Here is a 71,098-nt window from a genome sequence, read left to right on the forward strand (position 1 = left end):
TCAGCCACAAACTGCTTCTGATTCCCCCAAACCGGTTATCAAGAAGCCAGTACACAAATACACACAGCCCCCTTTATTGCATTCCAGTCTCCGGCTCCCAATCAGCCACTAGGTCCAGTAAAGAGACCAGTTGATTAAACTCTATGCTCTTTACCAAAAAGGTTCCCTCTGACCCCAAAGGGTTAGCTACATTACCAGATCAATATAAGTTTGGATCTTACCCAAAATACCACTCTGTCAGCCAATCCTTTAATAACTAAAACTAAAGGTTTATTATAAAAGAAAGAAGCAAACCGTAAGAGCAATGTTAAAGGGTCAAAGCAAATCAGATACATACAAATGATTGAAAGTCCATATACATCAAGTTTCTTGGAGAATTGTGGAGTTGCAGGCTTGTATAGCTCCTCTGGTATACATCCAGTACCTGGATGGGTCTTAGTCCTTCGGTTCAGTTGCAAAATGAATTAATCCAGAGGTAGGTATGTGTCTGTAGCTGAACAGGAACAAAGACAATATGATTTCCCAGGCCACCGCCTTATATACCCCCTGCCCTGGCCATACTGTCTTGTGGAATTTTACAGGAACTAAAATGGGGTCCAGAGTCACATGGGCCAGTCCTGGTGCCACATCAGGTATGCCGCCTGTGGAATTTCACAGGAACCAAAATGGAGTCCAGAGTCACATGGGCCAGTTCTGGTGACTCATTAGATGATGTTGGCTTCTTCCCCTGGGCCCACTTGCACCTGGGAATGTCTTAATGGGCCATTAAGCAGGCTATTGTTTTGTAGCCATCCTGTCTGGGGTGTGTCCCAGCCAGCACAATTTGAAATACAGATATCTCAAATATAGCCATAACTTCCGTTTCACATATAACACATGAACATAAACATTATTATCTTACTTAGCACATCATAGCCTTTCTAACAGTACCTGACATGGCATATCCCACATGGATTATAATGATTTTGACATATTGATGTCAAACCTTATAACAAATGCCCCCCACCCCACCCCATCATCCAACCAACGTGACACTCCCAACACGAGATTGGTGTAGAAGGGAGTAATCAGACCTCCTGAATACACCTCAAGGGCCCCCCTCATTCAGCCAGCGTGACACATAGCCATAAATTTACAATACAAATATGACACATACACATAAACAATATCATCTTACTTACAAAATTATATCCTTTCTAACAGTACCTGCCATGGCATAGCTCATATGAATTATTGTAATTTTGAAATATTGATGTTAAATAATATCACAAATGGTCCCCCTAGTCCAGACAGTGTCACACCCAGTTTGAGACATCTGTTGATTTTCAAAGGTGCTGAGCGCCTGCAAGTCCAACTGAAATCAAAGAGAGCTGTGGGTGCTCAGCACCTCCAAAAATCAACAGGTGTCTCAAGTTGGGCATCCAAAAATGGAGGCATCAAAAATCAGCAGCCACTTTTGAAAATATTGGCCTTAGTGGCTCTCTGCAATACCCTCCTGGATTTTGGGATTGCTAGACCAGGGCAGATTCAGTTTGCTCCTTAGCTGACTCTCGGGTAGTTCTATAAGATGCAGCCAGTTGGATCCTGAGTGTGGGAGTGGAGATGTTTCTAGCCCATCACTGAAAGCAAAGCAGTGAGTGCAGAGGGGCGAGGGAGGGATTTTCTTCTCTACAGCCCCTTTGTACTGCTGCAGAGAGTAACAACACTGGTAGAGCCCTGCATCCAGATAGGAGAAAAATTCCCCCTTCCCCCATGCACACAGGTTTGGGCAAGGCAGTCTACATTGTCCTAAAAGGCCCTGCTGCAAGCACCTCTATAAGGTTAGTGTTGGGGGCAAGGAAGGGGCTGCACTGGCTTCTACAGCAGCCTGGAACCAGGAGGGCACAAAAGTATCTTAAAGTCCTCTTAGCTCCTTCTCCCTGGGCTGGGCGAATTCTCATCTTGGGTCATTTCTTAGCGTTCTGCCAAAGAGTGACATTTTCAAAAGCAAACTAATTGATGGAGGAGCCTTCAATCCCACTGACTTTCCATGAGGCTTAGGCTCCTAGGCCACGTATCTGCTTTTGAAAATGTTCCCCAAATTATCCAACTGGAGAGAGGGAATTAGAGGTCTGATGTTTATTAAAGAGAAACGTTGCTTTGGATGGCATTCCTGTTCAAAGGAAGGCTGAAACAATAAGTGGTTTTCCAGGAGAGGTGTTTACGATGAGATGTGACTGAGCAAGGTCTTTAGTTACACTTGATTAAATTTAGAAAATAGGGACATTTGATTTCTGCTCAAACAGTGGAGCAAAGGAATGTACTCCTGGGGACTGCATTGACACGAGGACAAAGGTTGTTTGCTGTTTTCCCAGGTAACATCTTTTCATGAATCAGGGATTAAAGTCAGAAGCACTTCAGGGGCTCACAGTTTGGGTCCACCTCCATGCCCTCTCTTGGGCACGGAGAGCTCAGCTACCCAGCCCTCTACCTCCTCCCGCCTCGTCGTTGGCTGGTGAAAAGAGAATCTGAAGCAAGGGCCGCAGGAGAGGCTGGTTGGTGTCTCACTGGGGACATTCCTGGGGCTCCGAGCCTTGCTGTCAGTAGGTGGAGCAGCACTAGCACCAGACCTGATGGGAGAATTATCCAAACTGGGAGTCTCCAAGCAGCCTCCTTTCTTCTACAAGAAGATCTGTCCCCACTGCTGGTTCCTTCCTCCCTTATGGAGGGGCAGAACAGGAAAGAGGAGAGTTTGCCACGTCTAGACCTCCCTCCTCTTCTGGGGAAAAACTTGCCCTTTCCCCTCACCAGAATCAAGGAAAAACAAAATGGCTGTCAGTCCCCTGTCCCCTCTTGGCACTCCATCATGGAGTTGTGGGCAGACAAATTTAATGCCCTTACACAACTGCACACTCAGCAGGCACACCCGTGCACAGGACATTGATTCCCTTATTAGCTCTGTTTTCTTCAACATGCCATGTCCCATCTGACAAGATAATGAAAGATCACTTCACTACATGATGCCAACATACACACCAGAATGGGGAAGGTCCTCCTCCTACTTTGGTCTTGTTTAACCACTGAAGGACCAGTAGTTTGAGTTAGTAGTCTCAGAAAGACCTGTGTGTTGGCATCCTCCAAGGTAGAGATGCTAAACAGATAACCCGAGAGACTCTTCTGCTTAGACATCACCCCAACTGGCTAGATGAGTGAAGCCAGTGACCTCACAGAGGTCATGACATCATACAACAGTTTAAAGCTGCTGAGCTAGTGATCAGCAAACCAGAGGGCAAACCAGAGGTCTTTGGTCAGTGAGTTTATAGGGACCTGTTCCTTGACATCAGATCAGCAAGATGTTGAGACAGGAACTTAAAAGAGGCCTATGCATATAATTCCAGCACGGTAGGGATTCTTAGTCAGTAACCTCGCTGTGATGGGGTATATTACTTATCTGGGTCCCAGGAGGGGCAGGGAATGACAACTTAGAAAGCTTCAGGGCTCCAGGCAGGAAAGCAAGGGTTAACCAGCAGGCTCACAAAACAGCTAGAGTCCATTTGCCTCTCAGGAAGTCGGCCTGAGACACATAAAAGGAGTGCAAGCCAGCATTAAGGAGCCAGCACACGTGGAGCAATCACTGGAGACTGTCTGCTCATCACAGAGGCATCCCCACCAACTTTGGAGTAAGTCTGTTTTGCTTTAAAGGGGTATTTGTTTGAGTCTGTTTTAAAAGCATCACTTTCTCACTGTGCTCTGAAGGGGACCAGGATCCAAAGTCTGTTTGTTTTCAGGCCATCTGAAGGCTTTCCCTCAGTCCCATGAGGATAGGAAGGAAGACCAAAGATGTGACTGGAAGTAGTCTTAGGAATGCAGGAGAGTTTGGGTAGCAAACCCAGACCAATTCCTTGAGTTCAGAGCCTGGGCCCTGAATTCCAGAGGGCAGGCTGGGTTAAAGTTCCTTTTTTCATTGGCAGTGACAGACTCCTGGGAGACTACTTTGTGCCACTCTCAAAGACCCTCACATCATCTCAGGCCTCTGGCTCAGTAGCTGACAAAAGCCTGGGCCTTCCCTGTTAATCAGCAAGCTGTAAGTGGTAAGCCAATGAGCTCACAATAGAGGTGCTGAGCAGTGGTTAAAGTAAAGAGGAGCATGGGAGAATATGCTTCTCCTCTCCTCCTCCTGGCTAGGGGGAAGCGCAGCTCTCCCACCTCCTGCCTTTTCACAAGTAGGTGCAATAGGGACTTAGGCAGGAGAATCAGAAGTAGGAGTAACAGCAGGAGCTTTTGCCTGCCGGGAATTTCTGGGCCTCCAAGGATTTCTGCCAGCAGATGGAGCAACACCAGGCTCTAATGAGCAGAGAAGAAGTGCCCAGGCTGAGAGTTCCCTACCTGTCCCTTTTTTCATACAGGACAGGAGGATCTGTTCCCCTGCTGGTTCCCCATCTCCTCTGGGGGGCAGAGAGGGAAAGAGCCAGAGCCTCCTGCTTCCAGCTCTCCATCCTCTTCAGGGCTAAAGGAGGCTGTGTCACTGGCTTCCCCACCCCTAGCCAGAATCCAGGGGAAAAGATGCGTGTGAGAGGGAGTACATTTTGATTTGGTGACCTATTTTAAAAGGAAAGCTTTTCTTAAAATGAATGTCACTAAGGCTTTCTCCTCTGTCTAGCCTGGTATTTTGGGTAGATCTTAGGAGAAAACTGACACTGCTGCCAACCAGGGACATAGGATGGGAAGGGACCCCTCTGTCCTGTCCCCTGCTATTGTAGGCAACACCGGCGTATAATCCAGTTCATAAATGTATCAAGTTCCATCTTAAAACTAGGTCGGTTGTTTGCCCCCATTCCTCCTCCTGGAAGGCTGTTCCAGAGCATCATTCCTCTGAGAAGGAAAGGAAAGTCTACATCATCTTTTTGTCTCTCATCTAACCAGCTAATGGCTACTCCTCTTCCATGCTGTGATGGAATTAGAGGAAGCAAATGTTCCTGACAGGCAAACAGTGCTTTTGCTGCTTTCTACAGCAATATTTGCAGCCACAATGTGACAGGCACTTAGCTAAGATGAGGCAGAATGGACTTCAGTGCTCTTCTGAAGTGTCATCAGCTCTTCAGAGATAAAGGTAGGATGGGGGAGTCCTATCCAGCCAAGTTTTTGGAGGTGTGTGTTGGGGTGGTGGCTGGCAAATAGAAAGGAAAAGAGAGACAGCAATTTTAACAGCACCAGCTTTCTGACCTTAGCCATGCTTCTAAAGACCAAGGGCCTGATTCCCACTTACACAGCTCTGCCAGCTTGGTGTAAAGAGCCTTAGGGTAAATGAAAGTCTAGGTCCAAAATATCAGCTTCATTCATCTATTGCATCAAAAAGACTTGGTGTAAAACAGCAATAAATTAGTGCCTCTCCCCTGCTGAGATAATTCAAGGGATCTTTCCTTCCGCAGCAGGGACCAATTTTCCTGTTGATTACATATTGTGATTAATATAGGGAAATTTCTTCATTAAAATGTCAGTGAATTAGGCTTTTCTTGCGGTAACTTGCCCTGTTTTTTTCTGTCCATTTTTTCAGTGATAAGCACGGTATGAATAGGTCAGATCTATCTAGTGGGTCTTCAGGTATCCACTTCTAAATTGAGTGAGGCTTGTCAATCATAGCAATACTAATCTCCTCCTTACCTCCCACACCATTGATTAGTGTCACTCATGAGCAAGCAGGGAGAGTGAGCGGAGGCAGGTTCTGCCAGCAATAAGCGACTTGCTGAAAATCAAATCCATACAATGCAGCCTGCGCATCATACCTTGTAGGTGGAAGAAAGAGGGGGAAGGGAGAAATATTTTCCACTTGATGGCTACGTGGCTTCTTATTGCTTGGAACAGGTGTAGTATACAGAGCTGGGGGAGAAAAATGGTTGACTTTTTGGAAATGTTGCATAATGTCTTAGTGATTGTACTGAGGTTGTACTGGACAACTGTGCACCTTGGGGGCATTTATGAGGCAGAAGACCATAAGCTAAATACCTGCAAGATCCCTTTGCCCCAATAAGTGAACATATCCTGTGGCCCCACGTGGCAGGAGATGGAAGAGGTTTTACAGTACAATGTAGAGGCGGGAGAGTATTGTCTTATCATGGCTGCATGTTGACAGCAGCATCTTCTGCACAGGGCTTTTGGAGGCAATCACTCCTGGCAAGGGCTGGTCCTGGGGAGAGGGACATCTGGTAACTAGATGTGATTCTGAGCTGCAAACCTCAGATCTAGACCTTTCCAAAGTTTGGGAGTGACTGGATCAAGAGTTTTGGTCTGGGCCCTCTATTTTAGGTTCCCAGTTGAAATCTGGCAGAAGATGAAAACTCTGAGTGGGAAGATCCGCAGTTTCCAGTTCAAATCTGGGTGAGACAGAATCAGAACCATTGCTTGGTGGTTAGATCAGTGGACTTGGAGGCAGGTCTTCTGGGTTCTATCCCACAGTCTGCCACTGGCTCCGTGTGAATTTGGGCAAGTGACTCTGCCTCAGCTTCCCAGTCTGCAAAATTAGACTATAAATATCTACCTCAGAGGGGTGTTATGAGGCCTGGGAATGTTTACAAAGTGCTTTGAGATCCTCCGATGAAGGGCAGAGCATTATGGTTATTTCTCATGGTACAGGTATGTCACTAAATAACTGTTGTTATGACTGAAGTGGAAATGGGGGTCTCCAGGGAAATGTCTGTGAGGGGAAAACAGATCCCTAACACATGTGCTTTCAATGGGAGATAGGTGCCATTTGTGCCTTTGGACAATCTCCCCCCTACATAGATGTGGCTTCATTCATGAAAAAGAAAAGGCTGCATTCGCTCTTTGTCCGACCAACTCTTCTTTGATTTCAAAGCATTTGGGGATGTGGTCCTGCTCGGTGCTGAGCTCTTCACCATCCCCATGGATTGCAACAGGAGCTGAAGGAGTTCACCATTTTGTAAGACCAGGCCGTTAAGTGAGAGGCAAAGCCCTGTCATTTCAGTCTTGTGCAGAGCTGCACTCACACCTGAACGCTCCATATTGCTCCTAGCCCCCCTTCTAAATCTGTGACTGATTCCTTTCAGGGAAGGTGAAGGGACTAATGGACCCCAGGTGCAGCACATATATAATATGCTTAGTTTAACAATACTGACATTCTACCCTTTTTACTGAAAAAATGTACAACAAAAAGACACCCCTTTGTTCAAATCCCTTCTTAAAACTCTCCTTTGCCATGATACCTACAAAAAATACCCCTTGACAATGGTTAGGCAGCTGGTGTGCTGAGGCCTTGGCTCATCATACTGACCACTATTGTCTCATTGTTTTCATGTATTCCCCCGTCTCTTGGTCTGTAACCACCTCTTGTGTCTTGTATGTTACTTTGATTGTAAGCTCCTTGGATACAAGGACTACCTTTAGTTCTGTGTTTGTACAGCACCTAGCACAATGGGGTCTGGGTCCATGACTAGGGATGCTGGGTGCTATGGCAATACAAATAATTAATACTACTAATAAATATAAGAACAACCATACTGGGTTAGATCAATGGTCCATCTAGTCAGTATTCTGTCTTCCAACAGTGGCCAGTGCCTGATGCTTCAGAGGGAATTAATGGAACAGGGCAATTATCGAGTGATCTGTCCCCTGTTGTTCTGACAGTCAGATGTTCAAGGATACCCAGGGCATGGGGTTGCATCCCTGATCATTTTTGCTAATAGCCATTGATAGATCTATCGTCCATGAATTTATCTAATTCTTTTTTGAACCTGGTTATGCTTTTGGTCTTCACAACAAGTTCCACAGGTTGACTGTGTGTTATGTGAAGAAGTACTTCCTTATGTTCGTTTTAAACTTGCTGCCTATCAATTTCATTGGGTGACCCTTGTTTCCTGTGTTATGAGAAGGGGGTAAATAACACTTTCACTTTCTCCACACCATTCATGGATTTTATAGACCTCTGTCATATCCCCCCTCAGTTGTCTCTTTTCTAAGCTGAACTGTCCCAGTCTTATTAATTTCTCTTCATATGAAAGCTGTTGCATACCCCTAATCATTTGTGTTGCTTTTCTCTGTACTTTTTCCAGTTATAATATATCTTTTCTGAGGTGGAGAGACAAGAATTGCATGCAGTCTCCAAGGTGTGGGTGTACCATGGATTTATACAGTAGCATTATGATATGTTCTGTTTTATTATCTATCCCTTTCCTAATGGTTCCTAACATTATATTAGCTTTTTTGACTGCACATTGAGTGGATGTTTCCAGAGAATTATCTACAATGAATCCAAGATCTCTTTCTTGAGTGGTAACAGCTAATTTAGTCCCCATCAATTTAGATGTATAGTTGGGATTATTTTTTTCTAGTGCACATTACTTTCCACTTATCAGTACTGATTTTCATCTGTCATTTTGTTGCCCAATTTCCCACTTTAGTGAGATCCCTTTGTAACTCTTCACAGTCATCTTTGGACTTAACTATCTAAAGTCATTTCATATTGTCTGCAAATTTTGCCATCTCACTATCCACCCTTTTTTCCAGATTGTTTATGAATATGTAGAACAGCATAGGTTGCAATACAGATCCTTGGGGAAGCCTGCTATTTACTTTTGTCCATTGTGAGAATGGACCATTTATTTCTACCCTTTGTTTCCTGTCTTTTAATCAGTTACTGAACCATGAGAGAACCTTTCCTCTTGGAAGCTAATATCAGATGATGTATTACCAAGTATTCAAACAAGGCCAAATTCTGCTCCCCTGATATCAATGACAAAACTCCTACAGAGTAGGACTGGGTCCAGTTCAAAGCTATTTTAGGTCTCTTTTTGTTGATAATCATACATATTAACTGAAATGTTCATTTTTTCAAATGTTATCTGGTAAAAGTCATAAATCAGGATTACATATAAAAAAAATTACTACATCTAGAAGTGTATGCCAAATTAAGGGGAAAATGTTTCCAACTCTTGTCTCTTGCACATAATTTTTTTTTTAACTGTCTTTTAATGCCAGTCAATTTTTTGCTGGTTTATTTTTAATAGAATCAATAAACTCGTACACAACAAATGCCCCTGCTTAATAAGAATTGTCCCTGCTTTTTTTTCATAGCAAAACAACTATCCTTTTTCTACTCTGTCCCTTCCCAAAATTCCTCCCAGGCCAGTACCATTCAATGGAGTTTAAGACCTGTCTTTAATGGAAGTTTAGAGGATTAGAACTTCTCTCTTTTAGTGAGCTTTCATATGCTGACAAGCGTGATAAACACAGTGATTTCAAGGTGAGATGGAACCATTATAATAATCTATTCTAACCTCACTGATAACACAGGCCTTAGAATTTCAGCCCGTAATTTGTGTCAAGCCAATAACCCATGCTGGAGTTAGTACATATCTCTAGTTGATAGCTGGCAACCAAGATCCTTCCTTCCATCCTGTGGTGTTAGCCCAATAAATATGAATTGCACTGTACAGACAGGAAGGCACAAACCTTTCCTCAAGAATAATAAATAGATCTGCAGAGATGTATAGGAGGGCAAGAGGGGAGACAACAGACAATGTGAAATAAGGAAAGCTGTTCTTGGGAGAGTAATCTATGAAGAATTGAGATTGTTCTATATGTTTTGGTTCCATGTCTGTTTTCTATTTTTGTTTGGTTGTAATATTGGTGTGGTGATTTGGGGAAGCTGTACAATTTCTGAACTCTGTGAAATTATGAACTCTTCATCTGTATGTGTGTCAGACTGCAGAATCCATTTTGGATGTGGGGTTCTTTACCTACTCTGTTGCCTCACCCCAGGTTGGACTGAAATTCCAACAAAGTAGTGATACAAGGCTGACAACTGAAGGCTGTTAAATGAGGATGGCTGACCACTGAAATAAACTAACTCTAAACAATAGCCTGGCTCCCAAGCCTCTTACTGGGGAGAAGTCACCTGGCAAGGAAGTCACCTGGTAAGGGCCTGTGGTCACTTGAGTAGGCTGAATGGATGATCAAGGAGTCACCTGACAGAGGGACTAGAAGACTATAAAGAGCAGGAGCTGATTGGCTTTCTCTTTTGACCATTTTTCATTAGCATAAGATCAGAGGAGCTGCTGCAGGAGCCAGATGAGACAAGGAGGGGACCTCTGCCTACAGATAGGCCTCCCAAGGGAAGGGTTAGCTAGAGTGAGAGGAATTGTGGAGGAAGGGGATATTTATTTTGTTATTTTGTGTAATTTTCACGCTGTTAAAGAGCAAGTCCATTGTGTAACTGGGCAAAGTGCTTGTGTATCATACACTGCATCTACCGTGTGCCCCTGAGAGAATAAAGCAGTAACCCAGAAGGCCCACACCTTTGGTGGAATTCTGGTGGAGGGTGTGTTTAAGATGGGGGAGCCTGCAGGGTCAGTACTGATAATGGGGCTGGGCAGGGGACTGCAAGGTCATGGCTCTCAGGAGGGAGTGTTAAAGAGAGGGTCTGTGCTCCGAGTATGCACCTAGGGACCCCAAGTCTGAGACAGAGCCTACACACAGAGATCCAGAGGTTTGGATTTCTCCACAGCCGTTTGGTGGGTGGCCCGCAAGAGGGAGCCTGACCAGATCTGTGACAGTTGAGTTATTTGTTTTAATTAAAGATGTGGTCAGATGGGAGTGAGGTTACGGATAATGCCAGGGTAGCTGTCAGGGATTGAAAGAGAGCCGAGAGTATCGAGTAAAGACTAGTGGGGACAGAGCATAGGGAATGACAGGGGAAATAGGAGGAGACCAGTTTGAGATGTTAGCAGAGGCCGAGCTTTAGAGAGAGACTCTGATCTCATTTGGGTTGTGTAAATGTAGATTGGTGCCATCATTGACCTCAGTGGCGTTGCACTGGATTTACACCTATGTAAGTGAGAGGGTAGTCTGGTTTGCATCATTTAAATATGAATACTCTACACCCAATGAGCAGCTGAAAATGCTTGCTGGGCTTTTGAGTTGTTAGTGACACAGCTCTGCAAATGTTGATAAAGAGAAAAGATTATATATCCTCTCGTGATTGGCTGGAGAAGAGTCAATGGTGTGTGTGTGTGTGTGTGTGTGTCTGTCTGTCTGACAGAGAGGAGTGGGGATTTTAGGCGGAGGAGGGGCAGTTCTTTCCTCACTGTGTTTACTGCCAAAACAGATTTTCTCACATTCCTCCACAGCAGCTGGGGAGCAGGACATGCAAAGTCAAGTTTCTCAGCAGCTTCTTGCCCCAATCCAGAGAGTATCTGTTAAATGTCCCCCCCAAGGGGCTGGTTAACGTTCCCTCAGGAAAGATCTGTTGGGGTGGGATGGTGTAACACTAGCTTCCTAGTCACCTACATGCACTACTCTTCTTTTTTCTAAGTGCCCAGCTGGTGTTATGTGAGGCACAATGATGCCATCTTGTGGCCAGTCACAAAGTGCCAGGTCTTGAGTCCCTACAGACTTGACAGCAGATGTTGTCCCTTCCACCTGGAATAATAAATCTCTTTAACCCTCAAGCCCTCAGTCTGGTAGGTAATTATTCCCATTTTACAGCTGGGGAAATTGAGGCACGCAGAAGCAGGACGTCAAGTACATTCCAGAATTTCTGACTTTCAGAGGCATGTAAGTTCATTCTATAATTTGAGTACAGCCCCTGTGAGGAGGGAAAGAACTTGATGTAAATTGAAAGGCACCCAGTTGATCTAAGCCCCATAGGAGGGAAGGAAGAATCTGACATAGATTTCTGAGCTTCACTGGAATGGACTCTGGGGTAGAACGCTTGAGCGGAAGAGACGAAACTAAAAGTAAGTGTCTATATCTATGGACTCAATTGTTCTCTGGGAGCAGAAGCCTCTGGGACAAACTGGAACTTAAGTTTTTGTTTTTTTTGGGGGGAGGAAGGGGGCAAAATGTTTACCACTGCTTACCTCAGTTTAAAAAAAAATCCCCCAAACCATGTAGTGCTAGATAAAATGTAAATAAAGTAGGCAATCCCTATGCCCACTGCCGAAAGATGCATCAGCCCCCATGTGTGAGTTGGCTTTATGATACTCTGACCCACCAGGCAGTGGCTATACAAATACAGAGCCTATGAGTCAGGAAGAAGGCTGGTCTGTGCATGGGGAACTGCATTTCTATTTCTGAACCCGAACTTGGCTTTCAGTTGCCAGGGATTTGTCCCTCCCACCCCATGAAGCACTAACCATCACTGTGACAGTTTGAGGGTTATGTCAGCGTCCACCCGAAAACTCCATTTTGTTTCATGAAAGTCATCTTGCATTGTAGCCTCCATCTTGGGTTAAGACCTGAAGATGGTGTTTAAAACCAGGCAATTCTGGACACAGAGCACTAGAAAGTGAACGCTGAAAGAGCCATCAAGAGCCGTCAACTGTGATGTCTCTCTCCTGCTGGGACACTGGGCTAGCTGCCAGGAAGGCCACTGACTTTGAATGGACTCTTGCCCCAGAAACCTGTCTGGGGAGACAGGCAGGCTGGAATCCTCTGGTCTGAGCAGATGGCTCGGAGACCTGCAGTTTCTCTGCTTGCCCATCTGACCTAGTGGGGCAGAGACTAGTCAGAAAGGTAGCTGCTCTCTAAGCCAAGGAAGCCTTTTCATCCCCAGAAACAGAAGTCTCAGCTGGAGGCATTGGAAACGGGAGGGAATGTGCTTCCACTGAAGAACCTGGGCTAAACTCAGGGACTCAGGAGTTCATTGTTTTCCATAGATCTGTAATTCTCTTAAATGCCTTTTTAAGAGTAAAGAGGGGTAGGTGTGAGAGAGAAATTTTTTTGCTAAGCTTGGATGTCCTTCTTTTGCTGCCATGTTGTTCCTGATGGGGTTAATTATTAAAAGAAAACACACAACCCAGCACTCACTGGGCTAGGTGGATGCTGGACTGCAGGGTCCCACTGCCCAAGAAAGGTAACAGACACAGGGGTCTTCACCTGGAAGTGTTCCTCAGAGACCCAGAGCTAGGAACCAGTCACTACCCTGATGTAGAGATCCCATCGCAACAACCTCGAGTCCATTCACAGAGCAGGGCAGGGGCTCGGTTGTGACCATCTCATCTCATCTGAACAGCATCAAACTGCCGTGGCTGGAGAGATGCTTTCAGTTCCCAAGGGCTTGTCCCTCCCAGGCTGGCCCCATAGATTTCACGCTGTCACAGCTGAGCCAAACAGCATAAAACTGTCCGAGCCAGAGAAAGGCACATTGACAATAAACAGAAAATAACCACCACCCTTGGGAGTCAGAGCCACTTAACTCCAATGGTAGCTGCCAAAGCTTCCATTGCTCTTCCAGGCCCCTCCTCCGCAGCAGCAGCAGATACAGGCCTCAGGACTAGGGGTTAAAACAGAGGGCAAGCTCCCCCTCCTTTTCAGTTCCTGGGTTTGTCAGAGCTCAGCATTCCTCAGAGCGCCTCATCTCTTCTGGCTGGTGACATGCGAACTAACCAAGCAGAGTCATCTGCCCTAGGATCAGGAGGCAATGCCTGGCTGAGGAGTTCCTGGGGCTTCCAGGCTTCATTCCTGTAGGTGGAGCAACACTAGCTCCAAGTGGGAGGTCTCCTAAAGAAAGACCTGTCCACTTGCTGGGTCTCCCTCCTCATCCCAAGCAAAGTCAAATGCAGTAGAGAAGTTTTGCATAATGACTCTCTTTTGAAAGCTGCTAAAACAGAGGAAATTGCAAAATGTATTTCAAAGTTCTCCATAGAAGGACCCTGGGGCTTTGCTATTTTTATTCCATGTGCTGTCAATCTGGCTTCAGCCTGGTCAAGTCTGAAAGATGGCATTTATAGACATGGGTCTAGAGATGATGCACTGCTCCACACACTTCACACGCACACAGATGTGTTTAGGTTTGGCTAGCTATGGGGGGCCTGTTGTGTCTTGGGACAGCAACGCTTTTTGGACATTTCTTCTCCTCTCCTTCTACATGCGCTGATGCCAGAGTTTTGGGCGTGGTTTGAAAACACCAACAGATAGGCCGAGATCCACAAAGCAACTTAAGTGTTGCAACCCCGAAAGTCCAAAGCATCTAACTTTTAGGAGCCTAGAACATCACAGGACCATCACTGCTCTCCCTATACAATGAATGGGGAGAGACCGGTGCCTTTAGGTGGTCCACAAAAGTTAGTGTATTAAGCAGGGAGCCAGCCTGTGGGAGATGCTGACCACAGGTGTGTTGTAAGCCCCACCATTCTCATGGATTTAGTCACCTGCGGTTAGGCACCTTGCAGGAATGAGGCACCTCCCTCACGGCACACAAAATGGAGATGGGTGGGGCTAAGAGTAGTGCCAGTGCCCATCTTATAATTTTAGCTAGTAGTTAGTGCACTTGCCTATGATGTAACAGCCCTAGGTTCAATGCCCACCCATCTGTCAGAGGGTGGAAAAGGATTTGAACAGGGGTCTTCTACCGCTCAGGAGAATATTTTAACCAGTGAGCTATGGGATATTTTGAGGTAGGACTCCCTCAGTTTCTTCTGTGGAAGCTGTTCCCCTGTGGATAATGATTAAGACAAACTGACGCAGGGGGACAGGCCCTGGAGTCACCCATCTCCCACGTGAATGCCCTGACCACTGGACTACAGGGTCATTTTCTTGATCTCTGGCCCAATGACTTTTTGCAGTTATTTATCTACAGTGGAACAATCATTGGTCCAGAAAGAAAGAGAGAGACTCTATAATCCCATGGTTAGGGAACCCCACTGGCTGTCTAGAGTGAGTCAGCCGTACGCCTGCCCAGAGGCAGAAACTTGGGTGGTGAAGGGAACTTTTACTCTGAAAACTTAGATGCTGAATGGTCAGTAGAAGATTTGTGGATCAAAGTGGAACCTAACCCTGGCACTTAAGTGCCTAAATTTGGGTTGGGGCACCTAAGTACCTTTGTGGTGCTGGGTCATAGTATCTAGTTTCCTCATGCTGTATGCTGTCACCCACAAGATGATGCAACATCTTTTCACCACATAAAATCAAGATGTGGGATGGCAAGCCATCAGAACCAGTGAGTGGGCCCTCCTCTTTTTGCTAGATGAATCAAGTTTAAGGCCAGAAGGGACCATTAGAAAATCTAGTCTGACCTCCTCTATAGCACAGGCCACAGAGTTTCACCCAACAACTTATTTACTGAGCCCCATAACTTATCTTCTGCTGCATCTGTCCCATGTCTGTTTAGCTGCCATTGAATTCCACTTCACCATTTATGTTCATATCCTTCCCCAATCTTATTTATGTGACGACTTTGCTGCCCCTACACCTGGACCTCCCCTCCTTATCACAGTTCACCAGGCATCAACCATTCAAGTGCTTTCTCCCAGGATGTCTGCCAGTGCAGTTGGACACCAGTATGAATGCTGACACCCATTGCCACTCAACCCTAGGAACACCCTGAACACAAAGAGGCTGGAGTTGAGGTGTACGTTGTGGTCTGATTGGTGGGCTTGCTTCAGACTGAGTGGTTAAAGCAGACTAAAGTAAGAGCTAGTCTGCTGCATTGGCTGTATGTAGTGCAGTGACATTGTCCTCTTGTGCGATGGGACGTAAGGTGGGGGAGACAATAGGCCGCTCGCTGGGAATAAACCGCTCTGAAATGATTACTGGGCCCCAAACAGGCTGACAGCCAGCAAAACACTTGTGGTGTTTGCATGCCCATTCATAGACACAGTGTGGAGCTGTGAATTGTTTTCCCAACTGCCCTCCCCACCATGCAGTACTAGGAAGGGAGAGGGCAATAAAAGAGCCATTTGGTTTCCTATGGAGACTGCCAGTGGCAAGATCTGTCCCTTTACTCCGGGAAAGAAGGGACAGCTGCAAGTGGCTTCCTTTCTCTCTGCCCCTCTATACAGACAAGGAAACCAGATCATCCTGCAGGAGAACAGGATTATCCACACTGGGAATTCTTCATGTGTTTCCTTTCTCCTCTCATGTGCTGGTGCTGGCCCATCTACTGGCAAGAATGCTTGGGGGGCCAGGAGCTCCGCATGGGAACAGGCTGAAAAGCGCGCACACAGCATGGTGAAAAATGTTGAAGCGGTGTGCCCTTGGCAGGCTTCTAAGCAGACCTTTTTTAAAAAAAAAAAAATCATGAAACCTTCTAATCAAAAATGTAAATTCAAGTACTAGCAAAATGGTTATCGACATTATGTATTGTTTAACCAAAAAATGATTGGGGGAAAAAATCCCCACATTCCTAACAATTCTGACAAAGTCACGAATGGTGAAAAGCAAAAAAAAAAAAAAAAATTGGAAATGTTGACAATTTTTCATTAAAATGCCCTTCAAGACTGGGGGGGGGAATTTTATTCAAGAACTTTACATCAGTTCAGTTCCTGATCAGGCAACAGCCCTTCTTGCTGCTCCCACTTCAGAGTCCCTCACCTGCTGAGTCGTCCCTTCAGCGGGCAGGAAAAAATGGTGCGCTGAGGGAGCTGCACGTGGAGGCATTGCTCCTTACTTACACTGCTAATTAGCATCCTACCTTGATGGGCTGATGCCAAAACACAGCCCTCTGCAAACTCACCCGTGTGTCTCCTCTTACCTGCTGCTTTATTTGAAGACACATGCCTCTGTGGAGTCAGTTATTGCTTAAGCACTCCTACCGTATTGGGCTAACATGGCATAGGCCTCTGAGCTCACTGGGTCAGTACCTCTAATTTGCTGCCTTGATGTTAAAGGGAAAGCCTTTGTGAGGTCATTGGATCAACATCTTTGGCCTTACATGAAGGCCCAGACATTTGTAAGGTTATTGGCTAAATCAATCTACCGTGCTGGGATATTGAGGCACAGTTACGTTCCTGGCTCAGCATCTCACGCTTGCTGGTTTGGTGTCGGAGGACTAGCCGCTGAGATAACGCTAGCTCAACACGCCCACCTTGTTGGGCTGATTGGCTGGGCTGCTGTCTATGTGGAGGATTCTCTGAGATTACTTTCTCCACACCTCTAGCATAGTGGGCTGACGTCAAGGAGCATGGGTCTCTCTAAAGTCCACTTGATCAGCAGGTGAGCTAGTTGGAGCAGGAAGCATTTTGATCATCCGTCGCCCCACTGGTTGTTCAGCTGGCTTCCTGCCTCTGATGTACTTAAAAAATAACAGCAATTTTTTTTTGAGTCTTTGACTAGTTGTTCTTCAAATTCTTTTTTTGGCCTTCCTAATTATATTTTTACAAGTCACTTGCCAGAGTTTCTGCTCCTTTCTCTTTTCCTCAATAGGATTTAACTTCCACTTTTTTAAAGATTGCCTTTTTGCCTATAACTGCTTCTTTTCCTTTGTTTAGCCATGTTGCCACTTTTCGGGTCCTCTTACTATATTTTTTAATTTGGGGTATACATTTAAATTGAGCTGCAATTGGCTGTAGTCTAAAAGTTCACATTAGAATCCATAGCACCTTGTGCAGAAGTTACATGCAAACCCAACTGGTATGAATGAAAAATCTATTCCTACATGTACCCCAGGCTGCTCCCTTCTCCCTGTGTTGTGTATATATAAATCTCTAGCCTGGTGAGTCCCGGAGCTTGGCGCTCTTTCATTTAGTTCTGCTTTGACCTACCTCTGATGTTCACAGCAGCTGAGACTGTTTTCTTTGCAGATCTAATTAATGCCGTCAGTGCTGGAAGGGATAATTTGATGTGGAGAGGGGAGACCTAACTTTCCCCAGCCTGCTGTTGGGTGGAAAATGACAAAGGTGGTTTCCATTTTGATGTGATTTTTTTTCCCCATCCCATTCTTCCCAGAGGGGTGAGGTTGAGCCCTCTTGACTCCAGGCTGTGAGTAGCCTGTGGAAATCAAGGGGCTTCAGGGTGTGCAGGCATGTTTCTTAACTGTGGCAAAGGCGATTTGTGAGTTTCCCTCATCATCAGGATTACTGAAAAGGGATCTCAAAACAAAGTCTTAATGAGTTTTGCTGGAACAGTGAGTTTTGGATCCAGCTTGGTTAACAAGCCAGAACAGGAAGGTGAAAATGCAGCCCAAACAAATCTCCTCTCAGAACACCACTTAGCCCAGTGTGTTTCCCCTCAGGCTCTTCTTTGGCCCTGTTGCACACTGCCTGATCCAGGACACTAATCTGAACCATGTCACAAGATGTGGGAGAGAGAAAAGAGCCAAGGGTGAACATTTTATTTGGCAGAGAGATTCCATGTGAGGAAAGGTTAAAAAGACCAGGACTTTTTGCTTTGTGAAGGAGAAGACCAAGACAGTATACTCTTCTTTGGCTGTTCATCGTACTCAACAATGACTGTGGAGGAGGGAAATTTAGCACTTGTTAGCTCAGCGTTGAGGAGCGAGTCCAGCATTTGAAATAAAGCCTCTGTGACAGTTTGGGGCGGAGACATTGGAAAGCTGCTTGATAGTATGCTGTTGAAGATGGTGCTGTTAATACGCTGCCTCTCCGGGCGTGTCAACTGCCTGGATAGAATCGTACACTACAGCTCTCCATTGACAATTATCTCTGGAAACTTCTTCCCGCTTCTCTATATTAATACTTGCTTTCTTCAAATTCCTTTTCAAAATGTCCTTATAGCGCAGCTTTTGCCCTTCTCTATCATGTTTCCCCTCCTTGAGCTCAGCATAGAGGAGACTCTTTGGGAGCCAATGATCCAGCATACAGACAACATGACCTGTCCATCTCAGCGGCGCAGCTGTTAAAAGGGCCTTAACACTGAGCATGCCAGCCCTTCTTTCTATCTCGGTGTTTGAAACTCAATCTTGTCATTTAATTCCTGTAAGTTGCCACAGATGTGTCAATTGCGGGCTTGTAAGCTTTTCGATGTGTCACGTATGTAGAGTTATTGTTTCTATAGAATTCAGAAGTGCTGTGGTGCTGACTGCACGATAGACCTGAATACGGAGCCATATGCATAATAGTGCATCTTTCTCCAGAGCCTTTCATTCCAAACCAATCCTAAAGCTTTTTATGACACTCTGTTATTTAATGATGCATCTACACTTTGAGCTGGAGATGATGTTTCTAGCTCAAGGAGCTATCCCTGCACTAACTCTGACTGAGACAAACTAAAAATGGTGTAGCCGTAGTGGCAGGATGGGACTAGCTACCTGATTACATAGCTAGTGTCATGGGCATCTACGTATTTTGTGGCCTCTAGTCCCTTGCACTGCCACTGCTGCACTAATTTTTAATGCACTAGCTCAATCAGAATTAGCATGAGTCTGTCTCCTTGAGCTGGAAATAGCACCGTTTGAAGTGTAGACATAGCTACAGACAGGGGCTCTAATTGGTCTGGTTGTCTACACTGCATCACTGTAGCAGCTGCACATTTAGATAAAAGCATCATCTCATCTACCACATAAGCGTAACCCCCTCAGGGATGATGTTGATTAACCGCATTACTGCCCAAGTCGTTCTACCCAAGAAGTGAAGAATCCTATAATGAGACAGCAATAATATAATGAATAACAAGGAGCAGGCTAATTGGTGTGCCTATTTATTAAGTCCTATGGCTCAATAACAGGAGCAATGGATTAAAAATGTATAATAAAACAGAGTACCTTATCACTAATTAAACACCAATAATGTGCCCCATTCCCAGCAAGACCCCCAGACAGACAGCTTCTGCTCTAAAGAGCTTCCCATCTAAAACAGACCTAGAGAGAATGTGCTGGAAAACCATAGGAGGAAACATATTAAGGATTTTTTTTTAATCTATGAATGTGCAAATAGTGGATATCACCAAAAAATTCTGTCGGGGGGGATTTGAATGAAGAAAGTGAGTGCGGTGGCTTCATGATTGGGACTTGGAGATCATTTCATTCACAGAGGGAGCATGGAAAAAGGCATGGGGATAAGAGTGGGAGGAGACTAACCAGTTGTTAAGTCTGCCATTGTTGGTAAACCAGAAAAGTGCAGGGAGAAGAGTTTGTAATACGTTGAGTAGGTCTGAGAAGTGGGACATGGAGGAATGAGATAAGCGCATGAATGTGAGGCTGTGCAGTTTAAACCTGAAGTGCTATGATTAACCTATGGAATTCACTGACACATGACATTACTGAAACAAAAAGCTTATAAGATTTCCTTAAGGGGTAATAAGACTAGCAGCTGAAGTGACAGTAGCCACGATAAAAGATCTCCCTATTCCCCTACAAGACGTCATAAATGGATTATCAGCTTGATCAGGACACTTCCCCACCTTTCCCACAGTGGTAAAGCAATGAACATTTACAAGCAACTTTTTGAAGCTCATGGAATTGGCTATTGTCGAAGTACAGAGACCAGAGGTGATAGCCCAGTGGTAGCAATTTCTGCAGTGTTTTCTTTTCCTCGCATCTTTCCAGTTGTGCTATCCCTTCACTCTTTCTCCCTGTCCAGTTCAATTTTCCCCCTCCACCCACCCACAATAAATACATGCCATTCTGCATCCCTCAGAGTTGCTGACTATTCCTTCTATATATGCTCATCCAGCGGCGAGGGTGAGTGAGAAAAGACAGAACCACTCTGACATATCAGCTACTCATGCAAACTCAAAAGCTCGCAAAGAGCCAGCAGAATGGGACTGCTGTCACGTAGGCCCTACTCTGAGCCCTGCTGCATTAGCACAGTGTCAGCTCCAGTAATTTTCCCCCTCTTCAGTGAGATTGTGGGAGAATCTACTCTGGAATTTGGAAGGGGGGTTGAGCAGAGCAGAAAGCGATAGAGTAGGTTACCATGACTTCTCATAGCAGGAGTTCCAAACAAATACCGCTATCAGCCCATAGAACTGCTGTTCAGATAAGCAAGGAGGCACAGAGAAATAGTAGCTAAAATCAGACCAAGAGCTCTTCCAGCCTCGGCTGTTCAGTTGATTCAGTTTGTGACCTGGCTGTAATATTAGAGCAGAAACCCTGTGGGCTACATTTGTGCCGCACTTCACGGGGGAAACAGTCTCAGAAACTATCCATCATCAACTAGTTCACCGCTTGGCTCCGCTAAATAACCTTTTGCCCCAGCAAGAACTTTGGCTCAGGTGAGGGGGATGACGCACAGACATTGCTCATCATCATGACCTGACCATGCACCAGAGTTTGACTGCACAGCTATCATGCTGGAAAAGCACAGTAAGGCCTGAGGATGCCTGCAAGAGCCTGGACTGCATGGAGTACTGGGGAGCTGCCGCCGTTTGCTACTGTTCACCATAAAAGGCTGCTTTAGTGCATCCTCGGGTGGTGGAAGATGCGTGTTTTGTTTGCATCTTTATGGAGTGAGGGCAGCCAAGCTGGATAGACACTTTATCAGCCAAGTGTCTATAACCCAGTTCTTTAAAAAGCCACAAAGTCACCTTTGCTGACATTTGCAAAGGGATTTTTTTTAATGTGAGTCACAGAACTGAGAGATGGACCCTGCCACGATTAGCATCACAGAGGCAGGGCGTGAATTTATGTGCTAACAAATGGGCTTGTGCTGCTACCTCTTTCTCACACACAGTCGTCTAGACACAGTCATGAGACTGTGGGAGACCAGTCTGAACGGGACTTCTCTTTCCACTTTCTTTGTCGCTTCTAGGGTGAACGGACATATGCACACAGAGACCGCTGCCAGGCACCAATAGCCTCCAGCCTGATTCCACGCTTCAGTGCAAAGTGAACATACACTGTAACGATGCTGCTTTAGACTGAGAGCATTTTGCAACACTGTGGACTGGCTGCAGGGTAATGGGGCATGGGAACCCTTTTGTCTAGCAACAACCATGGTGCAGCCTCCGGGCCCGGGGGACATCACCCAGTCCAGGCTCAAACAGTCGCTGGATGTTCAACTATCAACTGGATGTGGATTGAGGTGTTTTGGGCTGAAGCAATGACTGACATTCAGGGTGCTGTTCCTCACATCAGTGCCACAGGGCGGGGCAAAGCCAGGTACAAGGTGTTTGCTTGTTTTAGCCCTATAAACTAATTAGCCATCTCAATCCTCACCTGCAAGGAGTCAGCGATCAACACCTCAGCATTAGTAACATAGACATTAATGTGTGCACCCACTGCCACTGGTCACTAGGATATCCACAAAGCGGGTGGCCTGGCTGTGTGGTAGGGGAGTGAGGCACAGAGCGTGTCAAGTTCGGTAGGTTTTAAAGGTATAGCTGCCACCTGAGCCTGTTTGGTGTCAAAAATCCTAGATTGTGAACTCGGTGGGACTGGAACTGTTGTCTCTGTACCGGGCCACGCACAACTAGGCCTTGCTCACCAACTGAGGGGAGCTTAGTGGGCATTGTTCCCTACGATCTAGGGAGGGTGGAGACTTAGCTCACCCATCAGAATGGCCGCTTACGCCAAGTGTGTAGCAAGGAGTAGTCAGACAATACGCAGCCCGCGGCAAGCACCCCTCCTCCATCACACGGCCCGACATGAAAATAGCCATCGATGGCTGCCGGCCCACTTGGACTGACAGACGCAGCTGCCACAGCTGCAGAATTTAGCTCCCCAGCAAGCGTAGTTTTGTATCCAAAAGCAGCGTCTGTTGTCGCTGGCAGGGAAACTTATTGTGTTCGGCTGACAGTCCTAGGCCCATATTTAATACACTGCTCTTCCTGCCGCGTCTGGTGTACCCAGAGCTGGAATGAGCAAGCTGCTAGTGGTCTCACTGAGACAAGGGCCAAGCGGGCTGTAACCTCATCTAGGCAGTACAATGGAAAGCATCTTTCAGTGATCCCTCCAGCTAGTTAACAGTGACAGGCTTTGAAAGGTTGAGTTCCCAGACATATGGATGGTGATCATGACCCATGGAGTGATGGGAATTTATAAAGGCAGCGAAATAAGAAATATTCTCTGTTCCAACAAGGACTTTGTCCCTATTCTCCTCTGAGTGGCAGAGGTTTTTTTTTTTTTTGGCTTCTGATCTGAATGGAATAGGAGCAGGACCACCACAGCGCAGATTCACGACAGAACTGAAGATATCTACCCCATACACAAATATAGGGGCCTTTTATTCCTCCAAAGGGCAGCTTGATTTCCCCTACAGTAGTGGTTCTCAACACAAGTTACACAGAGGTCTTCCAGGGCGTACATCAACTCACTTGCCTAGTTTTACAACAGGCTACATAAAAAGCACTAGCAAAGGCATTACAAACTAAAATGTCATACAATGACTTGTTTATACCGCTCTATACACTATATCTTGAAATGTAAGTACAATATTTATCTTCCAATTGATTTATTTTGTAATGATATGGTAAAAATGAGAAAATAAGCAATTTTTCAGTGATACTTTTGTATTTTCATATCTGATGTTGTAAGAAAGTAGTTGAAGAGCGGTGAAACTTGGGGGCACACAAGACAAATCAGACGTCTGAAAGGGGCCTTGTAGTCTGGAAAGGTTGAGAGCCACTGCCCTACACCATGCATCTCAAGACATTTACTGGTATAACAGAGGCAGTGCCCTATGATGGTCACTCAGAGAGAGGAAATTCTAGTTGTGTGCCACCTCTTGCCTTTTTCCACCTTCCCTGCATCTCACCTAGGCACATCTCAAAAGTAAGGAGCAGATACAGACACTGGTACAAGCATATTTATTTACTGCAAAACACACTATTCACCAGCCACTGTGATGGAAATTCAAATACAGAGCAGCACCTGCGGGGGATCATAGCGAGTCCTACATTTTCTCTTTAGAGTTTTGCTAAGGAGACTTTAGCAACCAGTGACACTTGCCAGATCGGCAGCCCCCGGAGATTGAAGGGCTGATTTTTACCCCTAGAATTGGCATAATACCATTGATGGCAATGCAGGCTCCCTACTGTAAGCTGCATATCTCCTCCTTGCCCTTGAGTGACTACCATCTCCTTTTAGGGGGAAGTGGGACCCTCCCCACAGCCCATTCCCTCCTTCGGTGACTCTGGTGAGACTGCTAAATTGTTCCAAACTAGTGATTTTGACACCTTACGGAGACCTGCTTTTCAGAGGGCAGGAGCACTTCCTGACAATCAAACCCCTTTATGGCATCTCAGGCTGGGCGCCTAAAACCCTTCGTTCCTTTTGGAGATCTTGGCCAAGGCTGTCAATCAGTGCCAACTCTGGTGGCAATTCTAGCAGCAAGCAGGACAGTTCACAATTCAAGCCCAGTTCCTCCCTCCCCCCCCCACAGTCATCCCTTCAATTGTAGATAACCTTCCCCTACTCTCCTGTTCTCTGGATGTACCGTTCCCGTCTGCTCTAAGATCGGGGCTTTGGGTAGGGACTCGAGGAAGAAGGGCTCACATAATTCTTTAATGAACAAATACAATATTTTTCTAAGAAAACAGATTATTTCTCCTATCGGTGAAGCCAGGAAAGGACAGTGGCTTATCGCAGATATCACTGAGCATGCCTCTCTGTGGTGAGAGACTGAACACGGCTCTAATCAAAAGCGCCCCCTCATTTTTTTGGATGGTCACAGAAAAGGCACCCAAGCTGGGGCCTAGAAAGCTATTCTAAGATGCACTGCTGGGCCTCCGTGGAGGTGTCGCCTCGTGTGCACACTAGCCCTGGAACCCGAACTCCTTGTACTTGCTGGCCATGTCATTTCGGAACAGCTGCAGGGCCTTCCTCATCGCAGCCTGGGACTCGGCCCCGAAGTCCGTGGGATGCTTGTCAGCAATGACCTTGACAATGATTTCACAAATGAACTGTCAAGGAGGAGGGGGGAGGGAAAAAGGAAAAAGGACAAGTTAGCATGACTCTCAATGGGGACCCTTTCAGTAAATGCAGAGTAAATGTATTGGTTGAAGATACTGGAAATGATGTCTTAGGGGTTCTCTAGACAAACACGTCACTTGCGGCAAGCTGGGGTGTAAATCTACCCCACATTAGCCAGCTGTGCGCTAGGTGCCCTGCTGCTGCACACTAAAAGTCCCTTAGAGCTCTTTGATCTATGCCACTTTGAAATGGGAGTAATTCAAAGCACACTAGGGGCTTTAGGTGCTCGGCCACAGGGTGCAGACAGGCACTTAGTGCATGACATGCTACTGCAGGGTAGATTTACACACCAGCTTGCCACAAGCTAAGTGTTGGCATAGACAAGTCCTAGGACTGAATTCAGTAGTCCTCCCCTCAGCCATCTGAGAGGCAGCATTAGGCTGGGACTTGGGAAACACCTGAGTTCTACTGCTGGAACAGATGCAGAGAAGGGCTACTAGGATGATCTGAGGAATGGAAAACCTGCCTTATGAGAGGAGACTCAAAGAGCTTGGCTTGTTTAGCCTAACCAACAGAAGACTGAGGGCAGCTATGATTGCTCTCTATAAATACATCAGAGGGGTAAATACCAGGGAGGGCGAGTAATTATTTAAGTTCAGCACCAATGTGGACACAAGAACTAATGAATATAAACTGGCCATCAGGAAGTTTAGACTTGAAATTAGACAAAGGTTTCTAACCATTTATCTGCCTGGGTCATTTACACTATAAACTCTCATTCTGGGTTTGTATGGTGCCTAGTACAATAGGTCCCTGATCTTCACTGGGGCTTCTAGTGCTGCTGTAATACAAATAAGCCCCTTGGGTGATGTCACTCACTGTTCTAATATGATCTGGTTTCCCATGAGTGCTGGCGCTGGCACTTTGGTTTATTATTGTTAAGGGTTGCGTGTGAGCAATGGAAACTTGGGGACTCGCACACCAGGAGCTGAGCCCTTGCACACTGACCTCCCAATATTACAGTGGTCTCCTACATCACATCGAGCTCACACAAGTACAACTTGACATCAGTGAACAGAGGTACCACACCCCCTTGTCCACTCAAGCCCACATTCTGTGCGCACTCTGAACCCCATCTCACCTAAGAAACCCTCTCCAATTCCCATACCTCCAAGAACTTGACAGTGATTTTATGCTTGGTAGCATGGCTCTCAGCCAGTGGCTTCAGCTCCTGCTCATGATGGCCCTTCTGCTTCAGGATCTTGCCCAGGGCAGTAAGGACCGTGGTGCCATGCTTCTTCAGTTCTTCAGAGCTCTTCATCTCCTCAATCGTCTTCATGTGCTTGAACTTGTCAAAGCGTTCCTGGGTCTCGGGGTGAAGCTGAAAGAGTCTGTGAACAGAAGCAGGGAACACATGAGGTGCAAAGATGGGATGAGGAAAAACCCAGGAATTGCTAGACTGGATCAAACCCAAAGTCCATCTAGTCCAGTGTCCTACCTCAGGGTACTTGCTGCACAAATGAAAGACTCTCCAGTGTGTGACAGTGGCCATCCAAAATAGACCATGGAACAAATAACAATTCAATGCCTGATTCACAAATACGAAGGAGGCATCACAGCGATACACTCTGCTACTCCAGATGCAATTATCTGGCTTACCCATCTAAACGTAACATAGTTGCTGCTCTACATTTATCTCAACCATACGAAGAAGGTTGATTGCAGTGTGATTGCAGCAAGTGGACGTATGTAAGCTGGCTTTACTCTAGCTAGCTTGGGTACAGGAGCAGTGAAGCTGAGGCAGATTGGACATCAGCATGGGCTGGCCATCCGAGTGATTAACCAGGGTTCTTGGTAGGCTTGTCTAGTCCATGCGACTGTGGCTTCGCTGCTCTGTTACCCAAGCTAGCTAGAGTTCAGGTATCCCTAATCATGCTGCAATCACACCTCCTACTGCAGTGTAGACATACTCTCAGAGAGTGGCCAGAACCATGTACTTCGAAGGAAGGTGTAAGAGCCCCACAAGTAAGCAGATGTGGGATCATCTGCCTCCCATGAAGGTCTCATCCTCGCACTCAATTGTTTGAGATTAGTCTTACCCCTGAAGCATGAAGTTTTAAATCCTTTCCAAGGCTTTAGAGTAATAACTATGACAACTCTGGCTATTCTTGTTCTCCACATAAATACCTAATCTTGTTAAATACTTAGCCTCAACAATATCCTGTGGCAGTGAGTTACACAGTTGAATTACACATTGCGTGGAAAAGTATTTCCTTCCATCCGTTTTGAATTTGCCTCCTTGGCATTTCATTGCATGTCCCCTTGTTCTTGTGTTACAAAACAGAGAACAGAAGTTCCTTCCTTGGACCAGGCAGCATTTTGTATCATTTAATCCTATCCCTTCTTATCTGTCTCCTTTCTAAAATGACCAATCCCAGCCTTTTCCATTTCTCTCCATGAGAGGCAAGGAGGCAGTGCACTTAACATTTTCAAATGACGCCACAGAGCAGGTGCCCATCTTACTTGTTTTTCAGAGCTGTTTAGCCCTTTGGCACCAGTAACCTGGGATTGTGCCAGGGTATTAGGATAAGGGTGAGAGCCCAGGGCCAGCCGTGACTCGAAGGAGAGACTGACATTTGTCTGAGAAAACCCTTCGTCCTTCACCTGCCACGAGGCTCTGAGGACTCATACAATTTAATGCCACGGCTGCTTCTTCAAGCTCTCCTCCATGACGCTCTGCAACCATTAAACGCTGAGTTCCCAAGTGAGCCCATCAGCACGACTCTTAAATCGACCAGGAGGGACCAAGGTTAGACATCCCTCATTGTACTGCACATAAATACAATGGTCACAGGTGCTATAGAAAACCCTTAGAGAGAGAGATGTAGGTGCGGTGCTGCAGAGTCGTGTGTGTGCGTGTGTGTGTGTGTCTGCGTGCGCACGCAGACAGGGTGTTTTAATTCCTTCCACATCTCTCACCAATCCACCAGCTTAGTCTGGTATCTGACACCCTGGTTCTGCTACCGTGCACTGTTAGAGAATTGGGAACAACAGGGTAACAAGAGCTGGAGGAGCACAAGGTCTGCAGCCATCCCAGTGCCCAGCAGGTCTCCCACACCATCCAAAACTATATACAGGAACTGACATGGAAACAGTGGGAAGGTGGTTAAAAAACAGATCAGTCACCATCCCTCCTCTGCTGAATTTACAGGGTGCTGGAGATATGGGGGGGGGTTTGACACTGCAGGCAGCCAATCTCGAAGGAAACTTCACTTTTGCCCCACATTCTAAAGTGATACTGAAGGGAAATACTGGCTTACATTATTATTATTTATTACTATTGCACCTAATAATTATGTAGCATTTGTATCAGTGGCACTGAGATCACGGCTCCATTGTGCTAGGCACCATATAGACACACAGACAGAGAGACAGTCCCTGGTCTGAAGATCATTCACTCCAAATAAAATAAGGCAAATGAAGAGGAAAAAATGATTGATGTCCTTATTTTACACATGGGGAAATGAGGCACAAAGAGGTTAAGTGACTTACCCAATGAGTCTATGGTACAGCTAGAAATTTTGCCTAGTGCTGTCACCATGAGACTACCTCTCACAAAATGAGGGCTACTAGGTTTCATTACTATGTGGAATGATGCTATTAGCCAGTAGCTGGTATTCTGGTCCCTCTACCTTTAACTAGAGACCCCTTAGATGGCAGTAAGAAGGGAGTTCAGCCTTTATAGACCATTCAGTCTCATGCCAGATTCTCAGTCTTGCAATGTAATTATATATTAAATTAGATTAGATTGACAAACACCCTGAGAGTATGGATAATACGAACAGCCTTGTAGCAAAAAGATTCCTTATGTGGGAGACCATTCTTTAAAGGGCTTTCATTTAAGACGGCAAGAACGTTAGGCAAGGATTTGTGTGTTAATTTTGCCTTTTACCAGGTACTAAATGTACCAAGATGGGTCTTTTCCTTCTTGTTTGTTTCCTCTCCATGACCTGGTTTGTTTCAGAAAGAAATGACTAGCACAGAGGTATCTCCTCAGTGAGGACACACCCATCACCCAGTGCAATGTAAGGAGCCTATCAGGGCCAGTTAGCCTTGTTAAAATGCTGCCACTAAATTGGAAGAAAAGTGATGCTCATTTCTATGCCTATGATGGATCTCCCTCTACACTCTGTCTGGATATGGCTGGTATGTAAGGATGTACCTGTCTGTACCTCTGGTTCGTGGGATTTAGCACCTGCTAAAGGAGAAATCTTGTGGGAGCCCCTTCTTAAAATAGCAACAACATGTCACTGACCCCACCATCAAAACAACTGAACCAAGGACATATTTATATTCAGCATTTTTGTAGCACATGGAGATGGGTGATATCTGAAACTGGGCAAGCAAAACTGATACGTAAAGGGGACCTCAATTTACAGTTAAAGATCGTGGTAAATTCTCACTTGAAACAGGATGCTCCAGGTAATCAAAACCCAACATGCCCATCCACCTGGAGGGGACCTCCCAGGACATTGAAATATTACTCACGGCTCCATCCCCAGAGTTTCAAAGATTCAGAGCTCCCACCCTAACCTCAGAATCACACACTCCAGTGGAAGAGGGCAGAGTGGGAAAGTGCTCCATCTCAGACCACAGACTCAAGCTGGGCTTTGGAAAGAGCTTGCGTCCGATCTCCCACATTTCTAGAGGATTTGGCCTGAGGCTATGATTGGACGGAAGGGTCTATCGAAGAGGAAACAGAAAGAAATGATTAGGGCAGTGGCTTCCTCGTGTGAAATTTGATGGGGGGACATCACAGGTAATCACAGCAAATTTGATGAAATCACAGATTCCATAAAAATTTGTCACATGATTTTTTTCTCTCATCTCTTCCCCCTCCCATCTTTCTTTGTATCCCCCCATGCTGTTTTTCGTCCTTGCCTCCTAAGGGGCCTATTGCAGGGAGTTGGAAGGCCCTGGAGGGGCACCCACCTCACTCCAGCATTTTGTTTCACTGTGTTCTGTCAGTGAGGATCTGGAATTCAGCTTCATTAGTGGGCTGACTGACAAAACCCAAGACCTTTGGAGTAAGGAAAAAAAAACCTTAATAAGTTAAAGCTTTTGACCCAGAAACCCATTGCCCTAGAAATGATCAATAAAGAAAGAAGTCAGCTCAAACAAATGCTGGAGAAAGCTAAAGCCCCAGGGATTGGTCCTGGGTCTGATACTCAGGATTAATGATACACAATCACCCTGCTCGCCTTCTTCACCTGTAAAACCCTAGAGATGCTCAAAAGCAAATTATTCCTAAAGTCCAGTGCACCAAGCACTTGAGCCAGGCTCTCTCTCAGGCTTCCATCACCACTTTGCTGCCTACCTGATGATAACTTCCTGCCCATGGCCCGGGAGGTCTGGTTCCACCTTCGACCAGATGTGCAGGACGTGTGTCCATTCCTGATCACTGAGCCCCATAATTTGTCGACGCTTGAAAAAAAGGCAGAGGTGGGGTGAGGTTGTTTCCCAAGAGGTACAGCTGTATGCCCTGCCTCGGAGTGTGGCTAGCGAGCTCGCTTCTGGAGTTTATATTCCCTCCTCGCAAACCGACACCTGTCAATTGTCAGCTGGAGTTTCGCTCTCTTTCAGGCTGGTCTAACCTAATCTTCCTGTCTCGGGGGGAGCTATTTTGGGTCAGGTGCTATTGTGGCTGCCCCGATGGAATCATTTCTGCTTCTCCTATTGGGTTGGCACGTGTCCCGTTGTGGGCAGAAAGGGCACTGCTGAAGTGCGGTGCCAGGAGCTTGTCATGGAGTTCCTGTCGCAAGGACCTGGGAGGTAGAGGCGAACTGTCAAGCTGTAGATTTCAGAACCACACACTCGGCAGTGCCGAGATGCACCATGTCTGCCTGTAGTGACCCATTCTCTGTACCCCATTCAGCCCCCCAGGATGGGCAACACGAGCAGGCCCAGCTCTCCTGTAGAACTGGTTATTGATTACAAGCGTATTTCCTTTCCACTGCTGATCTGGGATGAGATTTTACATTTCCTTTTTAACATTCGTAGTTTCTTCTCTGATAAAGCAGACAATTCTATTTTAGAAAATTGCACAGTATCATGGAGAAGTCTCCTCAAGAGCTTTTAGTTACTCTGGGTCCAAATGCCATGTGTTTCCCCTCTCTGCTGCCCAGAATCAGAAAAAAAAACAGTGCAAATATATTATATCACTGAACTGTTGGAATGGTGCAATGTGGCACCTGGAGCACCTCGGGTAATCATTTATCAAAGGGTAACAAACCTTACGCTTCACAACTGAAAACAATTTCTAACTATCAGAGGCCAGGGTGAGACCTAATGTCAGGGGCAGATTATCCCATATTTGCACATTACAGGGCTCTGAAGCATCTGGTGCTAGTCCTTGCCAGAGACAGGACTCTGAGCTAGATGGATGCAGAGTCAGATCTAGTCTGACCATTTTTAAATTCCTAATCATTAACTAAATGTCTGTATCCCTCAATTCAAATAACTAAGTCTGTTTGGAGGAAGGGAGGGGGGGAAGGGAAAGGAGGCAGGGAAGGACATCTCTGTGATTACAGTTTGGGAGACTTACCAACCTTGTTTACAGTTCAAGTAGAGGGAGCTGGCCAGAGAAGGACAGACAACTGGCAGGCACATTGCAGTGGTAATTTAATCCCACCCCCAGTTCATGGAATCCTTATTGACATGGCCAGACTATGGCCTGATAAAAAAATTCAATAAAAAATTACTGTTTAATACACACTGGTTTCTATGGTTAAGCAGAACTGTATATACAAAGAGAAAGCTCCCAGGGGTCAGTCCTGGGGCCAGTTTTGTTCAACATCGACATTAATGATTTGGAGGCTGGAGTGGATTGCACCCTCAGCAAGTTGGCGGATGACACTAAGCTGGGGGAAGCGGTAGATACGCTGGAGGGCAGGGATAGGATACAGAGTGACCTAGACAAATTGGAGGATTGGGCCAAAAGAAATCTGATGAGGTTCAACAAGGACAAGTGCAGAATTCTGCACTTAGGACGGAAGAATCCCATGCACAGCTACAGACTGGGAAACGACTGGCTAGGTAGCAGTTCTGCAGAAAAGGACCTGGGGGTTACAGTGGACAAGAAGCTGGATATGAGTCAACAGTGTGCCCTTGTTGCCAAGAAGGCTAACGGCATATTGGGCTGTATTAGTAGGAGCATTGTCAGCAGATCAAAGGGAAGTGATTATTCCTCTATTCAGCACTGGTGAGGCCACATTTGGAGTACTGTGTCTAGTTTTGGACCCCCCATTACAGGAAGGATGTGAACAAATTGGAGAGAGTCCAGTGGAGGACAACAAAAATGATTAGGGGGCTGGGAGCATATGACTTATGAGGAGAGATGGAGGGAACTAGGCTTGTTTAGTTTGCAGAAGAGAAGAGTGAGGGAAAATTTGACAGTGGCCTTCAACTCCCTGAAAGGGGGTTCCAGGGAGGATGGAGCTAGGCTGTCCTCAATGGTATTAGATGACACAACAAGGACCAATGGTCTCAAGTTGCAGTGGGAGAGGTCTAGGTTGGATATTAGGAAAAGGTTTTTCACTAGGAGGGTGGTGAAGCACTGGAATGGGTTACCTAGGGAGGTGGTGGAATCTCCATCCTTAGAGGTTTTAAGGCGCAGCTTGACAAAGCCTTGGCTCGAATGATTTAGTTGGGGTTGGGCCTGCTCTGAGCAGGGGGTTGGACTAGATTACCTCCTGAGGTCCCTTCCAGCCCTAATCTTCTGTGATTCTAAAGGGAGCTCTTGTTAGAAATGAACATTAGCACCAGGCTGGGAATTGGGAGATCTGGGTTCATTCCCTGCTCTGCCACAAACGTCCTATGTGACCTTCGGCAAGTCTGTGCCTCTGTTTACCATCAGTAAAATGGAGATAAAAGCAGTATCCTACATCACAGGGGTGTTGTGAGTGTAACCCAGACCTGAGGTGTGGGTGCAGCCTTTTCTCCTCAGGGATAGGGCTCTTGGGTCCACTTACAAAGATACATGATGGTTCCACCCAAGGAAACTCTTCCTAGTGCAAAGACCACACAGGGCCTGTTTCTTGGGAAAATATTTACACCCAAAGTCATACAGAGGAGTGGTAGAGTACACAAAAATAAAGTAGCTATATCCGTTCCCAGAGCAATAAAACAACAAAATAAAAGACAAAATTAGTCACATATAAACTCTACCCTTCTCCCAACATTTACAGCCAATCCAAACCACCCTGCTCCCTCCCAGCAGCCAGCATCTGCCGCAGCAAACAGTGAGTTCAGGTTCAGTCTTTCATGGATGGTGCTGCACTGAAGTCAGTGGCTGGCTTAAAACATAATCTCAAAACAAACAAGGGTGTTTTTACAAAGTACTGTGTTCACACCAAAGACATGGTCCTTGTGGCCCCCTGGTTTGGATTTAAAAGAGCAGATAGGCTGGTTTGTGGTAGTCTGACTGTGACTCGCAGCCTTCTTGGTTTTTGTTTTCTGCTGAGATGACATTGTCCATTGTTCCAGAAATTCCAAACAGTCTTAAAATCTTCCTTTGGGTAGAAGTATGGAGGGTAGACCAATCCTCCCTGGCTCTGATGCTACTCTCAGCTAACAGAATGTTGGGAATCATTAGGAAAGGGATAGATAATAAGACAGAAAATATCATATTGTCTCTATAAATCCATAGTACGCCCACATCTTGAATACTGCCTGCAGATCTGGTCACCCCATCTCAAAAAAGATGTACTGGAATTGGAAAAGGTACAGAAAAGGGCAACTAAAATGATTAGGGGTATGGAAAAGCTTCCATATGAGGAGAGATTAATAAGACTGGAGCTTTTCAGCTTGGAAAAGAGACAACTAAGGGGGAACATGATAGAGGTCTATAAAATCATGACTGGTGTGGAGAAAGTAAAAAAGAAGTGTTATTTACGCCTTCTCATTACACAAAAGCTAGGGGTCACCAAATGAAATGAATAGGCAGCAGGTTTTAAATGAACAAAAGGAAGTATTTCTTCACACAATGCACAATCAACCGGTGGAACTCCTTGCCAGAGGATGTTGTGAAGGCCAAGACTATAACAGGGTTCAAAAAAGAACTAGATAAGCTCATGGAGGATAGGTTCCATCAACAGTTATTAGCCAGGATAGGTAGGGACTGCTGTTTGCCAGAGGCTGGGAATGGCCAACGGGATGGATCACTTGATGATTACCTGTTCTATTCATTCCCTCTGTAGCACCTGGAACTGGCCACTGTCAAAAGACAGGATACTGGGCTAGATGGACCATTGGTCTGACCCAGTATGGCCATTCCTTATGTTCTCACTACTACACTCCAAATACAACCAAAAAGCCAGAAGTAAAACCAAATCCTTTTTTCAATTTTGGCTTTTGATTGGGTCTGGTTGTATCTTCCAGCTTGTTTTATCTCTGGCCTGGACTCTAGGCAGCCTGGGAAATCGGGTCCTGAGCCTCTATTGCCATTGCTGCTGTAATCTAGGGACAAGTCCCCTAGATGCTTAGTGTAATATGTTAGGAACAATCAACTCCAGAGGGGGTTACACACTCCTTCACCTGGGAAAACTTGATGTTCCCATCAAGAACTTCAATAGGCATTTAAAACGATCCATAAACTAAATTACATTAATGTACACAAATACACCGTCCTACTAAAACCTGAGGACAACATTAAGGGATTTTCAATACGGGACAGTATATTCCTAACACCTGCTTATACAGCAGAGGGAGAGGTGCACTGGAGGAGACACCAGGGGAGCCATAGGGAAATCTTATGACAGAGGTTTCACCTCGACCAGACTGCTTGGGTACAGCTGTATCCTTGGCAGCAGCAGGGCATGCACTTCCCACCTCAGGCTCCACACCTGGGTCTGCAATTTCTCCTGAGACAGGATTTTTCTCTATAACCGTGGCCATATCTTCTTGGTTTTGTGGTGGAATGAAAGGCTTTGCCAAAGGGTTTGATTTATCTATAGCAGTACGGTTTTGTTGACACTAGAGTTTTAGTTTCATTACAAGTCTTATTCCTTCCAAACATTGTCAGACTGATGTGCTCACAAACCATTTCCCCATGTGGGCGACGATACTCACTTTTGTCATTAGAAGCAACAGGTTTGCCCTTGGTTGTTGCTGAATGAGCTATATCAAGAGACGGCACTGGAGACTGAGGCGCTCTTGCTATCTTCCTGCTCTGAGTGTCATGAGGTCTTTGGACAGGTGCTGGTACTGCAATGCTAGTACTGGAGTCTAGCTGTCCAGTGGGCAACAGATGGTTTCTGTGGAGAGTCTTGCTAGATTCTCTCCCCTCCTCAAGCCAAACTTTGTAGATAGAAAAGCCAGGCAACTTCTCTTCTGTGGTGTAGGTATAGCCTTGCAACGGTTAGCAATCTTATGCTTTTCCTGGAGCCCAAGTTTTTGTATCAGGATCTGGTCTCTGGTTTGAGGGCTTGATCCCTCATGCAAGCATTGTATTTGGCTTTGTTGGACTCGCCTCCTTTTTTTTTTTTTTTTTTTTCTCCTTCTGCATCTGTGGCTATTTTATAAGCCTTTTTAAAATGCTTTCTTAGTTGGGTGACATACTGGAGGTAGGTTTCAGGCTAAGCTCCATCAGCAGATACTCCAAAGGCTAATTTCACTGGCAGTCTGCCTCTCTCCGAAACGGTAGGTAGCATGGGGAATACCTGGAGGATTTATTCCTTGTGTGATTGTAGGCAGGTACTAAGCTGACATGCTGACTCCATTTGGATTTTTGATTATGGTTCAGAGTGCCTAACATGTTTAACAAGATCCTATTAAATCAGACTCCGACTGATGGTCTTCTTGGGGATGGTAGGGAATAGTTTTGGATTTCCTCATACCTGCCTTTTGCAACAGTTCTTTAATAAGCTGACTTTTGAAATCTTTTCCTGGATCTGAATGGATTCTACAGGGCAATCCAGAGTGCTTTTCTCACAGCACCTTTGCAATAATGGTAGCTTTCTAGTCCCCAGTGAGGAAAGCCTGCACTTATTGGGTGAAATGATCCTTTACCATGAGTATGTTTTCAATGTTCTTAGTATTACTTTCCAAACTTAAAAAGTCCATGCTTACGAGATCAAGGGGTCCACAGCTGGGGATGTTAACTAAAGAAGCAGATTTCTTTGGCAGTGTTTTTCTTTGTATACGTCTAAAGCAAGCCTTGCAATGCTTTTCCACCTCATGAGCCATACATGGCCAATAGAACTTGGACTTTATTAAGTTAAGAGTTTTGTTTACTTGCATGTGCTTGTTTTCTTTATGGAAGGAGTGTAGGACAATCTTCCTAAGCTTAAAAGGAAGCATTAGTTGTTTCTTCAGGCCATTGAACTTTGGCTTATTCAAAATAATAGTCCATTTATTAGGGTAAGCTTACTCCATTTCTCTAAAAGTAAGGGTGTATCTTGGTGAGACGACTTGACTGACAGCTCTGACAATCCCTTCTGTAGAGCATGAATAAAGTCTCTTAAACTGAAGTCTTTTCTGAGCTTTTCTCAGGGCAGACTTGCCTAACTAAAGTAAAGAAGTCACATGAAGTAAAGAAGTCCAGATGGGTGAAATGAACATAACCTATAGAGATAGCTTCAGGAGGGGCTCCCAACCGGTTAACAGCCCTCTTCGGGTTGGCAGTCGTTTTTTCTGTAGAGCTGAGGATATGGCATATAGCCTTTACACCAGGGTCAGGAACAGTCTTCCAGGAATCTGGTGTGTTCTGGTTTGGGTGAAGGTGTCATCATTAGTGTTGTTCAAACCGAGCCGGCTCTGAAATCACAAATGAACAATGCTCAAATGTAGGCCGAAAGCAATAGTTGGATATCTGAGAGCAACAGCTATCTAAGGCCTAATACACTGAGATCTAACAAATGAGCGCAACAGTAACAGTTTAATATCCTGCTGTCTATTTTGCTGTTACTTAACATCTTAGTGTCTTGGGATTCTAGGGCTGTAATTGTGTTTATAAATGCCTGGGAAACATCCTGCTTTAACATTCTGTAACGTCTTGGAGCATTGTTCATCAGAACTTATGTACGTTTGTTTGGGAACACTCTGAGGCCCTTTTGCTATAACATGTAAGTGTCTGATGCCTTTCAAGAACGCATTTGTTGTATAAATCAAGGAACATCCATTGTAAATAGGCCTCTGTTAATGGCAGTGGAATTCATATAGATAGTTAATTTTACCCTTCTTTCTAAGATTGTAGTTCCTTTGATTATTAAAATGTAGTATTTGGTAGGTACGTGATCTCAAATTAGTGAATTTGAGAATGTTTTGTTAGAAGTAAAAAGTTAGTTTGTGTGACTGAGGAGTGAATGCAGTTTGAGTTTGTAAAAGATAAGGAGATGGAGAGGCGGCAGCCCCAAATCTCCATGGCAGCATGAAGGAGGGAAGATGTTTTGTTTAAAATATTTTTTACAACCCAGATGGCTGAAGAACGGGGACCAAGATAACCCCGGAACACAGAGGAGTTAACAGCCATGAACAGGAACAAGACAAAGTGTAAAACAGGAATGGAAGGATAACAGAAAGCTGATATGTCTGCAACATCAAGAATGATTAATAGTCACATCAAACGCAGAGGCAGCATGACATGGAAAAATCCATAGACTTACATGGGGACTGGCTCCTATAAAAATGGAGTGAAGAAATGGAAACCTTGGATTCGTTCTGCAAACATCCAGGAGCATCAGATTCACGACCGACAGAGCCTGGCTCCACTATCGCGTTCAGTACAGCTTGAACCAGTCCACTGGACAGGAACTCAGCCTATTATTATCAATATTAGCATTGTGATAGCTAGTGGCATACCGAGGAGAGGGCGGGGGGAGCGGGCAGGCCCCCAGGCACTGGCCTGCTGGGGGGGCGCTGGGCCAGCCCTTCACGACATGCAGCAGGGGTGCAGGAGGCTCTGAGGGACAGCTACATTGTGAAGGGCCAGCGCTGCACCTCCCCAGGCCAGGGGGTGAGGCTGACCCCTCCGAACTGGCGCTGGGCCTCGAGACTGGACTAGGCGGGCGCCGTGTGGTGGGTAAGTGCAGCGGGGGGAGAGGGGACAGCAGCAGAGCCCAGCCAGAGCCGGGCTCCACCACCCTGCACAGGAGGAGGTAAGCGATGTGATCCCCTCCCCCGCGCAAGTATAAACCCCCCACTCCACAGGGCAGCTGGGGGACAGCAGCATCTCGTGGGAACCCGGGACCCCTCCTGCCCTGCACGGGGGGAAGAGATGCATGAGGCCGGGGGTGGGGCCCAAATGCAGGCTTGGCCCCTGGGCGCTGGAGACCCACGGTATGCCACTGCTGGCAGCACCTAGGTACCCCAGTCAGAGACCAGGATGCCACTGTGCTCTGCACTGTGTGAACACAGAACACAAAGACACTCTGGGCCAATGCGTTTACAATTTGAGTAAAACCCTAAAAAAACCCAATAAAACCTTTATGTGACATTGATCTCTCTGTTCCTGAGGTCCCCATCTGTAAAATGGAAATAATACTTCACCATCTCACAAGGCGAAAATCCATTAGTGTTTGTGAGGGCCATAAGCATCCAGATAGATGGATAATGCTAATTAAGGAGATGACCTAAATCATTCCAAAATAGCTTCCAGCCGTCAGGAAAAAAAACATTCTGCCTGATTAGATCATCTTTGTAAGTCCCCTGAAACACAGTCTATAAGTGCTAATCATTATAACACTATATAACAGTGAGCGAATGAATGTAAAAAATCCACACCCCCGAGAGATGAAGCTATACCAACCTAATCCCTGTGTAGACAGCACGAGGTCCACAAAAGAATGCTTCCATCGCTCTATCTACTGCCTCTCCGGGAGGTGGATTACCTGTGCCGATGGAAGAACCCCTCCTATTGGTGTAGGTAGCGTCTATGCTGAAGCACTGCAGCTGCGACGCTGTAGTGTTTTAAGTGTAGACAAGCCCTGAGACAGGATACATGACTTGGCAGGCCATTGGCTATCTGGGACCAAACACAGGTTCTGAGGTTCAAAGCAGAATACTGCCAACACAAGTGATTTCTGTGCCCCTTTCCTTCTTCCCTTTAAAGTCCGAAGGAGTCCCTCTATTTCCCTCTTCTTAGGCCTCCAAGTCAATGTGAGTGCTATTCCCACTTGGACTCGTTCAGAGTCTACCCTGTATGTCATCCATACACACAGGCAGGAGGAGGGAGATGCAAGTGAGCAACACAGAGAAAATGCCATAATCTATAGAACAGACGCCTTCTGCATGCTCACACACACATTCCTGCAAGCACCCGCAGCTCAGCCCAAACTTTCATCTATTGGGCATGACCTGATGCCATCTAGTGGCTATGGATGAGAAATGCAATGAATGCAGATTCATTCAAAGCAAGATCACAGTAGGATAATCCCAATAGCAGGAGGCACAGATTTTAACGAATTTAGTCCCTGTGGGATTATCCTACTGTGATCTCACTAAGAATGAATCTGCATTTATTGTATTTCTCACCCATAGCATGATCAATAGCTGTAGGAAAAGCCCCATGCTGGCAGGACCTTAATATAGATGTCTGTTTCTCCAATTCAAGATGTCACATACACATGTCTAAGTGCTCCGACAAGGACAAGTTTCAAGATCTTCATGAGAGCAAGAGGAGCTATCAGATAGCAGCTGCCATTTTAGATTCCCACTTCTGCAGGTTTCCAGTGTGTAGCTGGGCATTTTATAAAAGGGAGAGGCAGGAACTCAAAAATGGCAACACCAAGAAACGTGTCTGGAACACTGCAAGGTGGAGGCCTGCAGCAGGACTGGGATCCTGCGGGTCCCACAGGACCTGCTGCCATGATAGCAAGAGTGGGTAAAATGTAGTTTGTTTCAGGTGGGCAAAAAAAAACCAGACTGCGGTAATTTGCAGGAAAACACTAAATCTCTTGTCTGTTTGAGATAAACAGAATTTCAGCAGTGTAAAGCAAGTTTATCTTCTTTTCTTTTTAAATAAAGGTTTTAATACTTAAATTTAAGCAAGGAATAGAAAGATTTGGTGTCTATTATAACAGGTGTTAAAGTGTTTTTACATGGTTTAAGTAACTAAGATTGTTTTATTCTTTTAGTGGTAAAAATTGTCTGAATTCCATTGACATATATAATATATTATCCAACCATGGATTATGGATGTTTAGTAGTTTTATCTCTCTCTTGTGGGATTTGCAGAATCTAAGGTTTTTGTGGGTGGGAGCAGGATGAAAATGCAAGAAACCATGTGGGAGTGGGTGTTGCAGGGTGGGATAGGAGTGGGATTAAAAAACTAGTCCTGCACAGGCTCTACTGCAAGGTAATAGTTCATGGGTCACCCATACTTAATGGGGACTGGCGTCCTTAAGGAAATTACAGAGCAACTAGAGAAACTCAAGTGCAATACATTGTCAGTACTACACCATCTGAGTCTTTGGCATCTGAAGGTTCTGCTGGCAATAAATTGGGGATATAAGTATGTGATACTTCGCAACTTTATGGTGCCATCTATGTGAGGATGTCAAAGTGCTTTACAAGTATTAATGAATTAAACTTCACTTACAAAAGTTAGTTACTGCATTGTCATCTACATTGTACAGATAGAAACTGGGACACAGAAAAGTTATGTGACTTGCTCAAAGTCTTGCACAATGTCATTAGCAGAGCCAAGAAGAGAACGAAGCTGTCCCAGTCCACTGCTCCAACTACAAGCCTCTTCTAAAGATTCAACAAAGGCATCAGTTTAGCTCTAGAAACTGCAGTTGGTCCTTAGTTGGTAACATGTGGCCTATCTGCAACAGGAGAGCCATGTTATCCCCTAAGATTTACAGACCAGTGAGCCATACCATTGTATTTAGGGAGAGGGAGGTGGGGACAGGGAAGCGGGGAGACTAATTCCAAGTGGTTTGTGCCCAATCCAAATTGTTCTTGTGATGACACTACCTAGGATGACCAGATAGCAAGTGTGAAAAATCGGGACAGGGAATGGGGGGGTAATAGGCGCTTATATATCACATAGCCATGAATATCGGGACTGTCCCTATAAAATCAGGACATCTGGTCACCCTAACACTACCATGAAGAGAGACTCATCTGTAATCCATAAAGTGAATGGGAATAAAGGCATCTCTGGGTCTGAAGACATCGAAAGCTTCACTCTCCTGCGGTCACCATAGTTCCTGGCATCTTACTCTTGCCACTCAATTAACACCATAAATCCACAATGCTCAGCCTTTTGAGTCTTTTCTCTACAGCCAGGCTTCCTGACTGTATGCCGTAAAGGCCATCTAAGACAGTTGCTAGGAGAGTTGGCTGAAATTTTTCTTTTGAGATTTTCTTCTTCATATAAACAAATATTTTGAAGGAAAATGTTGTTTTGAATTTTCATTAAAAAAATGAAAACCAGAAAAATTCATTTCAATTTGTTTTGCTTCCATTTGCAGATGCCAAAAATGGGAATATTCTTCATGTTCAGCTCGTTGGCAAAACCCCAAAATGTTTGGACAAAAACAAAACAAATCATTTTCATTGAAATTTTTCATTAAAATAAAATGATTCTGCGACCTGCTTCAGGCCATCCTGGCTATTACACCGTTGTATCTGGGATAGTATTGCAGGGTCATGTTACAAGCCTGTCAACAGGAGAGTGCCACGGTGGGTGAGGTAATATCTTTTATTGGACCAATGTCTGTTGGTGAGAGAGATGAGCTTTCAAGCTACACAGAGCTCTTCTTCAGGTCTGGGAAAGGTACTAAGGCCTGGTCTAACTACAGAGCTAGTGCTAGGCAGCTTATGTCAATTTAGCTATGGAGGTGGCTACACTTAAATTTTGCTCCCGCTGATGTAACTGCTCCGCTACACTGACTTAATAACTCCACCTCCATGAGCAGTATACAGTCGAGATTGATGTATGTGTCACTCAGTGCAGTGTCAACATAGACAATTACTTTTATCGACAGTTAGTGACCTCCAGGAGAAATCCCACAATGCCCCACCCTGTCCGCTCTGGTCACTGTTGTGAACTCCACTGCCAGCAGCCCCCTTACCCTTTAAATCCCCGCAAATTTTTGAAATTCCATTTCCTGTTTCCCCGGCTTGGAAAGCACACCCAGCAACTCTCAAGCACGCCTAGCAATTGCCCAGCTGAGCATGCCAGCTCCACAGTCCCGCCTGGAGTATTCAATAGGTGGTGGATCTCCTGGGTCTGCGGGGAGAAGAGGTAGTGCAGGTACAGCCGTGATCCAGCTGTAAAAATGTCAACATCTACGAGCAGATCGCTCGGGTCATGGAGGAGAAGAGGGACCAGCAGCAGTGCCGTGTAAAAGCCAAGGAGCTGCGGCAGGCGTACCAGAAGGCAAGGGAGGCTAACAATTGCTCTGGTACAGAGCTGCAGACTTGCCATTTTTACAAAGAGCTGCAGGCCGTCCTCGGACAAGACTCACCCGGCATCCCCAAGAGCCTCGTGGAGACTTTGGAGGAGCCCGAGTCACGGGTCCCCACTGTGAACAGCAAGGAGGTGGCATTGGATGAGGACTATGGGGGGCAGACGACCGAGGGATCCAGCTGCGCACAGGTGAGCCTGAGGCAGGAGAAGGAACCTCTGGTAAGTATGCAGTTTGCTCTGAAACTAGAGATGGAACCCCCAAAGTAGCAGGACACATCTGCTGATTTACTTATGCTAGATGAGGTAGTGAAACAACCAATAGAGGCAGAGTTGCTATCTGCTTCTCATCCCCCTGTAGAGTTAGGCAGAGGGGGCCCTGCGCAAGAGTCTGTTTATGTGCACTGGGATGTCCCGGGAAGCCTCCACAGATACCTCAAGGAAACTTTCCTGCAGGTAGTCTCCACTCCTCTGCCGAAGGTTTCTGTGGAGGGCTGCCTTATTCGCTGTGCTAGGACGCTTTCCCATGCCACTCAGAGAGTATGTCAGCGGGCACCATTGCAGCACAGAAGCCAGCAGCATATGGCCCTGGTCTGCAGCCAGATGCCTGCAGGAACTATTCACTTTCAGCCTCCGTTACCTTCAGAAGTGAGAAATCAGCTAACATCACCCCCCACTTATGGAAAATGGTGCCAATATCCAGTTCAGTTGCCCTATAGAAATATACTTATGCCCGTGAGCTGTCCCCTCTCATTTCCCCAATTCGCCCCCACTCCCACCCCAGGACCATACTCACCATGACTGGGACTGCCGCTGTGCTGTATAAATCCCAAGGAGAAGTGAGACCATAGTGCTGCTTACAACTTGTCTGGATCAAGGGGAGTGAGTTCAGTATCTAAGTTTTGACTTAGCTCGTGAATACATTGGGAACGGTACCTCTGGTACGTCTGAATATACTGGGAATGGTACGCTCAGCAGTGGTGGAGGGTCTCTCTTCATCCACACCAGTGGAGCGGCCCAGCCAGATTAGGAGAAGAAGGAAGAGGACTCAGGATGACATGTTCCAAGAGATCCAGCAAGCCTCCACAGCTTCAGATAATGAGCACAGGGCTAGGTGGATCACTCTTGCAGACAGCATGGACAGGGATAGAGCGGAGAGGAGAAAAGCGCACGAAAAGGAGAAGGACTTGCAGCAGGAGATGCTAGCACTTCTCAGGCAGCAAAGATGCTGCAGGCTCTGGTGGACCTGTAGGTTCAGCAATCCCATGCTCACTTCCCTCCACAGCCCAGAGAAAACTGCATATCAGGACCATCCTCCATACCCCCTCAACATTCCCTGTGGCATCAGGGGTCACTGCACTACCCCCACCACTCCACCCCTGGGGCCATTAAAGACATTCACAGCAACACTGCGACAGACACGGTTGGTGTATGCGCACCTGAAATGGAAACGACTGTTCTTTCCCCTTCATAGTTCTTTTCCCTTCATTTATTAGGTTTTATTAAATTACCAATGTTCTTCTATTTGCATTGTTATAGAATAAAAATCTGGTTTTGGAAACATAATTCATCTTTATTAGATCACAGCATATGCTGGGTGGTGATGACATCATCCACAGACAGTATTAATAGGCGCATTGGCAGTGTTATATTACTACACACAGCACTCACCAAAGGGCTCAGACAGGGCTGCGAAAGAGCAAGGCCAGACAGAGCACACTACAGCAACACAACACGACTCTGACTCACTCTTACAATGGTCTTACCAAGCCTCCCTGAGCCCAATAGCTCCAGACTGAGCTCTTCTAATAGCCCTGGAATCCAGCCGCTCAAAATCAGCACAGCCGCTCCACCTCCACCCTGTGGAAACTTTCCCCCTTTGCTTCACAGATAGTAGGCAGGACACCGCAGGCACCTATAACGACTGGAATATTTTTTTTTCATACAGGTCCAATTTTGAGAGTAGGGAGCACCAATGACCCTTCAAATGACCAAAGGCACATTCAACAGTCATGCTGCATTTGCGGAGCCTGTAGCTTCAGCATTCCTTGGTGATGTTGAGGTGCCCAGTGTATGACGTCATGAGCCCTGTGTGTAAGGGGTAGGCTGGGTCTCCCAGGATAACTATTGGCATTTCAACATCCCCAATGGTAAGCCATCAGTCTGGAAAGAAATTCCCTGATTGCAGCTTTCCGAACAGTCCTGTGTTCTTAAAGCTGTGTGTGTCATGCACCTTCCCTGGACCAACCCACATTGATGCTGGTAAAGCAACCCTGGTGATCCACCAGAGCCTGCTTTACCATAGAAAAGTAGCCCTTTCTGTTGATGTTCTCTGTGGCAAGGTCGTCTAGTGCCAAAACGTGGATATGCATGCCATCTATCACTCCACCACAATTTGGGAACCCCATTGCTGCAAAACCATGCACTATGTTTTGCACATTGCCCAGTGTTACCGTCCTTCGTAGCAGGACATGATTAATGGTCCTGCACACTTGCATCACCACAGCCTCCATGGTGGATTCCCAACTCCAAATTGAGTCTAACTGAACGGTAGCAATCTGGCGTTGCCAGTCTCCACGGAGTGATCGCCACTCGCTTCTCCAGTCAGTGCTGGTCTCATTTTGATGTCACTGCGCTGGAAGGCTGGGGCGAGCTCTGCACACAGACCCAGGAATGTGGCCTTGCACATCCAAACATTTGCATGCACTGCTCATCATCCCAAACCAGCACGACAATGCCATCCCACCAGTCAGTGCTTGTTTCTTGGGCCCGGAACCAGCACTTCACCATCTCCCGCTGCTCTGTGAATGCCGCCACAGCAATCTAGCCTCCGAGGATTCATCATGTTCCCCGCAGCTTCTCTTGCTGCTCTGCAAATACGGCAGGATCAGGCACCCTCTGCTTGCAACGCTCATCACAGTAGTGCAGAGCTGTGCAGGCTCCAGGCTTCTGTCAGAGATGACAGGCAGTAAAGGAGAGACGCGCAGGTTTATGGGATTTTGAAAAGAGTCTGTAATATTATGGGGTGCAGATACAATTATTGGATGGAGAACACTGCATGATGGGAAGTTGAACTCATGCTCCCAGTCACCCCTGCATAACTCATTTCAGCTCCATGAGGCATTGTGAAAACTTCCCAAAACACCCTGCTTTGAGTAGGGGTGAGTTGCACAGTGGGATATAGCTACCCACAGTGCACTGCACTCTGCACCAATGCAAGCACTCTTGGTGAGGACACGCACCGACTACACAAGAAGCATAGTGTGGACATGCACAAGCAATGTAATAACTGCTGTGGCTATATGTCAACATAATTTAGGTCGACATAATTTTGTAGTGTAGACATTGCCTGAGAATCACAGATAAGTACAAGATAGAACAGATAGGTTAGCATAAGTAGTTAGCACATATTCTAAGGGACTATTCAAGGTGAAGTGGCCCATGAACAACAAAACAAAACGGGGAGTTAGTGTGTTACAGATTGTTGTAATAAGCCATAAATCTAGTGTCTTTATCAAGACTAGACTACTAAACTATCTGTTCTATCTTCTACTTAGCTGTGACACTCTGAGTAGCGTTCACAGACCTGCAGAAGAGCTCTGTGTCACTCAAATGTTCATCTTCCTCACCAACAGAAGTTGGTCCAGGAAAAGATATTCTCTCACCCCCCTTGTCTCTCTAATGTCCTGAAACTGACAGGGCTACAACAATACTGCATACAACAGGAGAGTGCAGCCAGCAGACAAGCTGCCTCTTCGAAAAAACCATGCCCTTCAACCCACTTCCCTTCATATCTCATAATACTGGGTTACACCACCCTTGGTAAACACACACTAACAGCCTGGGCGAATATAGTTAGTTTCTATGTGACGTGTCTTTGAACGCACTTCTGAGAAGCTCTCCTCCTCTTTCTTACCGGAATCTGTTTTTCAGTCTACACAAACAACTGCTATGATTTCTCGGGTGGACTAGCAAGTGGCAGCCAGAGAGGTAAGGGTCATAGAATTTCGTCAGGGCTTTCGCTCTTGCAGAATTTATATCCAGCAAGGGGATGTTGTTTTGCCTGTTAGCCTGTGGGCAAACCTGAAATTCCTTGTAAAATGTCAACTATTTACTATTGAAATGTAAGGTGGAGTGTTAGGGGTTGTCATCGTGAGCAGATCCCCTTTGTGCTAATGCTTACATCTTCTCTTCCTCTTAAATGCTATTTTTACTACCCCAGCTCTGGACACCAACTGATTCCAGAAGGAAGGAGGTGGGGCGCTTGCAGAAAGGGGAAGGGGCTGTAGCTGGAAGAGGGGTCGAGGGGAGAGTTAAGCATCTGTGGGGCATGTTGGATCATTTACTTGTATAAAGACCAGTGCAGTGCTATGTACTTTACTCATCATTATGTGTGTGGACTGTTCTAAGGGCCATTAAAGTCAAAGGGAGCTTTTCCATTGACTTGAGTGGTCACAGGTTCAGGCTTTCAAAGACTACTAGCTAGAAAGTTAAAGCAGGGGGAGAAATGGCTTGTGAGCTAAGGCAACAGATTATCCAGGCCAGACCCTAGAGGTTTCAGGGTGTCTATAGGAAGTTTAGGCCTACCTACCAAGTCCCCATGTGGAAGACCATTAGATACCTGGTGAACTAGACATGCTTATAGTCTGTTGATTGTTTTAAGATTTGTTTTATCTTAAAAGCTTTGGTTCTAAATAAATAATACTCTGCGGTGGGAAGGCTGTTCTGTTACTGGATACCACCCTCAGAGGGGTGGTCACAGAGGGGTCAGAACTGCAGGCACTGAAGATAAGACAGCCTGCTGATGTAACCATGGTTGATCACAGGGAACAGCAGCCAGGGCTTGGTCTGAGAGTGGCAATTCTTGTGCCGCTTTCTGATGCACTTTGAGCTCTTCAGATGAAAAGTGCGATCTGAGCCCAGAGCATTGTGTTACTGTTACTAGGTCTGTAATTTCCAAAGAGCAGCTAAAATTAAAATAAAAAAGTATTAGTTAGCAATTTAATCAACTACCTTGCCACACCATCACAGCAGTATCTTTAGGAACTCAGGTCTGTTCAAAAAAGATGCAGGTGGGCACTTTCTTCCCTGACCAAAAAACAAATATTGGCAATGTTGAAATGCCAGTAGTGATCCTGGGGTATCCTGCCTACCCCTTGCTTCCCTGGCTCATGAAGCCCTTCACCTGGCACCTGAACAGTGAGAAGGAGCATTTCAATAATAGGCTCAGCAAGCCCAGAATGGTGGTGGAATGTGCTTTTGGGCGTTTAAAGACATGCGAGGTATCAATGCTGCGTGGTGGCATAGTGGTGGGGTCTCCACTGAGAATCGCATGCAGCTCCTCGAATAAGCGGCATGTTTTGGGTGAGGAGCCAAAACGGCTGTTAGCTTCCCTAATTTTCTGCTAAGCCTGCCTCAGCAATTTGATCTTAATGCGGCACTGCTGCACGTCCCTGTTGTACTTCTTCTCCACCATGCCGCGAGATATCTTCTCATAGATGACCACATTTCTTTTGCTGGCTCAGAACTGAGCCAAAACAGACTCTTCGCCCCACAGACTGAGGAGATCCAAGACCAAAATTTCCCAAGGCTTGCGGGGAGGAACTATTTCCTGTTTATGTGGCCACAGTGCAGCAGACTGCAAATGTACAGAGTGGTCACAACAGAGCATTATAGGATACCTCCCAGAGGCCAATGATGTCGATTTACACTGCGCTCTGCCTATACTGACGCTCATTCGACCCATAGAATTCGACTTCAGCGCTTTGCCACTTGCGGAGGTGGTTTTATTATTTATTATTTATTACTGCAATTTAGGTCGCCGGGACTGACATGCCAGTGGAGATGTATACTGTATGTGGTCGATGTAAGCCGCATTACGTCAACCTACATTTTCAGTGTAGACCAGGCCTTAGTCACTTTATTGGCACAGTTAAATGCCCCTGGTAAACAATGCAGCACCACACAACATCTTAACTCTTTGGAGTCTGTAAACACGTCTTCCTAATGAAGGACCTTGCTGAACTAGGGTCTAGATTCCTTAAGTTGCTCAATTTGAATACTCAGTAGTTTTTCTGATCAGATTTTATATTGAGTACATCTATAAAAGGTTAAAAGATAATGTAGGCATGTTGCATATATGGTGCTTTGGAAAATCTCACTCCAAGCAGCATGTGTTATAGATGGTAATAAGCACATCAATACAAAGTGTTAGAGAGGTTTGTAAGGAAGCTGTTGGACTCCATACCAACTGACCACCCATGTGTTAAAATTACTGTAATAATTTATTTACCCTTCATTTCTAACTAATTCTAATTAACCTAACTATTTCTAGATGTACCTACTAGAAAGGGTGACAAGTTTTTCCTAAAGAAACTCCTAGGTAGGGCATGCCACGCCAAATTTCATTTTCCCCTGTGTTTTCACTTTTTGATCATCCAGGATTTTCTTCCTTTTGTCAAGAGTTGTCATATTGATGGCCAGCTTTTGAAAAATACCACCCCTTGCAGCACCACCTGCCTGGACACGGTCTACTTTAGCATGGGGTTCTTTGATTTCCTTATTCATCTCTACAATGAGGATCTTGACACCCTTAGCAGCTTTTTAACTGTAAAGCAGCTCCAAGCTAGATCTTCAGATTTCTTTGTTAGCCTCATCCAGGCCCCTTTATCCATCTGCAAAGTCTATAATAGGGGCTAAAATACATTAAATTATTACCCCATTTAACAAAATACAACTGTTTATTTGCTGTGTTTGTAGACCTTTGGCTAAATCCATGTGCCCGCTTCATAGATTAGCCTCTCTTCAAGCCAGGAAGAGTAATTTTAAATTCACAGGGATATTTAACATAGAGGTTATTAAGAGCAGTAACATCAATCCCCTGCATAACCAATTGATTGCAAGTTACCAGTAAAAGCGTTAGAGATTTCAAGCTGTTAGCAGCATCAACTGCTAGATTTTCCACAACATACATGAAGCTGCCAAAAAAAGGGAGAATTTGTGCCAGTAATGATGGTGATTTTGTGATATTCCACTAGCAAACTAAAATGGGACCTTCCCCCTCCCACTAAATTTATTCCACGTGGGACACTTGTTTCTTCTGTTGATTCACTTTGAACCATGTTTCCTTCTTACTTTTCCTCTACCAGGAATCCCGTGTTCTCTGCATGAGAGGTGCTGAAGGACTGCAACGTAAATAAAGTCAGAGATTGCACCTGGTATTTTCACCTGATAAGATGTCCTCGGGAACATTTAGTATTTATGAAGGTAAACTGCTCCTTTCACAGAGCTATTTCTCTTTGCTTCTGTTTTCATTATTCAGAGCTGGAAATGCATGCATCCTTTAAAAAGCATCCCTCCAAATCTGGGATTTCCCCACTCCTTAGCTACTCCCCCCCTCCAACCAGGCTGGAGGAGATGAGGCTGGTGCTTGAACCTGAGTCTCCCACTCAAGGTTTTGTAGGTTCCTGCTGTCCTGGAGAGCAACAGACCAACCCTCAGACTGGTGTCTCTTGGATGGGAGTGCAGAGCACTTGCTGCTCTTGCTAGCTCAAGGCTAGGAATTGAGCCCGCATTGTCTCCCATGGCAATGGAGAGAGTGTCAACCACTAGGCCTCGCTTCCTCCCCCAGATGTGATGAATGCCCACTTTCAGAGTAGGTCTGAAGGAACTCCAGTCTGATGATGTTTTTAATCTGATTTAGAAAACGTTGGTGACTATGACTGGCAATATGATGGCAGCTGGGGGATCTCAGAGCTTTTGCAAGAGAAAATATATAATGAGGAGCTGCAGGGCTTGTTTGCTGAAGACTGGAGCTACAAGGAAATGTTGCAGGACGTGATTGACCTTGAGAGGTAACCAAGAGGAATGGTGCTCAAAAGAGAATTCTCACATGCAGAGGCTGTACAGTTGACTGCCGATAACACCGCACCCCTAGTTGAATAGTACCCAGGTCGCTTCTTGCAGGACAGGCAACCCCCAGGTGTTGCCTCCATTTTATTTGTTATCAGTGAACAATTTCAGATTTATTAGCAACAGTGAGGAGGCATAAAGCAAAAAAGGTTCTCTGCCAGCAGGCTCAGTTCAGGGAAAGGATAAGCTTCATCACTAAACAGAACAAGAGAGAAGAAGAGAGGGTGGCCTGAGGGTGTCAGAGAATATCACAGCACCGTAGGGCATTCATTCTCAACCTTTTTGGGCTCAGGACCCATTTGTAAATGTTTATGGCCTGTCATGACCTGTGAATAATCTGGGGGTGGCGGTGGTTTTAGTCGGGTCCTGCCTCCCGGCGGTGTTGGGTCCTGCCCTGCACTCACCCACAGTGCTGCACTCCTGTGCTGTGTGGCTGGCTAGGCTTGGCACTCTGCTCTGGGTGTTGCAACCTCCAGGTTGCAGCGTTGCTCAGGTTTGGCCCCATACCCCTAACTGGACCAAATCTGTGAGAGTGGAGCTATGCCCTTGCTTATGGGGTTGCAGTGCCTCTCATTCACATTTGGCCTAGCCAGACTCCCATCGTCATGACTGCTGGGCCAAACCTGAATGATGCTGGGACACCAGAGGTTGCAGTGCCTGGAACAGCCCCGTGGGACAGAAGCCACAGGAGCTGCCATGCGACCTTCTGAAACATTTTGGTGACCCAATTCTGGGTCATGACCCATGGGTGAGAAAGCCTGCCTTGGAGGGACTAAGGCTTCAGCAGTATCAGCATTTGGCAGGAAGGACAGATGAGTAACCCAAGGGCTGTGGGATTTGGGAGGGAAGAGATCCTTGTTGGGATATTACAGAGGCAAAGTCTCACCAACAAGGGATCTGGGGAGCAGAACTTCTCCCTCCCCAAGGATGGACAAAGACAAAGGGTGGTGGGGAAACAGAGGTACAGAAGTCAAGTGAATTGCTCAAGGTCACCCAGCAAGTAGGTAGCAGAGCCAAAATTAGAACCAGGCATCTCTCAAGTCCCAGTGCAAGACGTCAGCCATTAGAACACACTGCCTCTCCGTAAGTCAGAAAATATTTTTGCTAACATGCATAGCTATGACGCAGATACACACAAAGGAATAGATCTGCTGAGGAATAAGGGGCCATTTTTAACACAGTCTCTTTTCAGAGCACAACTATATGATTGGTTGCAGTGATCAAACTATACCTTTCTAACAGGTATGAAGAAACTGTCCCCTGGGAAGAGAGTGCCAGTGAAGATATCATGGTCTTTCTGAAGCAGTTTCCTGAGCAGAGAAAGGAGATAGAGAAGTGCATCCAGTGCCTTAAGGAAATGGCAGACAACACTGACGAGATCCATAGGAAGTGCACCGTTGCCAATATCGCAGCCAACTCCACGAGCATCGTTTCTGGCATCTTGACCATCCTTGGGCTGACCTTAGCACCCGTGACGGCCGGGGGAAGTTTGGCTCTCACCGCAACTGGAATTGGCTTAGGGGCAGCAGCGGCAGCAACCAGCATTTCTGTAAACATATATGAGAATGTCAGCAATTCAAAGGAAAGGAGTAAAGCCGATGACCTGCTGATGGAATGCCAAAGCAACCTGAATACACTGATTATCCCCGATGACGTGGATTTCAGACTCAAATTCTCCCCAGAGAGCGAGGTCGAGGGCGACCACCTGAAACACATCATTTCCACTGTAAGTAAAATTCCACCGGTAGTGTACAAAAGTGTTAAAGGGATAAGAACCAACGTAAGAGCATTCAAACTGCTGAAAGCCAATCCTGGTTTGAAGGCCTTAGCAAAACGGATCACTACGGCTGGGCATGCAGCCCGTAACACAGCAAAGGGGACCAAGCAAGTGCAAAAAGCCTTCGCTGGGACAACTCTTGCCATGTCCAAAGGTGCGCGGGTGGTTGGTGCCACTGCAGCAGGGGTTTTTGTCGTGTTGGATGCCTATAGCCTCGTGAAAGACTCCATCCATTTAGCTGAGGGAGCAAAGGCAGAGGCTGCAGCAGATATAAGAGAAAAAGCTAGCCAACTTGAAAAGGACCTTCAGAATCTCTGCGAGCTGTATGAGGACCTGAAAGGCATGGTGTATGAATAGATGAACATCAGTTCCCATTTCCAGCACTGGGCCGGAAGGAAAAACAAACCACAAGGGGAGGGGAGATCGTGGTAGGAAGTCAAAGTCCCAGAAGCTACACATGATGCCAACTGACAGGGAGATGCCAGCTCCACTTTGACCAAAAGCATCAAGCCCTCTGAACAATTTGAAGCGATTGATACCATACCTTAGTCCCTCCTGCGTTTGAAATTCGGTGAAAGGAGCAGGAGAAGTTGTGCTACTGAACAACATTTTATTCATTCAGAACCTGGGACACCCTGAATCATCCTGCGAGGGAGTTCATCCTACCTTGCCTATGCTTAAGAGAAAGGAACAACCTCCTGTGTGCACATGTGAGAGTGAAATTGCAAGAGCAGTACCTGCTCTTCAGATGAACTTGTAAAGCATTAAACTTTTTCTTCCTTTCTGTTTTGAGTGTATTGACTGCCCTGCCCACATCTGTAATTCTCGCTGAAGCATTTTAATTCACCTCAGCATATAGACAGAAATATCTGAGCTATTGGTGCCTTGTCACCATTATTTTTATATTGGAATAGTACCTCAGTGCTAGGTGTTGTACAGACACACATTGAGAGACAGACCCAGCCTTGAAAAGTTACAATCCCAATAGATAAGGCAGGCAAAAGGGGAAATAAAGACAGAGAGAGGGGAAGTGATTTGCCTAAGATCTGCCAGCAGGACAGTAGCAGAGCTGGGAACATAACCCATGTCCCCTGGGTCCCACTCCAAGCCTCTAGCCATTAGACGGTGCTATTAGGCTACTATGCAGAGGGTTTAAGTTGAGGGGATTGTGCACTTTCAAACCAGGCCTTGCAATTATTCTCCGTTTAAAGTGGAGGTGGGGGATCCTGCCTGGCTGAAGGGGGACTGGACTCATGCTTGGTGGAGACCGTTTCTTCCTCCTAACTCACCCAAGTACTTGGCCAAGTACAATTCTAGATGAGGGAGGCTCAGGACCCTGCCACATCTTGAATTCAGCATTGGCTGCTTTTGGCAAGAGATGGCAGGAGCCTTAGCCTGAGTCAGGGGGCCTTTAGCTCCGCTCCTGTGACTCAGCACTTCAAAGAGAACCATGTGCCAGCTAGGCAACCGTCTCCCTCAACCTCTCTCCTTGCAGGGAGTAAGTCATCTCACTGCAGGGCCTGGTCCTGCTGCCAGTCTGCCCAGTAACCACAGTCAGCAGCGCGAGAGAGAGAACCAAGTTAGCCCCCACTTAGCCACTGCCAAATATGGAAACTGGGGCTGGGCGTTAAGAGAAGGCACAGTGGGGGAGAGAAAAATGGGAAATCAGTATGTCGCACATGGATTCTCCCCACAGTTCGGAAACTCACCCCCATCTGAAAGAGCATATGGAGAAGGAGAAATTCTTCCAGCTCCCTTCATTTGAAATTAAAGCCATGCTATGGAGTCCTAGAGTTCTAGGTTAGCCAGCACACTTTAAACAACCAAAAGCCATGAATTAGCATGGGTGGGAGGTGGTGGGGATAGTAGCAGAGCACTGTTTCAGGGAGTTGTGGGGTGTCAAACCTTTTGCATTTCTGGGGGAAGGGGTGCAGCCTCACTCTAGCACAGGGGAGACTGAGGAGCTCTTATGGGCTCAGCCAGCACTAACCAGCCTCACCTGTAAGGCCTTCCTCCACCTGGAGGGAGGATGCTTAAAAGGGAAAGCTTGTTGCAATAGAAAGGCTTTGGTGCCTATGGCAGAAGATTGCTGTACCTTGGAGACTGTTGGCTACCAGGACAGATCAGTGAAGAGGAAGACAATTGCAGACCCTGCTGCCCTGTGATATAAAACGGGGGTGATCAAAAGGAGGGGCTGGAGACAGACTCTAATCCTGAGCAAGGACACTAGAATCTGATGATATGCAAAACACCAAAGGGGTGACCAAAAGACAGAAAGACTGACCACCTTTGTCTTTTTCTTTTACTTTGATTCTCCTGCTTCCAAGGGACAGAGATTACTTTTTGTTTGGAGAATCCCTTGTGGGCCATGAACCGGGGAAGGATGTTCTAAGCAGCCCACATCTGGGCATGTTCCTTTACAGAAACTCATTTGACCCAAGAAATATATTAATTACAGTTTTTGCCACAGCCCAGGAACCAATGTAGATGCCTCCATACCCTTGGGACCAGAGTACCAGCACCCCCATAATCCAGGGAGCTGAGAGGATGTACAGACAGTAACTTGAAGAAAAAGGAAGGTTGTATCAACCCCTGAAGGGAAAACAAGAGAAAGCCATTCCACTAGAGAATTCACCCTGTACAGCAGCTGTGACATGTCTTGACTTTGAGACCAACAGAGCAGAGTCTATACGATGGAGCTGGCAAAAGAGGGGTTTATTGGTATTTTATGCAGTGAAGAGTTAAGACTAAGCAGGAGCCAGCTTCTGAAACCCTAGCTGTGCACATGTATTTCCCATTAGACACATGCAGTTTAATTCCTGACTCATGATAAATGAATTAAAAATGTGCCTGAAAAAAATTAATCCAACTAGAAAATAAACCGGTAGTCAAAGGAGCAGACATAGAAATTAAAAAATGTTTTTCAAAACTACTGAGGATATAAATGAAGGAGTACTAAGGGCATCACGTGTCGTTTATAGCCAATTTAAAAATGCACGTTGCAGTTGCATAAAGATACACATAAACCCAAAAAAGCCAGGTCTGTCATTCAGAAAGCACATCTGGTAAAATACGATTAATTCTTTGTACTGCAGTAGAGCCCAGAGGCCCCAGAACAGGTTCAGGCCCCCACAGCACTAGCTAGGATCAATATGGCAAAACACACATAAATATGATGCCCATTCCTAGAACAGATTGCGCAGATTGTTGTGCGTGAAATTGAAGTTACATGCCAAATCCAAGCCTTTACTGCAAACCCTGGCTGGCAGGGGAGGGAGGGAGAAAGAGGGGGGTGGGAAGGATGACACATGGCCTGACCTTCAACTCATAGCAGGCTGGGAAGGGATCCAGGCAGACTGTTGGTACATTCAGAATGGCTAAGTTATTGTGCATAGGTGGAAGCCAGGGTGCAAAGGGAGGGAGAATAACCTTTCCACTGACACGTGATGGGAGCTCATGTCTGAACATGCACATATAAATTGTCAGCATACCGTATTTCCCCATGTATAAGACGCTCCCATGTATAAGACGCACCTTAATTTTGGGGCACGACATTTGAAAAAAAATGTATTACGGCAAAAAAATCTAAAACCACTGTATAAGACGCACCCAGTTTTTAGACCCCAAATTTTTCGAAAAAAGGTGCATCTTATACATGGGGAAATACGGTATTCTGCTGAAAGATATCATTTCAAAACACAGCATGGCCTGCTTTCCCTAGTTAGCTTGTTTCCACACACAGGAACCAGTAACAGGCCCATACCAAAATTCCCTACCCCACACCCTCCTGGGAAGGTCAGAGCCAGGTCTGCAGTTTGCGGAGGCCTCCGGCTCTTTAATGAGCTGAATTAAAACCCTGGATCCAACCTCCCAGAATTTTGTGCCTCAGGTCCATAACAGCACTGGGCTCATGTGTCTCTCTCTCATCCATGCCAAAGTCAGATCTCCCAAGTCCCCGTCCTCCAAATATTCATGTCCCCTGATGTCTCCCATTCTCCCTTTAGCCTCATTAGGCTGCCCAAAACAGACTCTGGTCTGTCTCAAGGCTTCACATTAGAAGTGTTCATGTCATTTGTCTAGCATTTCCCCATTTTTGTGTGTCTGACCCTAACCAACTACTGTACTTCCCTAGTCAGTCTATCAACATTGCTTCTTAAGCCAATCAAAGCCCCCCGAATGTTGCTGCTAAACAAGGCAAAGACACTAATAACTGAACTGGCAAACACTGAATCTCTTCCTTCATATTCAAACATTACATTCCTGCCAGTGCCTCCACCACAGTCCAAATTTTCTAGCCACTGGCATGATTTGAAGCCATCTGGTGGCTACACTCAAAAAATGCATTAAGTGCAGATTCATTTCATGCTAAAACCAACCAAGATGCTCTTTGCAACAAAAATAATTCCGTGCAGCTGTAACCCACATGCCTTATAGGGAGATATTAATGTAAGAGATCGGGGGGAAGGGCTGGGTAGGAGTGAGTCATGTCTGGGTCATTGTTTTTTTGTTTTTTTTCTTCCAGCATCCCATCAGACTGTTCCTTTTGGAACATGTTCTCCTCCTCTCATGCTGCAGGTACCAGTGGGTTCACCTTTGCAGGTTCTGGTACCAGACAGACAGTAAGACAGGCACAAGTTTCCCCATCGGAACAGTGGGCAGAGGGGGAGCTAGGACTAGAGAATAAGTGTAGGTTACTCACCATTCCCAGATCCAGGCATCTCACCTGTATAGAGAAGAGGAGGAGGAGAGGGTCAGCGAGCATAGGAACGGGGCACAGCTCATAGGTGCAGAGCCAGGCAGATTTAGCACTCCATAGCCCGAAGTTTTTGGAATTGGACGTGGTAGTTTTGGGTATGTTCCAATGGTTCCCTGTTGCTGGGGTCATCAGACTTCATGAGGGCAAGCAGTCAGGGTAACTCTGCTTTACAAAAAGCCGTGTGCTCTGTGTGAACTGGGAGAAGCTGAGCCCTGGTGCAGAAAGCAGGCTGTTTTCCCTAACTCTGAAACATTTAGTTAATGGGTTGGTTAATCAGGTAAGCTGACTGGCTAACAGTGATTTCAGCAGAGGAAAAGGCGGAGTCTGAATGGATTCCCTTCCAGCTGAAGATTCCTACAAGCAAGAGGAGGGAAGATGTTGCTTTTGACTCAGCAGGGTATAGCCATGGTGATCAAAGACTCTAAAGCCTTGTCTACACTAGAAAGTTTTGTCGACACAAGTTTTGCTGGCATACAGCGACTGCTGTAATTAAACCGCCGTTGTGTGTCTTCACTGTCTCCTTCTGTCAGTGGAGTGCATTCACACTATCAGTTCTTTTGTCGACACAGGGAGCAGTGCCCTGTGGGTAGCCATCCCACTGTGCAACTGCACCCAGGGTGCTTTGAGAAGGGTTTGCAATGCCTCAAGGGACAGGCACAGCTTCACATGATGAAGGTTTCTGAGCCCCATCCTTCTATGGGCATCCTGCTAGTTCGATAGTCGCTTTTAAACTGCCCTGTCAGCCAAACTGACATTGCTGAACATAAACACAAGAAGCCCATAGAAGTGGGGAGGAGAGAGAGAGAGAGACAGTCATACACACACAGAGAGACAGACAGTATGTGTTGGGGGATAGTGAGTCTGTCTGCACGCATCGCATCTCTGCCTCTTTAAGTTCAGACGACAGCAGCTGGGAGCAAAAAATCCTGAGGCAGAAGCTGCTGTAGGAACAGCTCACAGCTGGTGTCCCATGTTTCCCCCCCACCCACCCCAGTTCAGCAGAGAGGGGTCAGGTATACTACCCATGGCCCAGGAGGACAGGGACACAGCCCCTGCCTCCCTCCATGGCTCTGCACAGCACCTCAGGAGTTACACTCCTCCCCTGTCGTTTAGGGCAGGCAGGACAGGACTGCGTTTGCTACTACTGTGGAGTAAGCGCTCCACAGTGCATTAACTTGAAAACTTCCTGGGGCTTTGAAAGGGGAGGGGCGGATGGCTGCCCAAACTGCTTACCAGAGCAGTCATGATGGGCATTGTGGGATAGTCGGGAGGCCATTTCCAGCGATATAACCAAAGGGCAGTGTCTACACTCATGCTTTTTTGCTTAAACTTTGCGGAAAAAAGCTCTAAGCCTCTCATCAAGGTGGTTTTATTTTGTCGAAAAAACAGGGCAGTTTTGCCAGTGGGAGGTAATTGCAGTGTGTACACCAGCACCAGACCTGTTTTGCTGAAAAAAAGCTGACTTTTGTCGACAAAAGAGTCTAGTGTAGACCAGGCCTAACTGAGACTCAGGTGAACTCAGTCTAAGCTTTGGGAACTCTGAGTTTATTCTCACTGTGTTGCTGTGGGGTCTGACCCGTTTAAATTTCATTTGCTTTATTTATTTATGTTTAAGTAAAACTATTAAGATAATGTATGTGGATTATAAAATAGGTATGTTATGTTGTAAAAATTATTATTTATGATGCTTCTTTATAAGAAGATCTATAAAGTTGAGATTTATTTAAGTTAATTCCTTTTTGTTCTTTTTGGGACTTGAATGGGAGGAGGCTGGCCCTGTGCAATCCTTGAAGACTGAATTCTGGGTCTCCAGCTGCTTTTCCATGGGAGTTGGGGGGCATTTTAAGCACCGGAGAAGGGCAATGAAGTGAACTCTAGCCCACCAAAGGTTACGCTGTAATAAAGCCAGGGATGTTAAAGATGAATCACAGTGGCAGTGTAAGGGACTCACGTGCTCGTTCAAGCAGGGAGCTCACAAAAATGGCAATGACTGCAGTTTTTGGAAGGCTACCACTGTGCCAGGACCCTTGGCAGCTGCATCTTCCTCCGGTTCAGCACATGTCCACACTTGTACACAGCATTGTCCCTCGGGGAGCAAGGCAGATCTTTCACAGCTCTGTGAGCAGAGGCCAGGATTGGAAGATGGCAGCCCCTACAAGTGTGAACTGTACTTTGCAAGCCACCGGACACTGTACCCACCCCTAGTGCAGGCCATCGCTGTGAGTGCTGTGGTCCACTGACTTCTAGGTGTCTGGTATCGTGCTGGGTGAACCACCCCCCCGGCGCTTCCAGCTCTAGCTCTCAGTGATCACCCATTCACACACTGTGGTAATATAGAGCATTTCTTTACTAGGGCTGCAGAGGCAAGATGCAAACACCCTGAGCACAATTGCTTTAAAGTCACAGGCAAAAGAGATGATAAGCGATCAGCTCAGCAGTTCCTACCCAGAGTCTCCAAGGGCAGCCCAGTACCAGGTGGGGAAGGACAGAGTCTTGGTGCAACCTATCTACTTGGGGTACCCTTTGTTACAGCAAGTGCTGTCCCCTTTCCAGCAACAGGGTGTGATTTGGTTCAGCTCTCCAGTCTTAGCTCTCAAGCTGCCTGGACTTCTTTCCATGCCAGCTCCTCCCACAGAGCCTGCAGCTCTTGTCTGAGCCAAGTCTCCAGTGACGTCCCCCTTTCCTCTCCTGTGCTGGACTCTAGAAGGATTCTGGAGCTGTCTGCTGGTTGAAAGTTGAACTGGCTGGTAACAGGTGCATGGGAGTTTCATGCTCAACCCTATATGAGCCTTTTCTCTACAGACAGGCTTTCTGCATACGATGAAAGGCAATTTAATGCAGAGTTGTTAACCAGAGCCACAAAACCTTAATCTAACCTTGCTAAACACACTAAAATCCTCATCGGATTTGCTTTTGGTTTCTATCTGTCACGTTTCCTGGTTTCACTTTCTTCTAAAAAACCTGCTCTTTGTCCTCTCACAGCACAACCGGTGCGTCAGCCTCCAGGGAAAGCCAGACAAATCATTTCACAGACAAACAAGAGACACCCCAAGAGGTAAGTGCAATAGGATTTCATTTGAACTATCGATTTAGATCTTCTGCTCTCATCAAGCAAGATGATATTGTTTTGCCCCCTGCTGGCAAATATTGCACACTGTAGTTGGAATTCTTAGTAAAATGTGAACTATTTAGGACAGAAAATGTAAGAGGGGACTGTTTCTGATGGTCCCAGCAACCAGATTCACTTTGCCATCCTAATGCTCTTCAGTGCTATTGTTAATCATAGAATCATAGAGTTGGAAGGGACCTCAGGAGGTCATCTAGTCCAACCCCCTGCTCAAAGCAGGACTAACCTCAGCTAAATAATCCCAGCCAGGGCTTTGTCAAACCGCAGCTTAAAAGCCTCTAAAGATGGAGATTCCACCATCTCCCTAGGTAACCCATTCCAGTGCTTCACCACCCTCCTAGTGAAAAACTTTTTCCTAATGTCCAACCTAGACCTCCTCCACTGCAACTTGAGACCATTGCTCCTTGTTCTGTCATCTGCCACCACTGAGAACAGCCTAGCTCCATCCTCCATCCCCCTTTCAGGTAATTAAAGGCTGCTATCAAATCCCCCCTCATTCTTCTCTTCTGCAGACTAAACAAGCCTAGTTCCCTCAGCCTCTCCTCATAAGTCTGTTAACTTTACTTTCCTTACTATCATGTGCTCTTGAACTGAACTCAACCTACATAGTTACCACAGTCACGATATATTTACAAGGCTCTGAACATGAGCTGTTAAATTAATTTCTGAATCCAAGACAATAAGCCGCCCAAAGCACTTTAAATGACCATAATTTTTAATCAAGGGAGCAAAGGAATTACAGATGGAAAAGACCCACTAAGTTAATTGAGTCCACTCCTCTCTCCTGCCCTGCGAGCACAAGATTGTTTCTCATGATATATTTTCTAGTGCTTCATCTAGCATCTACTGATAAGAGTCCAAGCCAGAAATGTGATCGGTTTTATTTCTACTGAAAAGAAGATTCTGCAAAACACTGAAGATTTACTAGTGTTCTGCCTTCTACACACTGAGAAACAACCTCATGCTGCAGTCAAGTTGCATTTCAATATGACATTTGCCAGATTAAGGCAAAAATAAACTAACAGAGACAAGGCAATATCTTTTATTGGATCAACTTCTGTTGGTGAAAGAGAGAGGCTTTTGAGCTACAGAGAACTCCTCTTCAGGTCTTGGCAAGGTATTCAGGGTAAGTCTACACTTAAAATGCTACAGTGGTGCAGCTGCACCACAGCACCTGTGCCACCATAGTGCTTCAGTGTAAACACTACCTATGCTGATGGAAGGGGTTCTCCCATCAGCGTAGGTAATCCATCTTTCTGAGAGGCGGTAGGCAGGTTGACAGAAGAATTCTTCCATCCACCTAGCACTGTCTGCACCGGGGCTTAGGTCAGTATCATCAAGTCAGCTAACATCTCTCAGGGGTGAGAATATTGCCTATGGAATCCCTGAGGCTACCAATAAAGAGACAGCTCATGCCAGTGTTGACTGCATGGGTAGTTTTGTAATATGGGTACCTGTTCCCACTAGGGACTTGACGCCGAGTCATTCCACACAACCACATCGGTCTCCTCTTGAGTGACCTTTAACAAGAGACCCCTGAAGGGTTCGACGGAGAAGATGCAGAAATTGCACCAGGTGTTTTCATCCAAGATGTCTTCAGGAGCATCCAGTATTTCTGAAGGTACCTGTATATCTGCTGCAGCTCAGGCTGTTTTTCAATCTCTCTATTTGTCACTGTTCAGAACTAGTGCATCACACTTAAAACACCCTTTCAGCGAATTTCCTCATGGATTACATCACAGAGTTGGACCTTGCAAAAGGAATTAAAACCAATAGTAAAAGGTTCTATAGCCATATAAATAGAAAGAAAACAAAGAAAGAAGTGGGACCACTAAGCACTGAGGATGGGGTAGAGGTTAAGGATAATCTAGGCATGGCTGAATATCTAAACAAATATTTTGCCTCTGTTTTTAATGAGACTAATGATAAGCTTGGGGAGAGTGGTGGGGTGGCTAATGGAAATGAGGATATAGAGGTAGAAATAATGGGACCAAATCAGGAGTCCGGATAATCTCCATCCAAGAATATTAAAGGAACTAGCACATGACATTGCAAGCCCATTAGCAAGGATTTTTAATGAACCTGTAAACTCAGGGGCTGTACCGTATGACTGGAGAATTGCTAACATAGTTTCTGTTTTTAATAAAGGGGAAAAAGTGATCTGGGTAACTACAGGCCTGTTAGTTTGACCTCAGTAGTATGCAAGGTCTTGGAAAAAATTTTGAAAGAAAAAGTAGTTAAGGATATCGAGGTTAACAGTAGTTGGGATAAAATACAACATGGCTTTACAAAAGGTAGATTGTGCCAGACCAACCTGATCTACTTTTTTGAGAAGCTAACAGATTTTTTAGACAAAGGGAATGCAGTGGATCTAATTTACTTAGCCCTGGTCTACACTTACTGAGCGATTCAGCGGCAGTCAACGGGAGTTACGCAAGCTACACAGAGTAACTTGCGTAACTCCCGTCGACTGCTGTGCTTCCCTTCTGTGTGGCGTCTTCACTGCATTGCACTGACAGGAACCGCGTTCCCGTTGACGCAGTGCTACGCCACTTGAGGGGGTGGTTTTACTGTGTCGACTTCTGGATCGACTGAGTGGGTCTTCACTGACAGCTCAATCGATCTAGATAGGTCGATCTGACAGCGGTGACTTTGCCACTGTCAGTGCGGACATACCCTTAGATTTCAGTAAGGCATTTGATATGGTTCCACATGGGGAATTATTAGTTAAATTGGAAAAGCTGGGGATTAATATGAAAATTGGAAGGTGGATAAAGAACTGGTTAAAAGGGACACTACAAGGGGTCATACTGAAATGTGAACTGTCAGGCTCGAGGGAGGTTATTAGTGGAGTTCCTCAAGGATCAGTCTTGGGACCAATCTTATTTAACCTTTTTATTATTAACCTTGGCATAAAAAGTGGGGATGTGCTAATAAAGTTTGCACATGACACAAAGTTGGGAGGTATTGCCAATACAGAGAAGAATCAGGATATCATACAGGAATATCTGGATGACCTTGTAAACTGGAGTAATAGAAATAAGATGAAATTTAATAGTGGAAAGTGAAGGTCATGCATTTAAGGACTAACAGCAACCAGTTTTGCAATAAGCTGGGGATGCATCATTTGGAAGTGACAGGAAGAGAAGGACTTGGGCTTATTGGTTGATCACAGGATAACTATGAACCTCCAATGTGATTTGGCTATGAAAAAGCTAATGTGGTGCTTAGATGAATCAGAGGAGGTATTTCCAGTAGAGATAGGGAGGTGCTAGTACGGTTACACAAGGCGCTAGTGAGATCTCATCTGGAATACTGTGTGCAATTCTGGTCCCCCATGTTTAAGAAAGATGAATTCAGACTGGAACAGATGAAGAGAAGGGCTACTAGGATGATCCATGGAATGGAAAACCTGCCATATGAGAGGTGATTCAAAGAGCTTGGCTTGTTTAGCCTAATCAAAAGAAGGTTGAGGAGAGAGATGATTGCTCTCTATAAATATATCAGAGGGATAAATACCAGGGAGGGAGAGGAATTATTTAAGTTCAGTGCCAATGTGGACACAAGAATTAATGGCTATAAACTGGCCAGCAGGAAGTTTAGACTTGAAATTAGATGCAGATTTCTAACCAACAGAGGAGTGAAGTTCTGGAATAGCCTTCCAAGGGAAGCAGTGGGGGCAAAAAACCTAGCTGGCTTCAAATTTATGGAGGGGATGGTATGATGGGACAGCCTAGTTTGGCAATTGACTGATCTTTGACTACTGGTGGTAGATATGCCAATGGCCTGCGAAGGGATGTTAGATGGGGTGGGTTCTGAGTTATTACAGAGAATTTTTTCTTGGGTGTCTGGCTGGTGACTCTTGCCCACATGCTCAGGGTTTAACTGATCACCATATTTGGGGTCAGGAAGGAATTTTCCCCCAGGGCAGATTGGCAAAGGCTCTGGGGGTTTTTCTCCTTTCTCTGTAGCATGGGGCATGGCTCACTTGCTGGTAGATTCTCTGTACCTTGAAGTCTTTAAACCATGATTTGAGGTTTAATAATTCTAATAACTCAGTCATAGGTTTATTACAGGAGTGGGTGAGTGAGGTTCTGTGGCCTGCATTGTGTAGATCAGACTAGATGATCATATTGGGCCCTTCTGACCTTAGCGTATATGAGAAAACACTTGTGGAACCAATGCTGTTCTCTTTCCCCACTTGAACCAATTATCCAAACTACTGGCCTTTGCAAAGGTCTAATTTCAAGTCTACAAAAAGCTGAATGAATCTAAACCATTTGTTATTTGCAGTGTTCTTGTAGCCTTACTGGACCCAGGATATTAGAGAAACAAGGTATATGAGGTAATATCTTTTATTGTGAAGCAGCAGTTGGTCCAATAAAAGATATTATCTCACCCACCTTGTCTCTCTAAAACATGTATCAGTAATAGAGCATGGAAAGCCTTGGAGTTTATCTGCAAAGGCAATTGTGAATACAAAAATGAAAGAACATAATCTAGAATATCTTGGCTGTCTTAGAGGACAGCTGTTTAGGTCCACAAAATCTAATACAACAGTCTTCTTAAATTGTATATGACCAGCTCTTAGAAGTCAATTTGTGATTGCAGCTGATTCACTCTCTTTAAAATATGGAGAAAGTCCAGCCAACTAATCTCATTGCTAGTGGGCCTACTTAAGTATCTCCACCTTCTGGAACAAATCAAGATATGCTGGTTCCCTCTCTTTTATTGTTACCAACTGACATATCCATGATTAATCCCTGACTCTTTCCCAGATGATGTCATATGCCTTACTCTGAGCTGGTTTGCTGCACATGAACAGATACCTTGTGTTAGGGGTATGGATGCTCCCCTTACTTAGTGAATGAAGACAGACAAAATGAATCTTTTTTTTTATTTCAAGGAAAAGAGGCCATTTATGATAAAAAAAATTATTTTCTGATTTTTAAGAAGAGTGGAGAAGATACCCAAGAGGAGGAAAAAGACCAGAGACTCTGATTTAAAAGGATTCAGTGTGGCAGCTGTTTCCAAAAGAACTAATATTTTCTCTCTTTTAATATATTGGGTTATGTAATATTTAAAATAATTATAATATAGGTATGCAAGAGAATGTCTGAGCTTTCGAGATATCATTTTCTCTTTTTCTTTCTACCACTCTTTCTTAGAGGAAAAGGTTGATTTGGGAATTTGACTGGAAAGCTTGTTCATTTTATGTTACTGACAATGTGATTTTCATTATCTATATTCTTGTTCTGATAAATAGGTTGTATCTTGCCATAAGGCCCTTTGTGCTTCCTTTTGATTTTATCTGCATCCAAATATGTTGTTATACACTCAAACTCTAACCATCAGAAAAACTTGCTTTTTTTACATTTTTATTATTCTGCTTATACACTCATTGCCATGTGCTCTGATTAATGTCTTATACATTTTCAGTACACTTGAATAATTAAACTGTTCTTTGAAAAAGTTATTTTTCTCAAATGGACATGTACTGAGTGCCAGAGGGCAGAGACACTGGCTTTAGCATGGAAAGGGATTCAGCTCTTGGCCATTTTATTCCCCAAATAACTAGATCTAAAGAGGAGGCCAGAGAAATGAATGATAATATGATCAACTTAAGAGTCTGATTATACCCAGAGTAGGATAGAATACTAATTCTTCCACCACCCAATAACGCCTATCTCAGTCAGTTTTCACAGTTTATAACATATGCACTCTGCTCAGATTGTGGTGATGCTTTATAAATGCCAGTAGATTAGATAGCCCAGAAGATGTAAAGGGAGAAGGGGGAAAAAAAAACAAAAAAAACTGGTACGTGCACAAGTTGTCAAAAATTCAGGAAGCAGGACAGTGACTGGGGAAGCAAAACTTGAGGTCGAGAAATACTCTAAAAGTGGATTTCCTTGTCCAAAATTGTTTGTTGCTCCCACTGACTTAAGTGGAAATTTGGATATTTCAGCACTTCTGAATATCGGGCCATTTCTATTTAGGTGCCTAAATATGGATTTCTGTAATTAATTCTAGGCTCCCTAGTTTGAAAATTTTTGCCAGTGTCTAATTTCACAAAACATGGAGTCTCTTCTCAGGGCCTGACAAAGCTTTTGACAGGGTGGAATGGAGTTGCCACTACTTTTAACTTGATAGGCCACATTTTTCTCTCAGCTGCAACATGTGAAGCTTAAGTATCTCCACTGAAATTACTGGAGTTAATCTAGATCTAAATGGTGTAGCTGAGAGCAGAATTTGATCCTGTAAATGGGGATTTGGAGAGCTACATTTTGCTCTTGTATTCATTAGCGCTGAACTGGGGCGTTGGCTGTATAGACAGTAATATATTTTTTCCCAGCCCCTTTAATTCAGGTTGCAGCTCATGACAAGGATGCCCTTCCTCTCTGCTCCCAGTTGACAAATTTTCAAATCCATAGCAGTCACTATTAGATAAAATCAGGGTAGCGAAGGTATGAAGTCTGAGAATACAGTTACGTAACATTACATACAGATGATTCTCCTTTCATTTCTCCACCAAAAGTATCCGTCCCCTCCTCTATTTCCACTTATTTAGACTTTTGTGCTTTTGACAAATTTATAATAAAATTGACAAAAATCAGAGCTGCTGGCTCCCTTACAATGTTGTTCAAAAATAACATGGTGATTAGCTATTTCAGATGCTGACATTCCAGTAATGATTTAAACATCAAGCCTGATTTTAGAGGCAAGTACATGTAAATTTCAATGCTCTGTAAAGAACAATTATTTCTGACTTGAAAAAGTGACAGGACCTGACCCTTCCTTCTGAGGTCTTACAAATAGTCTGAAAATGAACATTCTCCCATCTTTATGCCCAAAGGCTCCAAACCTGCACAGATTTATGCACGGTCTTAACTTTACATACTGGCCTCAGTTCATTCCCTGTTCTATTTTCCTTAAATAGTTTACTGAAATTAACAAGCTAGTTAAGCTTTTTAGTGAAGGAAAAATGTAAAGGGGCCAAACTCTGCTGCTAAATGGTACTTCACTCCTCTAAGCTAAGGGAAACTTCATGCTTCTCCATGCAGTGATGATACATAATATGCACCTTTGATGTTGAGGCAGACTTTAAATTGGTATCAGGATATCATACCTGATAATCACCTTGGGTAAACAGAGCAGGAGCTTACTTGATACCTTCCACTGCTGAGCATGCTGGACTCTTGCTGTCAGCCCTCAGTGAGCCCACTGGAAATGTACTGCGAGAATTTCAACAGAACTGGTCACAATTCCAACTGATAGAAATAGCTGTAACTCCAGCAAAGGCAGTGTAGTTGTATTTGCTTCCCATAGCTCTAAATTCAAACTGTAATTCCTCATTCTCTCTCTAGGGCACCGTTTTCTACTGAACTTTCTACACGACCACAAGTCTCAGGAGAATTAACTTTCCAAAGAAATATAGTGAAACTTACAGTTCTTCATCAGCAAGGAGCCTGTGTGCAAACACTCACAATACAGAAAATACAAGATTTGTCACTGGGTAGAGAATTCCTGCCCTGGGAATTCAGAATGTGGATTGTGGGGGTTGTGCATGGGAGCAGAGCCCTACAGCTAGTGGAAACATAGAGGTATGGGCCCTGATTGGCAGGGGAGGGGTGGAGTACCATCACAGATTGGAGTCTAAACAGGGATGGGACCCATGAGCACAGCACCTTTGCCCTTGAGAGAGCACAGCCTGGAACAGGGGTTGTAAAAGCTCAAGGTTCTGGGAAGAGAAAGCACAGCATATGAAATCCTGGTACCAGTGAAGTCAATGTGAGTTTTGTCATTGAATGGGGCTAGGATCTCACCCAGGGTGTTTGAGGTTCTGGGGTACTTATGGTCTTGGAGTTCAATGCCAGGGTGCACAGAAGCAGGAGGCCTGAAAAGGTGTGTGTAGCCTGAATGGATTTGGTTGGGAGTGGAAGGTAGGGGAAAAACAAGGTTACTTACCAGTAACTGATGTTCTTCGAGATGTGTTGCTCGTGTCCATTCCACTATAGGTGAGTGCACACCACCGTGCACTGTTCCCGGAACTTTTTTCCCCTTAGCAGATCCCATAGGGCCGGTTCTGGTGCCCCCTGGAGTCCCACGCACATGCCGCGGTATATGAGGCACTGCTGGCCCTACGCCCCCTCATTCCCTCTTTCTGCCAACTCCGGCAGCAGGAATGGGGGGGGGAGGTGTGGAATGGACATGAGCAACACATCTCGAAGAACATCAGTTACTGGTAAGTAACCTTGTTTTCTTCTTTGAGTGATTGCTCATGTCCATCCCACTATATGTGACTAACAAGCAATACCTTTGGAGGTGGGTCGGAGTTACCAGTGAGCTGCCCTCAGCACCGCTCTGCCGAATCCCGCATCCTCTCTCGCCTGCTGGACGATGGCATAGTGGGACATGAAGGTATGCACCGACGACCAGGGGGCAGCTTTGCAGATGTCCTGCAGGGGCACACTTTCCAGGAAAGCTGTAGATGAGGCTTGAGCTCTGGTTGAGTGCACTGTGATGGTTCCCGGAAGCGGCACCCTTGCCTGCTCGTAGCAGAACTTGATGCATGATGTAATCCATGAGGAGATGCACTGGGTGGAGACAGGTGAGCCTTTCATCCGGTCTGCCACTACGACGAACAGCTGCGTCGATTTCCAGAACGGCTTTGTACGCTCGATGTAGAAGGCAAGGGCTCATCTCACGTCCAGCGAATGCCATCTCCTCTCCTCCTCCGAACCGTGCAGTTTGGGAAGAAACACGGGGAGAAAAATATCTTGGTTACAATGAAATTGGGAAACCATCTTGGGCAAAAAGGCTGGATGCGGCCTTAACTGCACCTTATCCTTATAAAATACTGTACAAGGGGGCTCCGAGGTCAAGGCCCTCATTTCAGAGACCCTCCTAGGTGAGGTAATGGGCACCAGGAACGTTACCTTCCATGAAAGCATGAGCAGGGGGCATGAAGCCCTGGGTTCAAAGGGGGGCCCCGGGAGTCTCAAAAGGACCAGGTTGAGATCCCAGGGAGGCACTGGGTCACAGACCTGCGGATAAAGCCTCTCCACCCCCTTGAGGAACCTGACCGACATGGGATGGGAGAACAGGGATCTCCCCTCTAGTGGCTGATGGAAGGCCGAAATGGCTGTCAGGTGAACCCTCAATGACCCTGGAGCTTTAGCTGGAGCAGGTATTCTCCAGGATCGCGTGTATAGGCGAGAGGCTGGGCGGAATACCCCGGGACTCCGCCCAACAGGTAAACCGCCTCCATTTAGCCTGATACACGACCTGTGTAAAAGGTTTCCTGCTGCCAAGCAGGACTTGTTGGACCTGCGCCGAGCAGGCTCTCTCTCCCTCCGTCAGCCACAGAGCCCCCAGGCCGTGAGGTGCAGGGAGTCCAGGTCTGGGTGCAACAGGTGACCATGGTCCTGGGAGAGAAGATTGTGCCGCCTTGGGAGCTCCAGGGGTGGGGTGATCGAAAGGTCCAGCAGCATGCTGAACTAGTGCTATCTCGGCCAGGCCGGAGCCATGAGTATAACATTCGCTCTGTCCCTCTTTATTCTCAGCAGGACCTTGGGCAGGAGCGGAATGGGCGGAAACACGTACATGAGAGTCCCCGTCCAGTCGATGAGGAACGCATTGGAAATCAACCCAGTCTCGCAACCCCGGAGTGAGCAGAACCTCGGACACTTGGTGTTCCAGGCCGACGCAAATAGGTCCAGTTGGGGAACACCCCACTTCTGGAAGATTGTAGTCACGACCTCCGGGTGCAATGACCAGTTGTGGCGGGGTAGAAACAACCTGCTGAGGCAATCCGCCTCGTCGTTCCTCACTCCCGGGAGGTGAGAGGCAGTCAAGTGGAAATCGTGCCTCATGGCACAGTCCTACAAATGGATAGCTTCCTCGCAGAGAGTCGAGAAGCATGCTTCCCCCTGCCTGTTTAAATAAAACATAGCTGCGGTGTTGTCCGTCAGCACCTGCACCACTCCGCCTGTCAGGAATCGGACAAACACCCTGCATGCTAGGCGAATAGCCCTCAGCTCCTTCACGTTGATGTGCAGGTGCCTCTCCTCCCCTGACCAGAGCCCCTGAGTGCTCAGGGTGACGCTGATGTGGGCTCCCCGACCCACATTGAGGTGTCGGAGATTAGGGTGACTGACAGGACCAGTTCCCTGAATGAAACATCCTTCAACACTGCCCTGGGAGACCTCCACCAGTCTAGGGAGGCTAGGACGGACAGGGGAACTGTGACCACCCGATCCAGTGGGTATCTGCTCGGCACATATACTGAGGCCAACCACGCCTGAAGTGGTCTGAGCCTCAGGCGAGCTAGTCTCATTATGTACGTGCGGGCCGCCATGTGGCCTAATAGCTGCAGGCAGTGCGTGGCTCTTGTCGTAGGGCATCGGTGCAGCAGGGAGATGATAGAGACCATCACCTCGAAATGTGGCTGAGGCAGGAAGGCTCTGGCCTGGGATGCGTCCAGGGTGGCCCCAATGAATTCTATATGTTGCACTGGGGTTAGTGTGGACTTCTGTTCATTTATGAGCAGTCCCAGCCTGCTACACGTGGAGCAAGTGAGGGTCACGTTCTCCTGCACTTGGGACCTGGACCTGCCCCTGATCAGCCAATCATCCAGGTGAGGGAAGATTTGCACACCGTTTCGTCTCACGTGGGCCGCCACTAACGCCATGCATTTGGTGAACACCCTTGGAGCCAAAGATAGGCCAAAGGGCAGGGCTGTGAATTGGTAGTGGGAGCCAGCCACCGTGAAACGGTGGAAGTGCCTGTGGCTGGGGAGGATGGACACATGAAAGTATGCGTCCTTGAGGTTGAGGGCAGCATACCAGTCTCCTGGATCCAGGGAAGGGATTATGGAGGCTAGGGAAACCATGCGAAACCTGAGTTGTTTGACATATTTGTTTAGACAACGCAGGTCTAATATGGGTCTCAGACCCCCCTTTGCCTTGGGGATGAGGAAGTACCTCAAATAGAACCCCTTCCCCCTTCTGCCTTGAGGAACCATAACCACCGCTCCTATGTTGAGGAGGGTGTCCACCTCCTACAAGAGGAGTTGCTCATGAGAGGGGTACCTGAAGAGGGACGGAGGGGGGGACTGTTGGGGGGATAGAAGTAAACTGTAGGGTGTAGCCCCCTGAAACTATCCTGTGGACCCAACAGTCCGACGTAATCTTTGCCCATTTGGGATAGAAGGGCCTTAACCTGTTTAGGAAGGGGGGGGGGTGGATCCAGGAGAGCAGTAGGGGTGCCAGCCTCGGGTGCACCATCAAAACTGCCTCCTCTGATTGCCCAATCCCCTGGGGGGCCCCTGCTGGGGGGCTGAGGACGAGCTAGGGGGGCTGAGTTCGTCTTCTAAACCCCCTATTTCTGTAGGATTGAAAGGGCCTAGGAGGCGGCCTTGGTTGCTGCTGCGCCTGGGGCCGTGACTGCCGCCTGGAAGCCTGGGGCGTGTACAGGCCCAGGGAGCAAAGCGTGGCCCTGGAGTCCTTCAGACCGTGCAGCTTCGCATTGGTCTGATTGGAGAACAGGGTCAACCCATCAAAGGGGAGGTCCTGGATCGATTGCTGCACCTCCTG

General features: G+C 46.0%; 2 protein-coding genes, 1 long non-coding RNA gene and 1 other non-coding gene across 4 annotated transcripts; 2 read left to right on the forward strand and 2 right to left on the reverse strand.

The window, feature by feature from the left end:
• The first annotated feature begins 3,561 nt into the window (after positions 1-3,561).
• On the forward strand, positions 3,562-12,730 carry LOC137160442 (uncharacterized). Its single transcript, XR_010921883.1, has 3 exons — positions 3,562-3,659; positions 11,479-11,547; positions 12,211-12,730. It is a non-coding gene; the product is annotated as an uncharacterized lncRNA (long non-coding RNA).
• Positions 12,731-22,795: 10,065 nt separating this feature from the next.
• Positions 22,796-30,140, reverse strand: MB (myoglobin). Its single transcript, XM_067559409.1, has 3 exons — positions 29,898-30,140; positions 25,689-25,911; positions 22,796-24,510 (listed from the first exon to the last, which is right to left on the reverse strand). The coding sequence occupies exons 1-3, from the start codon at positions 29,990-29,992 to the stop codon at positions 24,364-24,366; spliced, it is 465 nt and encodes a 154-aa protein (XP_067415510.1). The 5' UTR covers positions 29,993-30,140; the 3' UTR covers positions 22,796-24,363.
• Positions 30,141-45,804: 15,664 nt separating this feature from the next.
• On the forward strand, positions 45,805-52,405 carry LOC137160443 (apolipoprotein L6-like). The gene is made up of 4 exons (XM_067559001.1): positions 45,805-45,923; positions 49,082-49,199; positions 49,636-49,786; positions 51,087-52,405. Exons 2-4 carry the CDS (start codon positions 49,169-49,171, stop codon positions 51,976-51,978), a joined length of 1,074 nt encoding a protein of 357 aa, XP_067415102.1. The 5' UTR covers positions 45,805-45,923; positions 49,082-49,168; the 3' UTR covers positions 51,979-52,405.
• A 3,739-nt stretch (positions 52,406-56,144) lies between these two features.
• LOC137160938 (small nucleolar RNA SNORD22) lies at positions 56,145-56,270 on the reverse strand. Its single transcript, XR_010922006.1, has one exon. It is a non-coding gene; the product is annotated as a small nucleolar RNA SNORD22 (small nucleolar RNA).
• Between the last annotated feature and the right edge of the window lie 14,828 nt (positions 56,271-71,098).

Source organism: Emydura macquarii, unplaced genomic scaffold (assembly GCF_026122565.2).
Source record: "Emydura macquarii macquarii isolate MOO-44397 ecotype Brisbane River unplaced genomic scaffold, CSIRO-AGI_Emac_v2 contig_2205, whole genome shotgun sequence".
In the NCBI taxonomy this organism is placed as follows: Eukaryota; Metazoa; Chordata; order Testudines; family Chelidae; genus Emydura; species Emydura macquarii.

What these genes read in the sequence shown, in the direction of transcription:
- MB (XM_067559409.1), bottom strand. Translation starts at nt 29,992, where the DNA reads ATGGGGCTCAGTGATCAGGAATGGACACACGTCCTGCACATCTGGTCG. An exon ending in GGGCAGGAAGTTATCATCAG is followed by an intron (nt 25,912 to 29,897) that starts GTAGGCAGCAAA and finishes TTCTGTTCACAG; the next exon opens with ACTCTTTCAGCTTCACCCCG. An exon ending in TCACTGTCAAGTTCTTGGAG is followed by an intron (nt 24,511 to 25,688) that starts GTATGGGAATTG and finishes CCTCCTTGACAG; the next exon opens with TTCATTTGTGAAATCATTGT.
- LOC137160443 (XM_067559001.1), top strand. Translation starts at nt 49,169, where the DNA reads ATGTCCTCGGGAACATTTAGTATTTATGAAG. An exon ending in AACATTTAGTATTTATGAAG is followed by an intron (nt 49,200 to 49,635) that starts GTAAACTGCTCC and finishes AATCTGATTTAG; the next exon opens with AAAACGTTGGTGACTATGAC. An exon ending in GACGTGATTGACCTTGAGAG is followed by an intron (nt 49,787 to 51,086) that starts GTAACCAAGAGG and finishes CCTTTCTAACAG; the next exon opens with GTATGAAGAAACTGTCCCCT.